Source organism: Dendrobium catenatum, unplaced genomic scaffold, assembly GCF_001605985.2.
Source record: "Dendrobium catenatum unplaced genomic scaffold, ASM160598v2 fragScaff_scaffold_1242, whole genome shotgun sequence".
NCBI lineage: Eukaryota > Viridiplantae > Streptophyta > Magnoliopsida > Asparagales > Orchidaceae > Dendrobium > Dendrobium catenatum.
Window position 1 is genome coordinate 340366 of NW_021319704.1, and position 60948 is coordinate 401313.

General features: G+C 34.5%; 2 protein-coding genes across 5 annotated transcripts; both read right to left on the reverse strand.

Moving 5' to 3' along the window:
• Positions 1-11057: 11057 nt before the first annotated feature.
• LOC110105342 (calcium-binding protein PBP1-like) lies at positions 11058-11683 on the reverse strand. Its single transcript, XM_020834807.2, has one exon. The coding sequence runs from the start codon at positions 11548-11550 to the stop codon at positions 11167-11169; it is 384 nt and encodes a 127-aa protein (XP_020690466.1). The 5' UTR covers positions 11551-11683; the 3' UTR covers positions 11058-11166.
• Positions 11684-29783: 18100 nt separating this feature from the next.
• Positions 29784-38129, reverse strand: LOC110105341 (guanine nucleotide-binding protein subunit gamma 2). Of its 4 annotated transcripts, none has more exons than XM_028699320.1 (5): positions 37797-38129; positions 35578-35599; positions 30522-30603; positions 30339-30383; positions 29784-30246 (listed from the first exon to the last, which is right to left on the reverse strand). In XM_028699320.1, the coding sequence occupies exons 1-5, from the start codon at positions 37965-37967 to the stop codon at positions 30144-30146; spliced, it is 423 nt and encodes a 140-aa protein (XP_028555153.1). In that variant the 5' UTR covers positions 37968-38129; the 3' UTR covers positions 29784-30143. The 4 variants fall into 4 exon arrangements, with proteins under 4 accessions (XP_028555153.1, XP_028555151.1, XP_028555152.1 ...); XM_028699318.1 differs by having other exon boundaries at positions 30522-30574; positions 35578-35650; positions 37797-38106; XM_028699319.1 differs by having other exon boundaries at positions 30522-30574; positions 37797-38084.
• Positions 38130-60948: the final 22819 nt, after the last annotated feature.

The following is a 60948-nucleotide window of genomic DNA, read 5'->3' on the forward strand; positions in this document are numbered from 1 at the left end:
TCAAACGAAGGAGACCATTTGATTAAACGCATGTAGCAATTGTTAATAAAATATGAACGATGTGCAAAGATGCGGCAATAATCCAAATCATTCGCTAATTTGATGAGAACATTCTTCGAATTAAGCATAGTAATAGAGACTTCACCGTTCAACTTAAGATTAAAAAAAGAACTTATGAATAGTATCAAGGGAAGGGCGGTGAGACAGAAATTTTCCAACCAAGCCAAAATCAAACGGTTGAGCAAGTGCATGAATCTCAACCTCAGAAATCCACAGAGAAGGCAGCCCCGATAGAAAGAGATTTTCAAATCAGGCAAGAGGGAAAGGTTACCGGAAAGCACCTCACAAAAAGACTTAGAAGATTTTCCCTCAAGAAAATTGTCATCAACCAAACGCGAACCAACCATCACAAAGCAAGGAAACGGAAAAGCAGAGAAACTGAACAAAAAAAGCACAACGGAAAATCACTTCCCTGACCAGAGACGAGAGCGCTCACAGCAGGAAAAAATCGCCATGAAGGGAAAAACCTAGCAGAGCGACACCCGAAACATCCCGCTTGATATTTTATCTATTTACATTCATAAGAAATTTGTTTAATATTAGGCATGACGATGGCTTGTACATTGCTAAAACATTTTTTTAGTACAATTCATTCACCTATTTTTTAACATTAATTGATTATATATTTATCACGTAATGCTACTGTTTTTATCTCTTTTATTTTAATTTTTCACACATTATTTTTCAACTTTTTCAATTTCAATTCCCATGTTGTGCTCGCTAAAGCTCAATATAAGACTTTTATCTATGTGAATGTGATCAAACCATCATAATTTACAGCCCTAATATATAATTAACATCCCTCATAATTTTTCCTTTATGCATAATGAATTTGTTATTAAATTTTTTTAGTAATCGTTCAAATGATTTAAGCAAGCCAATCTCGATCATTGATAATTCTAACAAAGCTATAGCATAAACATATATATGAAATGAGAACGAATTTGGATAACTTTTCATATAATAAGTCAAATATATTTTATGGCATACTCGACCTAAGTCAGCTTGGTTACTCGGCTCAATAATAACTTAAATTTAATTATAAATATTGAATGCCATTGAAAATTGGTATAAATTTGATTAATAATATAAAAAATGAATTTAAATAATGTAACATTCCTTTTACATTTATTACAGCATTTATTCTCAGCTGTAATGGTCATGGGTTTGTGAGAAACTGCGGGGTAATTTCATGAATATGTAGCACTTGCATGAGGGTGCATTTATTCTCAGACGTTTTGGTCGGGGGATGTTAAGATCAATTAAAGCTCCGTTTGGATCAGCTTTGATTCTGTTTTCTAAAATAAATTTTTTTATACAAAATTTTTTAATTGAAAGAAATTTTTGAACTAAACAGCTGTTTTAGAAAGCAACAAATTTTTTTTTTTAAACATCATTTTAAGTTTTTCTTTTTGCGTGTCTTTATAAAAATGATTATTATAATTATCTTTGTATCATGATTTTGAAAATCGGATCAGACCGTCCGGTTCAACCGGTCAGTTATGTTATCCCTTATAACCAACTTCAAATCAAATCGGACAAAAACCGTCCAACCGGCAAACCGGGAACCGGCGCCGATTTTAAAGAACCGTCAGGTTAAAAAAAAAGGAGGATGTGAGCCATTGATTTAGATCCAGTGGCTAATGAGTAAAAGCAGAAAAGAAAAAAACCTAAAAACATTCGATTCCCTCTAGACTGCAATTCATTTCGCTTGCACCTTGTGTCCCGTTCGTCTCCGACAGTCCGTCTCCAACATTTCGTCTCCGACATCATCCTCCAAGCCGTTCTCGAACTCGACTACGACATCATCCTGGTCGTCTGAGACATCATCCTTGCTTTTTCTCCTCGTATTAACCGTGGATATAAGTTTTTTTTTTTTACTCTAAAATCTTTGATTCTTATCAAATCTTAGGTTTTCTGCTAAATATATTGTTAGATCAGAAAAAAAAAATTTTTAAATGTGACGAAGGCTGATCACGCTGTTTTTGTTTTCATTCTTAATATAGGGTTTGATGCATAGCATAAATGAATGAAGGTTATTTTTTCTTTCCTTTGAACTCATTATTGCCTTTACGCTTTCAGATGAATAACGTTAGATTTCTCATTTACTTGCCTCTATGATCATGCTGTTTCGACTTTCATTTTCAATATAGGGCTTTGATGCAGAACATAAATGCCTAAAGTTTTATTTGGATATTTTTTGCAGGGTGTTAATACACAAATGAGATTTCAACCACGTTTGGGTCAATATCTTGCAGCTGCGACAGAGAACATTGTAGCTATTATGGATGTTAAATAGAACTAGGGTTTCAACTATGAATTGCTGGTACTCATCGCCTAACTGAGGTATGCATTCGTTTGTGTTATATGTTTTTTACTTATTAGTTTATATTTTATTGATTTTGTTGTAGTATTATTAATTTGTTTTGAGTTGTTACATATGTTTACTGAATGTCAAAATAGTGTCATAGGAATCATAGGATGTTAAATGGACACAGAGGTGAAGCTGGTTTATTAAAATTTTAATAATATTATTATTTATTACGTCATCCGTTTCAACCCGGTTGGACCAGTCGAACGGTCGAACCTTAAACCTCTCATTCGTTCGATTCGTCGTCCAGTCCGATTTTCACAACCTTGCTTTGTATAAAGATTAAGTATTAAGCTAAATATAAAATATTGATTATTGCATCATTTTTGAAACTTTTTCTAATAAGCATCAAGCATGGTTCCTGTTTGATAAGAATCTTAGTTCTCTAATGGATATATGAAGACGAGATTGTATATATGGTAGTATTTAATGCGTTTTTGTAGGTCGTATGAATTTAAAATATAGGTATTTAATGATTATATATGAATGCAAACCATTGTAACTGATACTACTCGCAATTCATTGCTATGTTTCCCTTTGCAACATAATTGTTGGCAGGAAAATAAAAAATAAACTCATTTCATTTTCAAGAATTGGTAACTTTTGTAAAAATATATTTGTGACCACCAAAAAAATTTAGTGTTTATTTATGATATTTATGACTTGCCTCGATATTTTTGCAAGATGCTTGTTAGCAACCTATGTTACAAATCTAAAAGTCGTGATAAGCAATACAATAAAATAAATTGTCACAAAAGGGTTGTTAGTTTTGTGTGGAATATGATGGCGTTGATCAATCGGGTTGTACACTTGTACTGCTGTCTCGGACCTCAAGTCAATTTCTCATGATTGTTAGAGGGGTGTAAGGGGTCCTTCCCCCGCTTGGGTTCTAGTGCTTTGCACCCTATTTTTTATCTTCCTTATAACGCCCGCACTGAGTACCCAAGTGCCCCTACGATATGTGTTCAAGCGCTTTGACGTTGTCTTCCCAAGCATCGTGGCCGGTGCTGTAAAGTTTGATTGGAGAAATGACGAGCAGAGCGCCACAACACTCTATATTCGGCATCATAGGTTTGTAGGTCAGAGCACCACAACATCGACATATAGATTGAGATCAAAGGTCTGAGCACTGCAACACCCTCAACTGGCGTTGCAGCCTTATGAGGTGGACTATACATTTTTTTCTTTCTCGTTTTTTGTAAGGTTGGCATCCAATGGTGTTATTAACTTGCCTTTTTTTTCTTTTGTTTTGAGTGTGAGAATAATGTAAGAGAGGAGAAAAGCAAGAAGAGAATGAGAGAGAAGAGAGCTATGTACTTATTTTTCTAATTTTTATAGTGGATTTCTTGGTATGATGTGGCTCCGTATTTTTTTCCCGATTTCAGATTTTTCCACATTAAATCTTGGTGCACTTCTCTTTCCACTTCATTTACTTTCTTATTTGTTCCATCACGTGATTTTCTTCCATCCCCAACAAAAGTTGAATTGTAGAGTTGTTTTGACACTATATTAGAACCCTAGTTTAAAATTAATATTTGAATTTAGAATTTGGGGTTTGAATTCAAGCATGTACGATAGATGTATTATAATAGTGCAAAATGGATGGAGTTCGATCCGGACCCAAGTTCGAACCTAGGTTTAAACCATATTCAATCTCATATTATGAGTTTTAATCTAAATACACTCAAGCATAGACTTCATTTGAGACAGCTTTTTTATTCCTTTCTAAAACAGCTTTTTAGTATAATATTTTTTTAACTAAAATTTTTTCTACTTAACATCTACTTTAAAAAAAAAAAGCTGTCTCAAGCCTTAGATTTTTTTTTTTTTTTTGTGACGAGGAACCACTATTCTTAAGCCAGTGAAAATCACGGACGATCTAGCATACAACCCACACCAATTTACACGGGGCAACATTTAAGGCTTTCACTGCTTGCCAAGGGATTCGAACCAAGGACCTAAATTTTGCCTAGACGACTCTTCCCCACCTAGACAAACAGCGGTCGATAAGCTTTAGAATAACCACTCGTGTGTAGAGAGAGAGAGAGTAATTGGGTTGTGCGAAAATCAAGCTACCGTTAAGCAGGTTCATTGACTTGAAATCAAATTCTCAGGCAGAGAATGATTAATTACTGTCAGCGGATGCAGAAAGCGCGCTACAATGGGGCATCTGCTCGGTCGGGAGATCCAATATCGAATATATGTGGTTTCGCCACATGTCTGTATTTTTATGGAGTTGAAAGTGATGTTCAGCGTCCACCTGCTGTGGACGCTGGTGGACTACTAGCTTGTGGTGGCCATCGAAGACACGTATGTGTTTCGTCGTTTACACTTGATATACAAGGAAATCATTTGCATGTCACTTTCGTTGCGTGGAGCATATATAGATGGTCGATACAGGAGAGGTTAGCCGACGCAACCGTCACCATCTTATGATTTGTTCAATGTCGTGCGGTTTGGATTTGATTGGGGAAAGATGAAGGTACCAGAATTGAAGTTCATATTTATGACTTCATCTGCACTATATTTTAATTCTAATGAATTCATTTTAAGAAATATTATAGCTAAAAGAAAAAAGAAATTGTAATAATTAATTAAACGTGTGGTCGTCACTGGTCAGATATATGACCGAGTCATCAATTATAAAAGGCTAGGTCGTGTTCTTCTCTTCATCTCTATAGATTATTGATGAGTAAATCACTATATATCGGACAGACAGGCAGGATATATAGAACATTATTGAATGTCTTTAATTATCCAAATGGATTTTGTTATTTCTTTTTGGGCCGCTGAGAGATTGAACGGGAGCCGCGGGGGAGAAATCTCTTTCGCTCAACCACCAAGCTCCACGCACCTCCCAAGATTTTGGTTTGGCTAAATGGATTCTTTATAACAATTGATAATGTACCAGCTCTTATCTTGGCTGACAAAAGCTGCTATATTAGCGTATGTACGGGTCTAGTTTGATTATTATGAGTAGGTGAATTGAGTTTTTTTTATTATCCTCATTTTAAAACGTGGAAAGTATGTTTTGAGAATGTTATTAATCAATTTCATGATGAATAAAATTTTATCATATTCGGTGTGAGCTGCCAAAATTAACCTCATTTAGAATGAAAATAATCTTAAAATTCAGGTTGAAATATGTGAAAGAATTAAACTTTTTAATACTCTAAAGAGTAGGATAAATCAACTCCCACTATAGCACATTCGCTGCCTTATAGACGATGTCTAAATTTCATCGCTCAATCATCACCATCAGATCTTCATTGTTAAATCATCGTTATCTAAGATTTGTTGAAAAGCCACTACCTTTAGACTCCCACATGATAGCTAGCATCCAACCATCACTGACCCAATCAATGATGATAGACTATTGCCTGACCACCACAACCAGGTCTTTGCCATTTCGATCGTTCTTATCAAACCTTCATTGCATGATCACCACAGTCGAATGATCACCTAACCATAACTAATAGTACTTCATCGCCTAACCATCATCATCAAACATTTGTAGTCAGTGGGCGACAATGATCTAAACGTTCATAGTCGACAGGGACCAAGGTTGGAGGGACCATAGTTAGAGGGAAACAATGGTCGAAAATTATGTAGTTGGATGGTGATTGTGGTTGGAGGGATCATAGTTTTCGGCGACGTTGGTCGAAGGGACCATAGTCGGTGAACGACTATGGTCGGAGGGACTGTAGTTGCCTAGTGAGAGTGGTCGGAGAAACTCTAGTATGCAAGCGACAGTAGTTGGAATGACCGTATTGGACAAGAAACAATGGTTATAAGGATCATAGTAAGAGAGCAGCATTTGTTAGAATGATCATAGTCAGGCAATGGTCAAAGGAACTGTGGTCGGTGGGCAACAGAGGTCAGAGGAACCGTAATCGATGGGCGATGGAGGTTAGAGGGACCATAGTCGATGGGCGACTGAGGTCGGAAGGGCCGTAGTGGGTAAAAATAGTCTGAGGGACCGGAGTTGACAGACTATTATGGTCGGAATAACCATAGTCGACAAGTGACAGTGTTTAGAAGGATCGTAGTTGAGTGATGGTGGTCGGAGTCAGTGTATTCGATCAACGACATAATACAGAGGGATCGTAGCTTGTGAGCAACAGAGGTCGAATGAGCTATAGTCGGCGGGCTATAGTGGTCGGACAAAGCCGAACACTAGCTGTCAAAAAGAGGTCCGATGGGATGGTCGGGTAGAGGTCCAACAACGGCAGCTTGATGGCGAGGGTTTGCCGACAGCAGTGACGAGGTGGAGCTCCGGGATGCTTTAAGCATCAGAGCTCTCTTGAGTCTCTTGCTCTAGGCCTAACTCTCCAAAAGTCCAAGTCCCCTTTTTGATGTGGGAAGAGGGGATCTATTTATAAATTTTGAGAGTGCATTCTCCGTAAATATGAAGTAGATCAAGGATAAATTTGGAGTGCTCCATTGGACAACCTATATTGATTCCCTCAATCAAGGAGTGTTTGTTCGACATTCAAGTGCCTTAAAAATGTCAGGATAAAGCGATCTTGGGCTCATTGGATTTTTTTGTCGAGCAGTTCATTTGACTATAAGAATGCCATGTTTAGAGATCAATTGGTCATCCAATTAAAGCTTTGGTCCTTCCAAATATTTTTCAGTCTCTTGATTTGGACCCATTTGTGCTCGGATTGGACTAATTTTTGTGTCTTTGGGTTTGTCTTATTGAGATGTTTAATTTGACTATAATTTTGATGAAATTGTAGTTGGCTGCATGGTCTCGAATTTAAATATGAAAGTTATCAATTCATATATACTTTGAGATGTGTGCATGATCAAGGCGATTTTTGGTAGCGTATCAAGTAGGAGCTAGCATACTCAATTTGATTTTGAGTTGAATAAAAATTGAATAATTTTAAATTTCAAATCTAATTGATAGCCTATGCTAAGAAATTAAGGTAGAGGTAGACCTAAAAAAATTTGGTTAATAGTATAAGAAATGATTTTTATTTACTAGATTTAAATTAGTATTCGACTCTTAATAAGGCAAAATAGGGAAAAAAGATTCACGAAATGAGATAAAAATTTGATAATATTTTGTTGATGTTCTAAATATAATTGATAGCCCTCAAATATATATTCTACATATAGTGTAGTATGATGTCGGCATAGGATTGCTTAGCATTAATTTAAATAGATTGGAACACTATTAGGTGAGCTAAGTTACTAATATTTGATTTTATTTAATGTTTTTTGATAATTTATAATTTTTCTTTGATAGGCATAGCTATTTGGGCAAACACATATGTATAATAAAGAAAGCATTATTCTTTTGCCAAATGCTTTTTTATTTTTTCTATATTACCTAAAATTATAAGATACAAATAATACATTTTACATATTTTATCTTGAGATGTTTTGAGTTAATTATTCTCAGATTAAAATCTTTTTAAATCTTTGAATTATTTTCTGACAGATTTGGCGTTTTTATATCAATTAATTTATTATCAAATTTAAAAAAGTATCATAGTTTGAGATTTAAAAATAATCATATCATATAATTATCTTTGGATTAGTGAATATTTATCTTTATTTAATCTTCACTGTATGTAAACTCCATCAAATCACATGCATGATCTCATGTGCTTATTTATTTATTTATATATTTTTTTTAATCTTACGTACTGGTTATATCTTTTCCTTTCTCAATTACATTATCCCTTGTGCGAGCACCGTTTGCAAAAGTTTCTACATTTGAGATGATATTTAATATTCTTGTACACATATAGTCAAAAACACTTGTACCCAAAAATGCAATGCCTAATCACTTGGGCAATAGACTAATAAATCCAATTCCCAAAATGCACCTTTGATAATTAGTTGATGGCATGTAAGCACGGGTGAAACTAGCTTCTCGTTTAAGAGTGGGCAAACTTATCATAAAAATAAATTAATGTTAAAAAAATAAAATAAAAATATATAATTCAAAGCAAAATCTTGCATTTCATTATAATTGATGAATCGAGCAATCCTTACAAATTTATCAACCTTATTTTACATTTTTTTATAATGTTGTACGTATTACATATTCATTGGGAATCAAAGTAAACATTAATTTTTCAATGTAAGGTACTAGACAATCATTGATCCACTCATCACTCATCCTACAATGCAATTGTTATTTGACAATTCTTATTACAAAATGCTCAATCTAATGTAATAATAATAATTGGTAAAGTTAAAATCAAAGTACTAATTGTCTTCAAATCATAAAATTTTCCATACATATTTGTTAGAAATTGGTCCGATTTTAGTTTATAGATAAGGATGTCATTGTAGCAAGGAGAAAGAGTCCAAAACAATAAAATACTACATGTATGGGAACACGGTGTTAATTCACGTGCAGGGTTATGATGGGCCGGGGTGCAAGCTGCATGTGTGAGAACACAGGGCAAGTGAAGCGAGAGTTCGTGCGTGCGAGTCGGGGGATGTTCACGTCCAGAGTTTGCACTAGGGAGTCGGGGCTTAGGTGCATAGGCCGGAGGTTACACAGGCACAGACAGGCAAGGCCTTTCTTGGACTCTGTGATTTCGAGTAGCGGAGACGAACAGCCAAACATGATTTTCTCTGCACAACCTGTACCGATCGTCCCGGACGATCCGACTTCGTCCGGACGAACCTGGAGCAAAAACTGATATTACAGTAAAAGACTTAAGAAGCTAGCGGGGTAGTTCTTGAGGAAATAGGCGAAGGAGATGCTGGTAACCGTTAGGTTGCACCCTTTTATTGTGCTATTCTTTTTTAATAACAGGTGGAGGCTAGGAGAGGTGGGAAATGGCATGGAAGATTGGCATGGTTATTCATTATAGGCAGCAGGTATATTTTCTTATCTTTGTAAAATCGGATCAAGGTGAGGATTGTTAGAAATTGATCTCATTTTAGTTAGTTTGTTTCTTAGGTGCATTTTATCATGGTTTTAGCTTATAAATAGGGTTGTCGTTGTAGCAAGGAGAAAGAGGCCAAAATCAATAAATTTCTTTTCATTTTTTGCTTGGTCCAATAGTAGCTCTTGAGCTTCTCCCTCCCCCTCCCCTTCTCTATCCCTCTAAGTAGAAGTAAGAAGGATCCTCAAGATTTCCCAATAAATCCAAACAATATTGAATGCCCAAATTTCCAAAATTGCCCTCTTTATAAATATAATTTTTTTTAGGGTGGACAATTGCTCACCTCGCCACACCTCGGATCTGCCTTTGCGACATTTTTTTAAGAACATTTTATATTAAAAAATATTGAAATTTATAAATGGGGCACATTAAATAATCATTATTTGTTGATGTTGAGCCTTGAAGGCATTTGTCATTTCATATAAAAGTTTACTAAAACTTGAGCTCAAATCAATCACTTAAACTATGTTTAGAAATTTATGAACATAAATTGGTGGATCGAACAACCTCCAATTACTGCATTCTTATATTTAAATTAACCAGCATAACGAGAAGAATCTAACGAGCCTACACTTGATTTTGATATCATTATGACATGCATTCAAATGTTTGATAAGAGACCAATCATTAAGGGGTTTGCTATTGATTGTATGACATAGTGCATTGGATTCTAGCCAAATTTACCAAAAGGAAATTTTCAAAAATCTTATAAATAGGGCTCCATTATCTAAAAAGAGGGAAGGTTAAGAGCTGAAAGATCTAAAAATCTCTCTTGTATTTTTCACTATCATTGTCGATGATCATCACTAGCAATTGCCACTATCATTGTCATACTTCTACCAACATATAAACATATGTAGACATCCAATTTATATAACCCTTATAAAAAAAATCAAACATTTATTTTTAAATAATCTTATTCTCTTTAATTATAAGGATGGAAGGATCCTCGTATTTCTTATTTTATAATGAATTGTTACAACTAGTTAATCCTGTGATTTTTTTTCATTTCCTAAGTTTTTCACATAAATTTGTCTAAAGACTTTTTATCTATATATGCTAAATTTTTATTCAAAACTAAGATATAAAACACGCTCTCTACTCAGACAAACTTTCTAGCACTTAATATATCAAAAAAAAAAAATCTTCAATTATCATTCTTGTTATTTGATTTAAACCCATGATTATCTTGTCTAGAAATTTAAAATTAAAAGAATTCGGATGATCTCGAAATAAATATGTAAAATTTTAGCTCATATTTAAGCACTGCTAAATGTGAAAATTGCTCAATAACTTTGTATCTTATCAAATATTTTCTCATTTTTTGTTAATTATTTCTCTGTGCTTAGAGAAATATTTGGAGGTGAATGACTAAAAAATTAATGAAGTGCAAAAAGCACAAGAAATTGATAAAAAAAACAATTTTCAATAATTATCTTCATAATAAAAATCATTAACCAATTATGAATAAAGCTTAATTATATTGACAAGGTCAGGTGGATTCCATATCTCGTCGATGTACTACATCCAAACATTAATATTCTACATCTCACTTTCTCATTTTGTATGATTGGATTGTATTAATTTCCATTATCAGATTATTTTAAAAAATAAATAAATAAATGGACATAATCACAATTATTTAATAAAAAAACTCCATCTAAATAAAAAATAAAACATTCAGCATAATAGAATTTTTTTTTTCTCAAAAAGATATCATATTATCACTCAACTCAGAATGAAGATTTATTCTCAACCTTCAGCTATTCAAAGAGTGGATTACTGTGACTTGCTCGCCATGAAAATAACTAATCATCACATTTTCTTATTAGTTATATCAAGCAATAATCCGACCATCTCCTTACCCATCACCTCCTCCAGCATCCAACTTGACCCCTCCATCAGCTCAGGACTTAGCCGAAACATTAGTATGCAGAACTCCATCTGATCTAACGCTCCATCTCCATCCAAATCACCTTCTCTCAACATCTCCACGGCTTCTTCTTCCCCAAGCTCTGTCAGCCCAAGCATTCCAGCAGCGTTCTGTTTCAAGCTCTCCAGCGTGATCACACCCTTCTCTGCGTCCATCAGAAGCCGGAATCCTTTACAGAGCTCCTCGATGAGGCCGGTGGCGCCGAGCCGCTCCGCCATTGATGGAAGGAAGTCCTCGAATTCTAACTCGCATTCCTCCTTTGCCATTAGTTCTTGGCTGATGAAACGAAGCAGATAATATATATGATATAGGCGTGGTTGAACAGTGAACTTATGATTTGGTTTTAAATGGTTTCTTGGCTAATGCAAATCTGCAAGGGAATGGAGGGGGAGGGAAGAGTGAGAGCTCCTTCCTGGAAACCTCATGGGTTCTCCCCTTTTAATCTGCACTGGACTAATTGTTCTTGCTTAGCAGGGGAAAATTTTTGAAAGGTGGAAAGGGAAGAAAGCCTGACATGTCGGCCTATTGGAATCTTTCTTAGTCGATGAGTATAACACTTCATATAAATTTCTGCTTTAATTATATATTTTTAAAAATCAATCTTTATTTATTTATTTATTTGTTATGTACTTCTGTTTGCTGTTTTATGACGTGCGTTAATTAGGAAGTTCTTGTTAACAACCTAAATCAGCTGTACCTGCAGTACACCAAGTTTATTCGACTCCAGCATCGTCGTGGCCACATTCCATTGGCCTACACATATTCACTGCTCCACCATTCTCTGCAATCAACGGCTTTGTCAGCTTCTAGAATTATCTTCTCCTCCTTTATATGCATATACCACTGTAGCTCTTCTTCGAGCTTTCTAAGCAGTTAATGACGATGCATTCTGTGAGCTAAAAGCTCTGCTTCTTACCTTTTCTCTGTTCTCTGTTTTTCTTTTATGCAAGCATATTCTGCAGGTGCTTTTATGGTATCAGAGCTTCAACGCTAACGCATACCAACCTCTCTTCAAATGGGAGAACAAGGATCATCCTCCGGCAGTACGGCGACGTCATCTTTATCTGCAACCATGGCAGATTTCACCGTCCCGACGCCATTAAAATTCCTTATGTCAAATCTAAAGTCCATTGTCAACGTCCAGCTCACCAGTGACAACTACGCGATATGGCGACTTCAAATTTTCAAGTCATTCTCTGCAAATGGATTCGACGGATATCTCACCGGAAAAACGACTTGCCCGACGGAGCAGACTGCCGACTGCCGCCTCTGGAAGCTTATAGACCAAAATCTGGTCTCAGCACTAATCTCAACCATTTCACCATCGGTGCTGCCATACATCATTCATCTGTCCACTTCGAGTGAAATCTGGACAACACTCAAAATCAGGCTGCAACCAACAAATAGATCCAGGGTGATCCAGCTTAAACATGAGCTTCACAATGTGAAGATGGGAAATCAGACCATCGCCCAATATCTCACCCAGATAAAAACCATCATTGATAATATTGTAGCTGCTGGCTCAAATGTGGACTCAGAAGATATCATAATCTTCATTTTAAATGGTTTACCGCCAACCTACAACCCTCTCAAGGCAGCTATCCGAACTTCCCCGCATTCTCTCAACCTGGAGAGTCTATACTCGCTGCTTTGCAGCGAAGAGATACACATCCAGAATGAACTACAATGTGATACTACTCCTCAGTCGGATTCCCAGGCTCTTTATGTCAATCGCACAACCGTCTCCCGTGACAAAACAGGGAAACTAAGTCGCGGCCGTGGATCATCCTTCAATCCGAAACACCTATCTTCCAGACCACCTGCTGGAACGCCACCAGCCCCATCAACAACAAGGCCGCAATGTCAAATATGTGGTAAAATTGGGCATACAGCACTTTCATGCTGGCATAGGTGCAACACTCAACAATATGCGCCGCCGCCGACTACACCAAGTCCACGGGCTTTCATCTCCAATCCATACCCCACAGAATGGGTAATGGATTCAGGCGCCTCTAGCCATCTGACGAGTGACATCCACAACCTGCAACCAGCGACACCGTATACTGGCGCAGAATCTGTATCCATAGCCAACGGTTCTTCACTCCCCATCCAAAATAGCGGCCAAGGTATCCTTCCCCTACCCGAAACAACACGTAAGCTCCTTCTCCACAACCTTCTTCATGTCCCTTCTCTATCTCATAATCTCATCTCCATTTCCAAACTAACATCCGACAACAATTGTTACATTTCTTTTGACTCCGGCGGCTTCTCCATCCACGATTCACAGGACAACAAAACTCTGTTCCGTGGAACAATCCGTGACGGACTCTACTCAATCCATACAGGCACATCCAAGAACCCGTCTGCTCTCCACACTTCAACCATTTCTGCTTCCACCTGGCACGCCCGACTTGGACATCCCCATCCGCGCACCCTATCTATTTTATCTAAGCAACTTTCCTTTTTATGTAATGCATCTACTATTTCTCTATGTCAATCATGTAAAGTGGCCAAGAGCCACAAGTTACCATTCTCTACTTTCTCTAATCATGTAACCGAACCATTTACCTTAATACATAGTGATGTTTGGGGTCCATCACCAGTGCCATCTCTCAATGGTTATAGATATTACATAATTTTTATTGATGATCATTCGCGTTTTTGCTGGTTGTTCCTCCTACATACCAAGGATGAAGCTTTTTCCAAATTTAAACAATTCCATTCCATGGTAAAAACTGTGTTTAACGCCCGAATTAAACATCTACGCTCCGACGGCGGCGGCGAATATACCAGTCACGCCTTCAACCAATACCTCCACGGCAATGGCATTCTTCGCCAATTATCCTGTCCATATACGCCCGAGCAAAACGGCGCCGCTGAGCGTAAACATCGTCACCTTCTCGACACTACTCGCACCCTCCTTCACGCTTCTCACCTACCTTCTCAATTCTGGGCCGAGGCACTCCAAACCTCCAACTATCTAATCAACCGCCTCCCTTCCTCATCCATCAACTTCAACTCACCTTACACACTATTACATGGCCACCCTCCCACCTATACACACCTGCGCGTGTTTGGTTGTCTCTGCTTTCCCTGGCTACAACCACATTCTCCCAACAAACTATCCCCCTGATCTCATCCCTGCATCTTCCTCGGATACTCCACTCATCACAAGGGATTTCGATGTTATAATCCCTCCACTCACAAAATTCATATTTCTAGACATGTTCGCTTTCATGAAACCTCCTTTTATCATGAACTTCACCCCACACCTTCCAGCAATTTCCCTACTTCTTCACCACCCTCCCCTCTCCTAATCCCGCCTTCCACTCTACATCCTACTTCACAACCTCCAGACACATTACCCCCACCTTCTCCCAACATAACACATTCTCCGACCATCTCTTCGATTCCTCACACATCCACATCTACCTCTGAATCATCCTAACCACCCTCCACATCCTTACAATTCCCCCCTCCAAATCCTCCCACTAATATTCACCCCATGCTCACCCGTGCCCGCACGGGTAATCTTCGTCCCAAACCCATCTTCGACCTCCTCGCTCATACTAACCCACTCATCACTCCCTCTACATATAACCAAGCATCTAAACTCCTTCCCTGGCGTAATGCTATGTCCTCTGAATTTCTCGCTCTTCAGAAACAAGGCACCTGGTCTCTCACTAAACCACCTCCCAATACGCCTATACTCGGTTGTCGCTGGACCTACAAGTTAAAACTACATCCCGACGGCACCATCGCCCGTCACAAGGCTAGACTCGTTGCACAGGGTTATTCACAACAATTTGGTATCAATTACAAAGACACATTCAGCCCGGTGGCCAAGCTCCCTACAATCAGTGTCTTCCTATCCGTCGCTCTCCACCACAATTGGAAGATCATCCAATTTGACGTTGCTAACGCATTTCTCCATGGTGATCTTCAAGAAGAAGTATACATGCAGCAGCCACAAGGATTCATAGACCCGCAACATCCTCAACATGTTTGCCGTTTACATAAGGCCATCTATGGCCTCAAACAGTCCTCACGCCAATGGTTTCAAAAGCTCACATCTTTTTTAACAAATTTTGGCTTCTCATTTAGCAGGTCTGATCCATCATTGCTGACATTACTACAACAAGACACCCAGATTTATTTTCTGATATATGTCGACGACATATTACTCACCGGGAACAATCCTACACTGATCGAACGCTTGCTCATACAACTTCAAAATCATTTCTCCCTCCAACAACTTGGACCACTCTCGATGTTCCTCGGCATTCAGGTACATCACCAACATAATGGGCTCTTCCTACAGCAATCTCATTATGCTCATGCCATACTTGAATCAGCCGGTTTTACCTCCTGCAAACCAGCCATTACACCGATCTCCCTTAAAACCAGCAAGCCCCCTGACCTCGCCACACCATATACCGATCCCACCCTTTACCGTCGTCTAGCTGGTTCTCTCCAATACCTCACCATCACTCGCCCCGACATCGCCTTTGCAACAAATTGCATATGCCAACATATGCATAATCCCTCCACCTATCATTTTCAGCTCCTCAAACGTCTTCTTCGCTACATAAAAGGGACGATTCATTATGGCTTACCAATTCGTAAAGGTGACCTTTGCCTTCATACTTACACAGATGCTGATTGGGCAGCGGATACTATCGATCGAAAATCAGTTACCGGGTTCTGCACATTCCTTGGTCCTAACCTCATTTCATGGCATGTGAAAAAGCAAGTTACAGTGGCAAAGTCATCTACCGAAGCAGAGTACAGATCCCTCTCCTCTGCTACCTCCGACGTCATTTGGCTTCATCGCCTAACAGCAGATTTCCTCATTCCTCAAGCTCAGCCCACACCGATTCATTGCGACAACATCTCCGCTCTTGCGCTCGCCAACAACCCGGTATTTCATGCTCGGACCAAGCACATAGAGATCGACTACCATTTTATCAGCGATCATATCAAGCGCAAGGAGATAGAAGTATTCCATATTAGCTCCGTCGATCAACCTGCAGACATCTTTACCAAAGCCCTATCTGCAACCAGATTTTCTACTCTTCGCGACAAATTAAAAGTCCAGCCGCTGGACAGTCAATTTGAGGGGCCCTGTTAACAACCTAAATCAGATGAACCGGCAGTACACAAAGTTTATTCGGCTCCTGCATCTCCGTGGCCACATTTTATTGGCTCACACATATTCCCAGCTCCACCACTCTCTGCCATCAACGGCTTTGTCAGCTTCTAGAATTATCTTCTCCTCATTTATATACATACACTACTGTAGCTCTTCTCTAAGCTTTAAGCAATTAATGAAGATGCATCCTGTGAGCTAAAAGCTCTGCTTCTTACCTTTTCCCTGTTCTTTGTTTTCCTTTTACACAAGCATATTTTGCAGGTGCTTTTAAGAAGAACAAAGAATTTGAGTTAAGGATAATTTTTGTATAGAAAAAGAAGAGTACAGTTAATATGCAAATTAAAAATAAAAAGTTAGTTACAGATAAAAATTATTAAATAATATAAATATAAATAAACTATAATATTATACAATTTTATTTTATAAAATAATAATAATTAAATTATGATTTATTATTCTTTTTTAAAATAATTAGAAATAAATTTATAAAACTATGAGACTAAATTTAGTCATTAATTTAATTTAAGTGATATAATAAATTCTTTTAAAAATATATTAGATATGAGAACTATTTAGGTATATTAAGTAGCTAATTAGAGAGAGAAATTTTTATATTGTATATAAATATTATTTAGGATTTTAGTTATTTGAATTATGATATATTAAGTAATAAATTGAATTTATGGGGGAAAAATTTTAAATATTAGATGTAGAGAATCTTTTTGAGTTAGAGAAAAATTATAAAGTATGAAAAATAAAAATATAATTATATAGGTATTAAGCTGATAACGATAGAGTGGTGATTAAAGTTAATTTTCAAGGCACCTAATTTCAAAGTGAGTACTCATGTGCTAATTTACAGTAATAATATTTGCTTCTTCTGAATATCATACATTAAGTATTATTATTATTTAATTGCTTACTATTAAAGCTCTATAAATTATCTCTACTAAAGGTAATTGATTGTTCATGTTAAATTGGATGACAATAATTCTATATCATAGTGAGGTCAGTTATCATATGACATAATACATGTTATATATATATATATATATATGAAATGATATACAAGATGGAAATAAAATGATTTATATAGAATATTTGTATGAGTATATTTACTGATGCAGTACACCCTCTTATAATACTGGTTCAAGATATAATGTACTCATGCACATGAAATGGAAAAGGTTGTGGAAAAGGGAATGAAAAAGAGAGTATTTTACTTGATACTATTTAAACAGTGTCTCCAATGATGGTCGTATTAGTTACAAAAAATGCTTAGACAAAATGTGAGTATTATATATCCATAATATATGATTAATAGCCATTTTAAAATTAATTGTTAGTAATGTTATTTTATATTTTACAGCAAGCATATATATTGTTAAAATTATATTTTTATATTATTATAATTTAGAAGCACAACATGCTTATAACTCATTCATATTTTACCAACGTACGTATATAGACATTATTGATTTGAATGAGTCAAAGAGGAGAGTACGTGTATTGTAAGCATGACATTCCATGAGAAAGTTATTTTTTTGAAATAGTTATAGTATTCTTTTTATTAAAATAAATTTAAGGTTTTAGTGGCTATAAATATGATAAAAATAATTATTATTAGAAATTTTAGAAGATGAAAATTTAAACTCGTCCAACTATCTGTCTCTTACTAACTAATTCGAGCCTCAGGACAAAATCTTGACACATAAAGTTATATCCTATATATGAGTTTGTACTTTAAGAGGTTGAATTGTATGTGGAGCACTCCCGCATTAAGGAATTCACTTATATAGCTTTCTAAGATAATTTTACGTAAGTGTAGTAGGCTAGGCTTTATGACAAAGGAAATTAGTTGGAGCTAAGTACATAATATCATAAGATTACCACAAATATGTAATTATCTAATTTTCTTCTTGATTTAATTAAATTAAAATAAATGAAAATTAACCATGTGCAAGGTTAGAGATTATCGCTTGGTTCGATCAATTACAAATATCAAAAGTTCATACTTTAATGCTCCAGATTCTTCTTTTGATGAAATTATTAGAGTTCAAGCTTTGACTCTAATACCAAGTCAACCTACCTTAGAATGGTTGATCCAAGGCTTTCACTTATTACAATGGGTGGTTAGTGATGTGGGAGACACATTAAAGTGTAAAATAATTTTATTTAAGGTTTTGGCTACAAGGAAGGGTCAATCATGTAACAATCTAAAAATATGAAGAAAAAAAATAAAATGAAAAGCATAAGAATTCTATAGGAGTGCTGCAACGTTGTGCTTTCGGGCACAACAACGTTGTAAAAAAGTGGTGCCTAGACACCACAACTCTTTGGTCTATAGTAATCTTGGAATGACATGCAGCACAGTGGCATTGAGTCACTTGGGTGCTACACCGCCATACACTAAAATAAGTGTGTGTGTGTGTGTGTATAGTCATCCGCTCCACTCTCTCCCTCACTTGTTGGCTTGCCATTGAAGGAAAGGAAGAAGAGAAGGGAAGAAGGAGAGAAGAAAGAGAAAGAAATCTTTTGTATGCCAATTTATTTCATCACTTTTATGAAATTTCTTCATATCTTTGTAGATGACTTCTAACGTACTATTTTCAAAGATTTTGACTTCTCCCAAATTGATTTTAAGTATCTATTTCTGATTGTAGGAATTTGTTACCGTATAACTTTTTGTATGTTATAGTACTCTTCATTTTGGTCATTTTGATTTGTTGCTTTTATATTTTACCAATTAAAATGAAAATTATTACATAATGTACGATTTGATTATGAATAATAATTTTAGTATTTTAATACAATTATACTATTAATACAAGTGTTGTCAATGAATATGAACATGTGATTGAGAAATAGCCTGTTACTATTACATTTACAATATTGTGATAATAGTGTACGTGAAAACAAGCAAAGGCTAGTTATTCACTAATGTTGGTAGGAGAGTATTTATACCTATATGGGATGGTCATTCGATAGACTTTCCATTAAATATTATGGCTTATTATTTTATCCTTTACTAATTCACTGACTGATTAGGAGTTATAAGGAGTTAATTACTGTACTAACAGGTAAGAGTGATGACTCTATTTACTGAGCCAATGTTTTTTAATTTACTAAGTACTGAAAAAATGCCACATGAGCTAGAACTCCTTACTTGTTTAATATGATTGTTTGAATATGATTTATTGTACTATAATTATTAATCTATTGTTACTGAACACGTGATTCATTGTGATATAAGATATGATTTGTTAGTAATACATAATAACTGAATATCATGTGTACACTCTTATATGAGTACTATAAATATTGTATTGTATTGCTATAAATTTTGACATTTTCTTCAACATTTTTGGCTTTATTGAATTATATGATTTCTTTAATATATGGATAATACTACTATGATGTATGATTTAAGAATGATTATTTACTACTTTATTTCTTTTACATTTGTATTTTAAAGTTTTATTGGATTAACTATTACAACATGTATTTTATTATTTATGAACATATCCATAATTATATGCTGGATTAATTATTACATTTGTATTTTATATTTTTACCGAATTAACGTATAGAGTGGTGTCGCAAAGCTGCTGCTATCCAGCCTAGCTGCACGGCATGCACCCACAGTGGCCCCATGCCCAACCTCCAGCCATATCGCGCGGCCCATGCTTACCCCTGACCTCACCGCGCTTTGCCAGTATGCATAATACTACGCCTGTTTCATGTTTGCGGATCGGGTTGGGTGAACCCAGTAACCCGAGGGGGTCGAGTTCTAGTTGGATTTTTTGACTTGTTTGTAAAAATGGGTAAGTTTAGGGTCAACCCATTTAAACCCAAACTCCTAGTGGAAGTTGTTTATCTAACATAATTCGAACACAAATCCCAACAAATTCTCTTCTATTCCATTGAAACATGTTTCCATATAGTAAAAAAGGCTTTCCCACTTGAGATGAAATCCTGCATATGTTGATATCATCCCAACAATGTAAAGGTAGATTGGGCAACCTAATCCACACTGGTGCTGAAAGACCCTTCAAAGATTTGGGGAAAAAGTAGGTGCCCATTTATCAATACCCACTATATGGCCTTTTATAAACCAAGGTCCCTCACTTAAAATTGATTCCAACATATCAGCATTTTCACATGAGCAAAGAACCCAATCTTGTCCCAACATGGTAAGTTTGAAATTCCCAAAACAGCTCCATTGTCTTCTTAACTCCATGTTGATTACATAAAATGGTATATTGTCACCAAAAACATTGATGACAAAAGCATTATCCAATATTTTAGTATTTTTCAATGCATTACCCATATGCAATCTCACAATTTTCCCATCATCAGCCAAAAAGGAACCCAGGTTCAGATTATCCACTTTCAAATTTGCATTTCTAGCACAAGCATTGTTCTTCAGATTTCCCATCTTATTAACAGTTTCAGGAGGTGTAATATTCTCGAAAGATTGATTTTCATAATTCAATTCTCCTGAAATATAATTCATGACTTTCTCCAAGTCGTTATGTAAAATAGGGGAATTTTTCAGAACTGATTAAGAACCTGAAACTTATACGTTATTTGCATTCAACGGCATATTGTCAATCACATCAACACTTCCACTAGCAATTGTACCTTTTAAGATCTGATTACCAGGACTACACATAGTAGAATTGCAAAATCTGCTCACATGTATTTAAAGTCTGACGATGTCGAAGCATTCAGAATAACAGATTTCAATTTCAAAGTTTTTGAAACTTTCGGGCTTTTAATACAATCATCAACAATAACCTCTTTACCTTTACCAAATACTAGAGTTTCCTTCTTAGAATTTAAAAAAGCTCAATTAACTATCAATGGCTTCACCTTAACAACAGGAATTCGATTCCTTACATACATTGAATCATTCATTGAGACTCTATCATCATGATTCAAAATTGGAGTAGTCCTCCCAGAACCACCAATAGGATGATGAACGTCACCCATTAGTCACCGGTAGATGATTAGAGGACGATCACCGTCGGGGAGGAATCTGCACGAAAACATTGGAAATGGAATTTTGAAAATCTCCCTCTCTCTAGAAAATGGCTCTCTCTCTCTCTCTCTAGAAAATGGCTCTCTCTTTCTCTATCTATTCAAGAGTGGGAAAACTGTGTGTTGTAATTGTATGACTCTTAACTATTATATATAATTTTTAAGTAATGAATACAAATGTATATTGATGTTTTGATCAATATATTTATTTCCACTGGTATTTATATTGAAAGAAATTAGGAAGCTCTGGTTGTAACTCAAAGATAAATGATACATTTCTTTACAATTTAAACTCTTGGGTGTAATAAATCAAGCGGTTACATCATGGTCAATCTTGGAGTTCCCCATGGGGATTTAAATTAAAGGTTTCTTATGGTGGAGAATTCAAAGTATGGAACAAATTGGGAATTTTGGATTAATTTCTTTTAACATGAAATGACATTTTTAATGAAATTCAAGGTGTTTTGGATGCCAAAGGATGGGGAGTCAATACTAGTTCAAAGTGATCAGCTTGAATACATTTGACTAGTCTTGAATTATTGAGTTATTGGAGGGGCTCAATGATGTATTGATGGGATGAAAAGGCATGGAATGCTAGGAGAATGTGTACGAGTTAGACCTAGAGCACATGGTGGAGATCCAATGTGTTCTTGGGGTAATGGAAGAGGAAGGATCAAAATTAAGTCAAGAGAACCCTAGTTATGGTTGCCAACATAAAGACAACAACAACAATAACATGCCTTTGTCCCACTATGTGGGGTTACCTACATGAATCCTTTTTCTCCATTGTGTCCTTTTAAAAGTCAAATTTTTTTGTTTAAATCTAATAAAGAAAGATATTTTCTAACCAAGTATTTTTAGGTCTACCTCCACCTTTTAAAAGTCAAATCTAACGATTCTACTTTCCTAATCGGGTCATCATAAGGCCATCATTTTATGTGATCAAATCATCTAAGGTGACTCAATCTAATTTATCTTCTGCTAGAGCTACTCATACCTTTTCACATATATGCTCATTTCGTATCTTATCTCCAATGGTAAATACACTTATCCACGTAAGCATCCTCATCTCTGCAATACTTAACTTAGTACTATGCTTCTCTTTTAATGGCCAACATTCTGCATAATAAAGCATTGCAGGTCTGACCATTGTTGACCTTGTTTTTCCCCAGATCCTTGGCTTAAAGGGTTGACCTAGTCAAATTGACTAAGCCAGGCCTCAAGACCACCTCCCCTGAGTTTAGTGAGTCAAGCCAAGTGTGGAGCTCAGACCCAGGCCCTGGGTCAACCTGGTTGACTAGGTCAACCAAGGTCGACTCAAATTGACCCAAATCTCTTTTAATTGGTTTCACATAAATTTCATGGCTTCTAGGCTCAATCTCTCACCTCCCTTGGACTCAATTGGTCAGACCCAACCCATTGGGCCTAGACCCATGCCCTGGGTTAACTTGGTTGACCAGGTCAACCCAGGTTGACCCTATTTGAACCCTTTGAGCCCAAATCAATTTCAAACCTATTCAAACCCTTCTTTGGCTCAAAACCCCACTACCTTGGACCTCTTTGACTAGGTTGACCAAGTCAACCCTTAACTTTGTTAACCCAAGTATCTCTTTGGTCAAATCTACTCATTTGGGTCAATTTAAGCCCTATTTAATGCATTCAATCATTCCAAATCATGCCTTGAGCTAAATCCCGACCTAATCACTCCCTCCATCTTCTGTTTCAGCCCTAGATTCAATCTAAACGGTCCATGATAGGCCTAGGGCTATAAATAGGATAAATTACGGTGTTTGAAGGATCTTTTGACTCATAACTTTCTCCCTAAGTGCTCCCAAGTTGAGATTTTTGGTTTGAGATCTCTCCCCAATCCCTTCCACATCTTCCAAGTCAAATTTATCGGTCAAGGGTCATCGACGGTGAGAACTCTGGCCAACCAAGACCCTAAGTCTTCCAAAGCATTTTGCATTCGATCCAATGCGTTTCAAGCCACGATTTCTTCTACAACTAGGAGCGTGAATAGTGTACAAGTGTAACAAGCCCTTATATGGTCCAAACCGTCCAAAATTCAAGGTGAAATCCTTAGACCTAAACTAGGACACTTCGGGTTAATTAGCATTGCATTAAGAGCATTTTAGACCTCATTTTTTTGCTCCCCCACAATTGATCTTCACGTGTAGAAGCTAGGTTTAAAGTTTCATGTGATTTGGTGCACCCGATCGAGAGAAGAGCCAAAATATTGTGTTACGGCTTGGGTTCAGTTTTGCATGTGGTAAGGGTTGATCTCCACCGTTGATTTCATGATCAATGGATGAGATCCTATCATTCCACAATTTGGAACGACCAAAAGGTTTGATCCCGCAGATTAGTGCTTCGTCTGGCGCCATCACGACCGTCCGCTCCAAATAATGGAGGATCGGACGGCCTGAATTCATAAAGACATGGATAAGTCATCGCTGTGTTTGCGGAATGATTGCCGCAATCATTGCCGGTGGTTGATTGTGACGCCAGACAATGATTGTCTGCGATCCGCGGGGCCACTCCCGAGCCGACAAGTGGCATCCCAAGGCTTTCTTTTAGTTTTATTTATTTTAAATAATTTTAAAGTCTTTTTTAACTTATTTAAGTTATAAAAAAATCCAATTTAAATTTAAAAAAAACGTGTAATATATAAAATTGTTTGTATTTTCATGCTCTTTAATTTAAAATTAATTTAAATTAAAAATATTATATTTATTTTAAAATATTATTAAAATAGTGATTTTAATTATTATTATTATTATTATTATTATTATTATTATTATTATTATTATTATTATTATTAATTTTACCTAAATAAAGTTACTTTAAATTATGTTAAGTTTCATAGATTTCAATATTTAATATGATTTCATTTAATAATTATTTTTAAATAATTATTTCAAATTATTTTAAAATTACTTTTAATTACCTTTAAACTTTAAAAATTCATAACTAATTCATTTTAAATCGGATAATTACATATAATACCTTATATTTTTCAGAAAATTATGAATTTTGTTTTAAAAATACTTTCAGGTACTTAAATTTATTCTTCTAGCATATTTCTGTATTATATGATTATTTGATTATTTAAATAATATTTAAATAATTATTATGTTAATTATGTTGAAATTAAAATTTATTTTCAAAATATTTTTGAAACTTCAATCAGGTGACCAGTGAATCTCCTATGAGTATAAACATTGAATTATTTTGAATTGCATTATTTTCTAAAATAAATTTATTTAATAGATGTGATTTAAATTATTTTAAAATTACATATATTATTTAAATACCTAATTTTGGGAGATCCAATATTTGAAATTTTAAACATATGCTTGTGCTTATGAATAGTATTTATGAGGGAGGTGGATTAATGGATGATTGAACCTCAATCATTTACTAAGAACACCATTAGACGTGCTTAATCCTTTTTTCATCATATTTTCTATATGTATGATGCACGAGCACTTAGCCTAGGCTCTCCTAGATCTAAGGACATGTCGTGTTTACTGTTTTTATACATTCCTTGCATGTTACCTCAAGGGTTAACCATTAATATTGATTTAAGTCTATTCAACATAGCAACACCCTAAGAATAATAATTAAGAACCCGTCTAGTGAACTTAAAAAAATTCTATGAGCTAAGATAGATCATCGAATGACTTGAAACTTCAAACACTTAAACTTAGTGACATCCTGACCCTTCCAAAATTTTCTAGAAATTTTTAGGAGCCTTTAGACCCCTTAATTAACAAACCCTAATTTACCCGATAATTAGGTCTCAATACCTTCAGAAAATTCTAATAAATCCACTTTAACAAAAAAAAAATCTAAGAATCTAGCAAACTCAAAGCCTAACTACTCCCCTTAAGGCCTAATATTTAATAAAAATTCTAGAACCCCCAAACCTAACCCATTTTCAATAGTAATCTTTTGGGCCCCCTTAACTTAGCGCATAGGACGACGAGAGACTTTCCAAAATTGACTAATATAACTTAAACTTCAAAAAATCATTACCCTAAGTATTAAAATTGATCAATAAACTAAATTAACTAAAATGAATCCAAATTTACTAATATTTAAACTTTAAATAAAGTTTCCTTTTCAGACCTTCAACAAACTTAAACTATAGACAACTTGAACTAAATACCTGACATAGGACCTATCCAAAGCCATATAAGCCTACTACACACACATATATTTGTTAGGGCATCACTTCTAGCTCTAGGATTAGGGCCGGCATTTTCTTTTCCTGCTTCCGTGATGTGATATTTTCGTATATAACACGTGTTGGTTGATGTGTTTGACTCTATTGTGCTGTGATTGAGCTTTACTTCATTATATTTTCTATACATTGATTAATATATTATGTGTGTTAGACTGCTTATGGGCTAGGGCCGCTTTTATACTAATTCAATCTTATGCATGTGACCAAGCTCATGCGGCGCTAATAAAGGGGGCTATAATCATAAAGCTTTAAATACTAATGCTATTTTCTACAGATGTTTCATAAATTGCTAAAGACCCCTACCTAAATTAAAAGAGCGTGGAAAAATGTATTTACTTTTCTGCACTATTATTAACTACTTGTGATATGATATATTAAATTGCTTAGAATGATTTTTATTAGGATAACCATGTATGAGTTCGGGTCTAGATTTATTTTTTTAAAATGTAATGTAGTTTGTTATTCATTGAGTTGTTAAAGTCTTTAAAAGTCTAGCATTTCAAATACTCGGTACCCAAAGAGAATAAGAAAGACCCTTTATAGGAAATTTCTTAGTTATTTGGGTGCCCTTCCGAAAGACGAACCATACGGAGCCCAAAGGAGACGATCCAAATGAAGACAGTCCGGAGATGATCCATATGAAAATCTGAAGACGAAGACTTGAAGATGAAATACCTTACTTTTAAGACTTGCGTCATTCATTATGATTAGAATCCAGGTTGTTGTCGGTGGGGTCTAGCCACCATTACTTTTCTACAGACCCTAATTTGTACTTATACAGCACTTATCGTGGACTTTACTATGATTTTTCTAGATTTATATTGATGTGTTTATTTTTTGTTCGCAGTAAGAATTGCCTACTTTTTTAGGTTTTTTTCTTGTATGTGTGTACCCTGATTTTCGTTAGGCTCTTTATGATAAAAAAACTTTTTCTACTCGTAACTAATATTCAAAATTTTAAGGTTTAAATAACTTAGACCTATGGAATAGCCATAATTATCCGCACTCGCATGCATATTAATTGCATTCTTTTCTCTCCTTCGAATAAGAGACCTCCCCATCTGTGGGTAGAGTCTGAATAATCTGGCCTATGAGGATGAAGTGTCGGACCTGTGGAGGCTCAGTCTTTTCTAAAAATTATTTTTATATAAGTTGTTCTTAAAATCTCAAGCATACATGATTTAGCCTTTTCATCTAGCATGCATTGCATTAGAAACCAACTTAATTAAAATTTAATTGTATTAGCTCTAAGAATATTCACCCAACATATGTCCATAGCTAATTAGGAAACTCTCTAGACGTCAGGGCTACTTTTAATACACTAAAATACATACATATCTTTCATAAAGACTGGACTGCATGAATTTTATGTGCTTAGGTGGTTAGCTGGCATCCCTTTTTAGGCAGTGTATAAGCCCAGGTGCATTAGCTAGAACACGGATGTTAGTGTTGGGTAAAACACTACGCTCACCTTAGATCTAATATTCGAGACTACTACACTAGGTGTCTCGTAGTATGCTTAAATGGTGGGTAAGTTCCTTTTCTTCAGGGACTGTAAACCCTACTTATCCGTGTCACATAGATGGAACCACTTAAATCCTTTCTCTGCATGCTCTGAGTGTTTGAGTTTCTTTCTCTCCTCGACTACCTTAATCCAAATTTTAATAGGTAGCCCATTTGAAACCTTTCTTTCCTTATGAGTAGGATTTCCTAGTCTCCCTTTTCATGCAAATTTCCTATTTTGGGAAGAATAATATCAGATCCTTAATCGAGAGTTTTATCGGTCCCTAGGCTCTGTAGCCGACGGTTTCCTTTTGGAGATTTATAACCACTATCTTATAGAATTTTTTCCTTAAGTTTAAGAGAGACTTTTCTATCACATAAAAAGCCCGAAGCATTCCTCTACTTCAACCATCCAACTTGAATTGTACTGATAATATCCCATTTATTTCACCATCATTCTAAGCAATAGATCCAAGATATCTAAAATGTGTACTCTTATTAATGACTTGATCGCCCAAGTCAAAAAACCCCCCACTAGGTCTATTATTACTAAAATTATACTCCATATATTCCATTTTAGATATACTCAAGAGAAAACTTTTAGACTCTAAGGTTGACCTCCATAATTCAAATTTACCTTCAACTCCCTCTCTAGTCCTATCAACAAGAAGAATATCATCAGCAAAAACATACACTAGGGTACATCCTCTTGCAAATGTCTAGTGAAAACATCCATAACTAGAGAAAAAGATATGGGCCTAAGGCTATTCCTTGATGTAATCCAACCGAAATAAAAAAAATACATGGTCAAACCACCTTGTGTTTGAACACAAGTAATAGCTATTGCATACATATCTTTAATGATTTGAATATAAGCATTACTAACTCCTTTCTTTTCAAGAACTCTCCATAGAACTTATCTTGAAACTTTATCAGATGCTTTCACTAAATCAATAAATATCATATGTAGATCATCGTTATTCACTCTATATTTCTCCATCAAACCTCTCAATAAATGTATGGCTTCCATAGTAGACCTACGCGACATGAATCCAAATTGATTTTGAGAAATATTTGTATCACACCACAACCTATGCTCCATAACTCGCTCCCATAGTTTTAAAGTATGACACATTAACTTAATTCCTCTATAATTCGCATAATCTTGTGCATCACCTTTATTCTTAAAAATAAGAATCAACACACTCATTCTCCACTCATGTCATCTTTTGTCTTCAAAATAGTATTAAAAAGTTTAATAAGCCAAAAAATTCCTTTTATCTCCTAAGTATTTCCACACCTCTATTGGAAAAATAGAGAAAATGGTAGCCAACATTAAGAGAGATTTAAAAATTTCTTATGATTTTAGGTTATGGAAAAATGATTAGGGATGATGCTAAGAATATGGGATAATATATTATAAGAGATTGTGAGATAAATCAATAACTAGAAAAAAGATCACATACTCTTCCTTGGGGGGGGGGGGGAGTTGAACAGGGGGTTTGCATTGTGGGGGGGTTGAACACTAAGCTCTCAACTCTAGAAATTTCACTCTCTATTCTTTGCCAAAATATCAAAACTTTCCCTTTCATTCATTCCAATAATATTTAAACTATGCATCAGGTTCTAATGTTCAAAATTCAAAAATACTAAGAATAGCTACTGATATCTTCTTCAATATAACTTTATGGTCATTTAAAAACAGACTTCCATAATTTTAGAAGGACAACTAGCTTTATTATTATCCACTTGCTTTGGCTTTCCTTGGTTATTTGAGAATCACAAGGAATTAAAATTGTTGCACTAAATTTTTAGCTTTAGAGATAGCTAACCAGTAAGTTATTAAGTAAAATCAATCATTCTAACGAGATTGTCCATAGTAGTCTTCAATATCCACTCTCTCCTACTAACAAATTTCACACTCGAATCTTCTCGCAACTCTATCCATCAATTTCTTTCTATCAGGTAATGCAACTGCCCTTGTACGGACCTTACCTGAATTGCTAGATTCTAAAAAAGATCTCTTTCATTATTTGTTCTTTTCTCTTACCTATAATTGATTGGTATCTCTCCTACAACTTCTTTACATTGTTCTTCTTTGCTGCCATCTGCTAACACTAGTCTCCCTCTTCTCTGCCATTATTCTGAATATTTGAATATTTCGCTCTTCTAATTGACCTATGTTTGGTCTTCTCATCTAAATACCCTTTTTTTTTTGTACTTACATGTAATAGCTCTTCATGTAATGAATTATGAGCTGGTTGTCTTGATCCTGCTTCTTAAGAAAAACTATCTTATTCTGGTTCACCGCAATGACACCACAACTTATTGACAAGACATCATAGAAACTAAGGCTTCGTTTGGGACGGCTTTTTTACTGCTTTCTAAAACATAGTTTTAATACAAAAATAAAAAAAATTATACTAAAACTCTGTTTTAGAAAGCAATAAAAAAGCCGTCCCAAACGAAGCCTAAAAGATCTAAATCACATCATATACTTTTTAAGTATCAAACTATAAAACTACATACATAAGCTGCACCATATCAAATCATTGGCCCAGAAAGTTGGTTTTTATATTAGATGGCTCTTCTATGATTCAACATAACTTACTATCTCTAAATCATACTGAAAGCAAATTTATCATTGCTATGTCAACCCTCCAGCAATCCAACATGGAGTGCTAATTACCTCTTGTTCTATGGCTAACATAGAACAATCAAAGGTGGAGAGATTCAACTTTTAACGCAGCATTTACAATTTCTTAATAATGCATCCCATCAAACTTGAACAGTACAGAACATAATCTGAAAAATTATAAACATAGGATGCATAATAAGTAGAACAAAACCAAACTGATGTGTTAGAGAGCTAACATTATAGTTTTTTATTTAAAAAATCAAAATTCCAACACTTAAGAAACATTAGACTCTCTGTTGCTCCACCATTTGCGGTTCCTGGAGCTTCGTACTGGCTGAAACCATCTCTCCCAAGCAGAATGCTCAGGCCCTTTGGTGCTGAGATAAGCAACAGAAATACTTAAAACATAATAGTGAGCAAGGAAATTTCAAAGGAAAAGCATTACGGGTTTATAAGACTGTTGACTCACATGGGAAGAAGAGCATCTGGTATTCCTTCCATAGAAGAGAGAACACTGAATTATCCACAAAAGGAACAGTCAGGCTTGAGAAAAATTGGAGCTTCTTTGGGTAGAACGAGAAAATTTTATTTTATTCCATCGGGAATGATTGATTCGGTGCACTGCAAAGAGAAATCTTATATAAACACTTACTCATTGCATGCAGCAGAAGATGGCTCCATCTTATCCAGTTCTTCTAACTCTGACTGCATAAATGCAGAGAACACCGTGTTTACTGTGTGGAGAAGAAAAAATAAGATATAATAAAGGCATTGGAAAACAATTCACCGAATGCACACTAATTGATTGGATTGATCAACTGGTGTTGCCCATGGTTTTTGAGATCCACTTCAATTTTCTTAGATTTGTTGTTCATGTTTGGTTCGCTACCCTCACAATGATCTTTTAAATGTTTTTGGAGTCAATATTTTGGGTAAAGCAAATTGTTCAACTAAGGCTCAATTTGGACCAACTTCCTCCAAGCTTGTTTTTTAGGTAGTAGTTACATCCCTATTCAACTTCTTTTGTATTGCTTTTATATATCATAAAAACTATTTTTTATAATCAAATCTATTAGAATGTGGTAGCTATAAGAAAGATTCGCTTTTTTCAAAATAAATAAATAAAATAATACCCACAACTGCTTTCAAAAATATTTTTCCTCGCAACATTAGCCAACCCAAATGGAGTAACAAATGTTAAGCTTGAATGCAGTACTTCAACACTATTGGCAACACACAAGCAGAGAAGCTAATTCATATCTATGAGAATAACAGTAACCTTGTTTCTTATCAAACATCAAAACACTACGTTACCAAATGAAGTCTAAGCAATTCAAACAAAACAACACAAGATTTTGATATGATTATTTATTTAGCCCCTGTCATAAACCTCTAGAAAAGGCTAAAAACTTAAATGCTTGACGTACAATTCTCTCCAGGTTCCAGATCATTTTGGACAACCCGAAGCACCTCTCTTCACCCACCTCATTCATGAAGCTTGCATTCTAATTCTTACAAACATACAGCTAAGAATTTCAAATCTTAAAAGATGCAAGGGTTGTTATTTGAAAAAAATACAATATTTATGGGTGAGACAGCCTCTAAAATAAGATATTTGGAAGACGAGATGATAAAATTGGAAGTCGATGTTCAACAATTCTCATGTAGATGAAATTAATTATGCTCAATCAATGAAGTTGGAGGATGAGATGATATTTATGTATCATATGCAGGGGTATCAAACCTGTTATACAAAAATAAAGGACATAGAAGAGGATGCAAGGGTACAACAAAAACAAGCTTTTATCACACTACGTGGGATCAGCTACATAAATCATTTTTCTCCATTGTGTCCTATTAAGAGTCAAATTTTCATTTAAATCTAATAAAGAAAGTTCATTTCTAATATTTTCTAACAAATTATTTTCAGGTCTACCTCTCCCTTTCTTACATCGGAAAGCCTCCATTTTATGTGACTGTTTTCTATGTCAATTTTGCGAATATCGAAATTAGACGAATTGGTAGTGCATTTATGGTATTGCTGATGTCCAGCAATCCAGTCATATTTGGGCATGTTGGATCCGACCTTTTACATACATTCAGATTTCAAACTTGAGTCATGGGAAATGCGTTTCCCAATGCTAATTTTACTGAAGTTGGTAGATTTTGAGTCATCTTTTGTGGTTGAATATTTGGAGTCTACGAGCACGTGACGTCTAGGGATGTTGCGCGGGTCAATAAGTGAATTCGAGTTCGAACCCGATCCTTCTATGCAGATCAATAGAAGTCGACAAGGTTCGAATCATCAAACAAATATACGGTTGCAATGACTAGTATATTTGTCTTAATACATTCATATTAGGCCTTCAAGGCCTCCGTTTCACGATCAGAGTCTGTTTGAGTAATGTAGAGGCTAAATTTTTCACGAAATAAGTGCAGTCGATTTGGAATCATCTCGATTTATGTGTTGACCTCAATTAAACAAATTGATAGTGTATTTAGGGTATTGACGATGTTCCGGTCGGGGCCCCTCATAGTCGAACCGGATGAGATCGGTCAAAAGGGATGACCAACACCCGAAATTAAAGTGCGAGGTTGACAAAACGACGTCGGCGCTTCCCAATGCTAATTTTACTAAAGTTGATAGATTTTGACTCATCCTTTGTGGTTGAATATTTGGAGCCTACGAGCATTCGGTAGTTGTTCGTGACAGTGTTCCGGACACAACGACGAAGTCCGTTTGTCAATCAGACATCATTTGGATAACGCCCTAGTTCGATTGCGAGGAGCCCCGACCTAATAGAATTCGACGTCCTGATCACAACGATGCCGTCAATTTGGAAATCATAGGTCGTTTGACCCTTCAAGTGACGTGCGTCGCTGAGGCGTGTATCACTTTATTCTCCAGTTTGGGTTTAAAATGTCCCTACAAGACATGAGGCATTTTAAATATTTATTCAGGTCGGTCATCCCTTTTGACCGATCTCATCTGATTCGACTGTGAGGGGCCCCGACCTAACAGAATTCGACATCCTGATCACAATAATGCCGTCCGTTTGACAATAAGAGGTCGTTTGAACCTTCAAGTGACGTGCATCGCTGAGGCGTGTATCTCTTTCAGGATGCTTTTTTTCGTAGCTTTAGCTTGAGTCGTGAGATTTTAGTTCCTTCTGCACTGTGCTTTGTGCGGCGGACATTAGCATAATAAACTTTTTGATGATGAAATCCTCTTAGTTCAGCCTTGGGCTTTGTGTGAACTATAGGATATTTTATTCGGTCTTTTGCTTTGTGCTTTGGTGGACTTGTTGAAGAAAAGTTCCCCCGTGTACGGGTACTTATAAGTAACCCCGCCTTGCCGTAGGCACCGTACCGGGGTCCCATCCCACCACGCACAATAAAGACGTGTATGAGCTATTTTCCGGTGCGCCACGAACTCCGATTTGTTTATTCAATTTGAAGCATCCGAATTGGTGACACGGATCCCGAGGCAAGGACACAAATTTCAAGGAAAATGTTGCTCGGTGTTATCCAAATGATGTCTGATTGACAAACGGACTTCGTCGTTGTGTCCGGAACGCCTTCTGTCTGCTTGTACGAATGTTGCAGATCCGGTGGCATGGCATTATAGTTTGTGGACGACAATTTACCTGTACAAAGTAGAAAACAACTCAATACAAAAGCTGCTACAAAATGCCACTGGATCTCACCACTCAAGCTAAAGCTACGAAAAGAAGCATCCTGAATGACACTTACAAATGTCCTTGTAGACTTTAAATATTCATTTGGGTCGACATTGCGCTGCATGCTGATATCTCCGAATAAATATTTAAAATTTTGCTAGGGAAACACTGTGTTTTTATGCAGATGCCCTCGCCAACCCTAAAATGCCTTTATTGCGCGTGGTGGGAACGAAAAGCACGACCGCGGTCCCGCCAAAGCAAGAAGCACAGCAAAGACAAATCAGGTTTCAAAAGTTTAAGACATCGCCTTCTCCAACATACCAAGATTTAAAAGTCATAGTTGTTCGTGACTCCTTCCACTAGAACTTTGATTATCTGATCAATTAGGAGAATTTAGCAGACTACGATCACTTGAACTTGTCGAGTCAAATTAGCCTTCATACTTCTTGCCCCTACTGACGGCTTGACGAAGTGGGGGTTCCGAAATGGGAGTTAGTGGCGCACCAAAAAACCGCCCATACACGCCTTTATTGCGCGTGGTGGGATGGGACCCCGGTGCGGTGCCTACGGCGAGGTGGGGTTACTTATAAGTACCCGTACGTGGGGAAATAACTGTGTTTATGCAGGTGCCCTCGCCAACCCCATAACAAAATACAATTTTTTAGAGGTTGGCAACATTCCGAACGCAACAATGATGTCTGTTTGTCGATCCGACGTCGTTTGGTCAGCCTCGCACTTTAATTTCGGGTGTCGGTCATCCCTTCATTTGAGCAAGCAAAGAGTGACTAAACCATCAAAGTTAACTCTCTCTAATCATATCTTCGACTGGAGCTACTCCAACCTTTTTCACTTATATGCTCGTTTTGTATCCTATCTCTAATAGTAAAGCCACTCATCGACTTGAGCATCCTCATCTTAGCAACACTTAACTTAATATAATGCTTCCCTTTTAATGGTCAATATTCTGTACTATAAAGCTTGCAGGTAATCATCTTATAAAATTTTTCCTTAAATTTGTTTTTTTTTTTGGGGGGGTTTCTATCACACAACAAGCCCGAGGCATTCCTCCACTTCAACCATTCAACTTGAATTCTACTAATAATATCCCCATCTATTTCACCATCACTCTGAACAATAGGCCCAATATATCTAAAACGTTTACACTTATTAATGGCATCAGAGCCCAAAATCGCAATACCCTCACTAAATTTATTATTACAAAAATTACACTCCATATATTCAGTATTAGAACTCCTCAAAAAAAAAAAACTTTAGACTCTAAAGCCGACCTCCATAATTTAAGTTTACCTTCAACTCACTCTCTAGTCTTATCAACGAAAAATATCATCAACAAAAAGCAAACACTAGGTACAACCTCTTATAAATGTCTAGTGAGAACATCCATGACTAAAGCAAAAAGATATGGGATTAAAGTTGATCTTTGATGTAATCAAATTGAAATAGTAAAATACTTTGTCAAACTAATAGCTCCTACATACATATCCTTAATGACTTGAATATAAGCATTATTAACCCCTTTTTTTCAAGAACTCTCTATAGCACTTCTCTTGGAACTTTATCACATGCTTTCTCTAAATCAATAAATATCATATGTAGATCCACCTTATTCTCTCATACTTCTCCATCAAAAATCTCAATAAATGTATAGCTTCCATAGAGACCTACCCAGCATGAATCCAAATTAATTTTGAGAAACATTAGTACCACGTCTTAAACTACGTTTCATAACTCTCTCCGTAGTTTTAAAGTATGACACAGAAACATAATTCCTCTATAATTCGCATAATCTTGTGCATCACCTTTATTATTAAAAAAAGGAATCAATAGACTCATTTTCCACTCATCTAAAATCTTTTTAATCTTCAAAATAATATTAAAAAGTTTAATCTTCGGAAGAGGATGTAAGGGTATTAGTGATAAAAGAACATCATAGAGATTAACATGTAGAGCATGGAAGAATAGGGGAGTTAAGTAGTAGGGAAAGAGACAAAGAATAATGAAGCATACTTTCTCGGACAAATCTCTGAATCTGTCATAGGACAAGTGAAGAATCATAGAATCTCCAAAGAAAGGCCAAAATCTTCATGCAGCAAGGAAAATATAAATTACATTAATCATATGAACATAATCAGGTTACATGATTATGACAACTATTAACAATAATAGATCATATTTCGAATGATAAAACTATCCAAGACAAATAAGGGAATACTAAATTAATAAATAGAAAAAATGTCAAATTAACCCATTACATTGAAACAAGAAAAAACGGGGTTATGATGTAAAAATAAAAAAAATAACAGAAATGAAATATATAAAAGACTCAATGAAAATGACACATCTAAACTAAGAAGTGAGCTTTATGGTTTCTATCAATCCCCCTGTGTTCTACTCTAGAGATTGGTAGCATCAAATAAACACAGCAGATCAAGAAATATTAAAAGGCAGTACAAGTAAAGAAATTGTTACTGATGAAAATTGGCAGTGATTGCCTCAATATATCTGCCATTAAATAGATGACTTTTTTTTGTTGGGAGAACAGGAATGTTGACTCACCCCTGGAACATTAAACAGCATCTACAAAAGTACTTGCAAAAGATACCAAATAGAAATCCTTATGAACGCTAGCTTACCATTAATCAGATTATGAAGATAATCCCGTTATGTCTTTTCAAGAAAAAGAAGGATTGAACAACAACAACAACATGAAGTCTTTATCCCACTACGTGGGGTCGGCTATATGAATCCTTTTTCTCCATTGTGTCCAATTAAAAGTCAAATTCTCGTTTAAATCTAATAAAGAAATGTCATTCCTAATAATTTCTAACCAAGTCTTTTTAGACCTACCCCTAACTTTCTTAACATAAGTCAAATCTAATACCTCTACTCTCCTAACCAGGTCATCGGAAGGCCGACATTTTATGTGACCAAACCATCTAAGGCGTCTCTCTCTAATCTTATCTTCTACTGGAGCTACTCCAACCTTTTCACGTATATGCTCATTTCGTATCCTATCTCTAAGGGTAAAGCCACTCATCCACCTGAGCATCCTCATCTCTGTCAAACATAACTTAGTATTATGCTTCTTTTTTAATGCCAACATTCAGCACCATAAAGCATTGCAGGCCTCACTACCATCTTATAGAATTTTCCCTTAAGTTTAAGGGGTACATTTCTATCACATAACAAGCCCGATGCATTCCTCCACTTCAACCATCCAACTTGAATTGCAATGAAGGAAAATAATTCCTTTTTTTTTTTAATGGATGGCTGAGCTCAATGGGGTTGATCAAACTGGAAGATCAATTTGTGTTGGTTAGGTTGGGTCGATTCGGTAAGGTATGGTCAGTTAAAAGAAAATAAATAGCTACGAATCAAAACACAATAAGGAAATTGGCCAGATTAGTTTTAGGGTTTAAATTTAAGCACAGTTAGAATTCGGATTTGAATTTGAACAAGTAAGTTGGTTATTTAAGCTGAAGTCTTTATGTTTGAATTTTAAGTTAAATAATTCAAATGAGGAGTTTGTTGGAGAAATTTTAGGAAAATATTTGAATGGAGGATATCAGGGAGGCTGTTAGGGTATTGGATTCTAGAGAAAGTGAAGAGAAAGCGCTCAAATTGAGGAAAGGGGGTTTATTGTTCCAAGGAAAGAAAATGAAAATTTTGAGAGAGTGTGGAGCTCCTTATATTTCCTTTCTTCAAGCAAATGAAGAAGGAAGAAGAAGAAGGACATGTCATAGAGTACCTTAATCTCTAAAGTAAAGTAAATAAAAAAATAAAGAAATCACCATCATACCTCATGTCAACATCGATCCTTCGATGCATGCAATTAGTCTCTTAGAAAATTGTATTGGGTAGAGAAAACCAACATTTATTCTCAAAAATAGGAATCGAAATAGATGTATTCCTTAAGCAGGGTTCATTAACTTCATTTGGATCATACAAAAAACAACAAGAATGATATACTAACAACCTATAACACTTAATAGAAACAAGCAATTTCGATTCCAGTGCAGAGCTAACCAAAAGACCATTCCAAAACTTATTTTTTTTAACTATTCAAGAAAAATCACAGATAAAATATAAAAAGAGGTATTTTTATAACGAAATTCCCCTTTAAAGATAAACCGTCAGGAAATCGCTTTGAACTCCTTTCTACTTGTGCCGATTAGAAAGAAACTGGAAAAAAGAGAAAGGAAAAAAAATGGCGAGATTTTTTATACTTCGAGTGATTGGATCTCCTGATGAAGGCGGCCAATGGCGGCAGAAAGACGATGTTTTCCGAGATAGTCCCCAACCCTAAGAGGACGCCGCGCAGAGGACGCCGGCTCATCCGTCCTCCCGTTCTCAGCCGGACCTGAAGACGAATCCACCCTCATGGTCCCGCTGGCCATCGCTAAATCTGACGGCGTCGGTAAAAGGGGAGGAGAGAGGAGAAATGATGAAGGGAAGAAGACGTGGACTTGGAGAAGGAAAAGAGATAGGAATCTTGTAGAGCCATCGTTATCCGAGCTACTCCAATGATAATAGGCCAAGCGGAACCCTCTTAAAACTGGTGAGACATCGTATACTGATGCAAAGGAGCAGGGAAAGCATTTTGTCCAGAAGTGGTGTTTTTTATTTTTTACGGTAGCATTGTATGATGCAGCTTACTTGATTTATTAGCTCAGAGTTTAAATTTCTAATTAAAAATTATTGGATTCAAACTCTCAACTCAAAACCTCTTGATATTAGCCATTGCGTCCAACCAATATATAGTTGAGCTGTGTTTATATTTTTTGATACATACTAATTTGAAAAGAAAGACTTGTGGGTTTTATCAAATAATAATATGTAGAAGTTAAAGTGTTGCAAAAAAATTCTAATCATTTGAAAATATAACAATTGAATTTCATTTATATATCTTAGTGAGATTTAGATTTCATTTGTAATAGTTTTTTTACTATTTTTTAAAATAGCTTTTTAGCAAAAAAATATTCATGCTTAAAAAATTTGTATATTAGAAAGTTGTTTTATAAAACAGCAAGAAAACTGTAAGGCTTTATTTGAGACAGCTTTTTCACTACTTTCTAAAGCAATTTTTTAATAAAAATTTTCTACTTCATAAATTTTTGTGATTGAAGACAGAAAAAAATTTGTCCCAAATAAAACCGAAAATTCTTCAAGTATTTTAATGAGATGAGATGCTCCATATTGCTTAATAAATTGGTTAAGACTTCTATGAAATTTATGATGTGAAGAATAGTTATTTTTGGACCACTTTAGTTAAGGTCTTTCATTATATGAATTTTTTGATAGAATAAAAGCCGCGGGCTGTTTATTATTGTCAAGTATTTCACATAGGCAAAATTTTAAGAAGGAACGTTGTATAAGATTAATGTTTTATTTGGGAGGGTTTTTTTTTTCTTCTTAAATTTTTTTTTTACTAAAAAATAATTTTAAGAAACATTAAAAAAAGTAGTCCCAAATAAAGCCTAAATTAGACGAATAATTTTAATTAAAATAGAATTTTAAACATAACGAAAATGCGAAAGTGATTTTGGATTTCAGGGTTAAGATTTTTTTGAATGTTTTTGCGTTTTCATACATAAATCGCAAAATTCTTTTTGGTTGTCTTTGAAAACAAAGCTATATTTTGAGTTTTCTGCACGCATCAACTCACTTTGTCTTATTGGTTGAGAGCTTAGGCTTCCAACTAAAAGGTCTTTGGTTCGAGTCTTTGTGTATGCATTGTGTGTGTGAGTTTTTACCTTAAATGGTCTAAATGTCCCAAAAAAAAAGTTTCTAAAATAGATGGTAGGAAGAAGGATTAGGAGCTATTTGATTTGCTGTATTTATGATGTAAAGTAAATGGAAAGAAAAAGTAAGTTCATGCATTTACTTTACATTCATTTTAAAGATAAAATGTTTTAATTAGAATATTTAAATATTAATTAGCTTATGGTTACTAAAATATTGTTTTAAGGTTGAACATGATAAAATTTAGGTCAAAATTTAAATAATAATAATAAATTAAAAAAAAATTATTACAAATGGTTACATACATATTTTTAAATTTTGATTTTTAAAAATAAGAAAGATTTAGAATTTTCTTGTACGCTATTTTCATATTTTAAAAACATTTTATATTGAAAATTTGTAACAATAAATTTATTTTATTAAAAAATTCAAAATTAATGGTATACATTTAATATGAAAGAGAGTAACCATAAATAATATTGAATGAGAATTTGAATGCTAACTAGAAATTAAAATAAAGTATTCTTATATGTAGCTATTGTCTAACAAGTCATTCATATGACGAATAAATAATTGACCCTAAAAGGCATATAGATAATAATTAAGTTATTAATATTTAAATTTTGCTCTACATTAAGGAAATACAATTAGCAAAATTCCTTTTTTAATTAATGCAATATCTTACTAAAATCTAGGTTATTATTAGTCTTATTGATCATCAGAAAATATATCATGTTTACTCTTATTTTATGTTGGGGGCCTCAATTAGTAGAAGGCTTTGCACCTACATATATTAGAGGAAGAAACAGGCCTCCACAGATAAATGGCATGATAACATTTGAATAACTGCAACTTATGATTCTTGGAGTATTATGGTGCGGTCAGGCCACACACACAGTTAATCATGTATGTCGACTACATAATAATGGTGATCACACCACTGTCCGTATCACAGATGATGATGTATATGAGTTCGTGATTGCTGAGGCTAGGAGGAGGACAGTGATCGTGTATGTCAATTTTGAGGAGTTGCCAAGATAAGTATCTGAATTAGAGTTATCGTCCCCTGTGCACTTTAATAATCCCCAACATTCCACCCATGTGTACACGTTATTCTCGATCATGTCCTCCTATTTACCAAGCGCTTATACTCTTAAATATAATATAGTAGTTATTCATCTTACACAAATCATGTAGGCCCACCCCCATTGATGGTCAATCAGCCCATTGTGCATGGCTTAGGCATTTTTGAGCGGCCAACAATCAACTTCAGCTTCCCAAACTATATTCAAGGATCACACTCCTTCATGTCGTACCTTAATAAAGCTCAAGTTACATATGAAGCTTGTTCGATGTAGGATGAGGTTGAACCAAACCTTCCCATTTATAAGACCATGGAAAGTGGTACAAGTGAAAACTCCAGTAGAGACATTGATCCTTCTTCCGATCCTATTCCCACAGACAAGAAGGACCTTGCAGTCCATAGGCATGAAATCATTCGAAGTAATGAAACATAAAACATTGAAAATCTAGATTCCAAGATTACAAATAATGATTTCGTATAATTCATAACCACTATTGAGGACTAAGATGTAATGGATATTATATATGGCCCCCTAGGACATAACCAGGAGGAGTTAGAGGCCATAATTCTTGATCGTCTCCATGAGAATATGACATTCAGGACAAAGGAAGCACTACAGTGTGCTCTGAATGGTTGATATATTAAGAACAATGTATATGGCATTTATTATTTTTTCATTGAAGTAATAAATAATTGTATTAATATGTAATATCTTATTATGTAATGCCTGGTATTATTTGCAACTGTATAGCTAGTTGCCTCAGCACACCTGCAGATGGCGCGATAGTTGCTTGTTCACTGCACACACTTCATACATACACTTCATTTATTAATATTGACTATATTAGACACTTAAAATTTATCAGATTAGAACATTACATCATTGCACATTATAAAGGTGGTGCACTAAGGTCCCGATTTTTAGAGAGAAAAGGCGAATTTTGAATTTTTGTTTCCCGCAATTTCTTGCTTCCTCTGATGATGGTAGAAGATCGTCAGCCTCCTTTGGCCGACGATTCTTTTGCAGTCGTCTGTCTTCTTCAAATGGTGTTAGGTTTCTTTCCCGATCGAATCCAGCTTCATTTATGCCTGCTTTTGGAGATGGTAATTCGAGGTTTTATTAGGATGCAAAGATGAGATTTAAGTCTGGGTTACCTTTAGTCATCAATGAAGGTGGATTACTGGTTCCTAAAAAAACAAATGGAATGTGTAGGGAAGGGTAAGAATGTATTGATCGACATATTGGATAAAAGCCCAAAAATGCTTGGATGTCTTATAGAGTCCAAATTTGAGCTTAAATCAAATAATGGTGCTTCTCCGTCTTCTGGCTTGAAGACATTGAATGGAGTTGTCTACGCCAATCTTATTGATGGGGATACTGGAATGCCGGAAGAGTTGGATTCTTTTTGATTTAGATCGAATTTGATCCATACTTCAGAGGAAGAGATAGATAAAAAGAATTCTGATGGGCTTAAATCTGGTTGTGATCATCAGATTAAAGAGGCTAGTTTGGATCAATTAGCATCTGATCTGGAGAAGGTCCGTAGTTATGATTCAGGTGATCTGGGCCATTACAATACAATTAATAATCAGACGGATGTTCCCAAATAATAGCCGAGCAAGGTGTTGATGAATGCATAGAGTAAAAATTTGAATATCATAGCTCTGGATATTAATCATGGTGACTGTGTAGTCAAGAATGGGTATTTGGTGAAGTTGCATATACAAAATGAATTGGAGAATACTAAGAAGCTTAAAAAATTATTGGTAATCAAAGTTTTTGGTGAGAATGTTCCCTTTCATGTCATAAGCATGGAATTAAGGAGGCAATGATCCCAATTTGGTAGATTTCATCTGATATTGCTCGGAATGGGGTGGGTGCTTTGTGCTTTTGAAGAATCAGAACCAATGGAGTCAATCCTATCTAGTGGACCTTAGTATGTCAATGGACATATCATTGGAATGGATAGATGATCACCTTCCTTTTTCCCTACCTCTTTAAAGGGATTATCGGCTCCTGTATGGCTTAGGATGCCAAACCTCCCATTATAATGTTGAGACAAAATTAATGTATGTAGGATTGCATCCATGGTTTGTACTCTATATCTGATAGATGGGAACATGTTCCAGTGGGGGAGAAGAGAATTTTCTAGAATTTGTGTCCGGATCATGCTAGATAGAAAGCTGCCGTTGGGTGTTTGGGGGAAGGGAAGTTCAGGTAAATTCTTCCAAAAGATTGAGTATGAAAGAATTTCTAACTTTTGCTTCCATTGTGGTAAGATAGGGCATTTAAAGAAGAATTGTATGAACATTTGTTTAGATGCTAATCGTGCTTCTAAACAAATGGAGAATCTAGTTAAAAATGTTATTCCAGTTGAAAATAAAGACTCTAGAGTTGTTGAGAGGGTTGGGGATGATGTTACTAATGCCAGCAAAGCAGGTTATGAACCTTGGGTTCACGTCAATTATGTGAAGAGGAGGTTCAAAAACTCAAGCTTCAAGAAAACTTTGTCACGACCTTTAGAGGATGCTGATAAGGTGAATGGAGTTATAGAAGTCCATGATGCTGAAAGGAATCAGAATGGTACTGAAATGGCTAAAGTTAATGGTGAATCAGGCTCTCTATCTAAAGTAATGGTTGTTGAGGTAAAATCAAATTTTCTTTAATTGAGAATAGCTCCTTGCATATACCTTCTTTTGAAATTGGAGGGGGTATAATCTTGAAATCCTACAATATTCCTAATGATGTTAACAAATTTGATGTCTTAAATCAAGTTGTTGAGGAAGGGGAGATAGTTTTCCTAGATAAGGATGTGGTGATGTCCCTTGATGTTTTTGTTATTAAAGAAGAAGTTGGTCTTGGGTCCTTGGAAAAGGAAGCTGATGTAATGAACGTTCAATTGGAATTTAAAGATGGTGGATCTTCTAATGTCAGGAAGAAAGGTTCAAAATAGCTCAAAGGAATAGGGCCTATAAAATTAGCTCCTAGAAGTAGGAGAGTGGAATGTGATCAAAAAGAGAAGGTGGGGATATCTTCCCCTCTTGTTCAATTATGTCTTTTATAGCTTTTTGGAATTATAGAGGATCTAGAAAGAGAAAAGCTTCTCTATATCTCAAGGAGGTTGTGAAGAATCATGGTGTCTCTTTTCTGGGGTTTCTTGAAACCAAATTTACATCTATTGATAAGAGGGATGTCAATTCGTTAATTAGTGCTGAGTGGGATTACTTTCAAGTTCCTTCTGAAGGATTGTTAGTAGGTATTTTGGTGTTATGGAAATATAGCATGGCTTCTTTTAATGTTTTGGAATCTTCTTCCCAATTTGTAATTAGAGAGTTAGATGTTCTTAATAAAGGCATGTGGATAATTACTACTATCTATGGGAATAAGGATGCATATAGGAGGGCTCTTTGGGAGAAGCTAGAATTACATTCTGCTAGAGACTTGACTATGGTGGTGGTGGGAGATTTCAACTATTTGCTTTCTAAGGATGACAAAAAGGGAGGGAAAATATTTTCTTTTTCCCATGGACCTAAGGAAATGAAGTCTTTTTTATCTTGTAATAATTTTCATGAGGTTGGATGTGTTGGGATAAAATTTATGTGGTGTAACAATAAGTCTGGTGGCTAACAGTTCCTTGAAAGGTTAGACAAATGTTTTTTTTTAAATTTAGTTGCTATAAGCTCTTCCCATCGTATAGTGGTTAGGCACCTGGCTAGAGTAGCATCGGATCACTGCCCGATCCATTTAAATCTGTTGGAATTCAGTCCTATGTCTAAGAGAACTATCAAATTTTAAGATGTTTGGGCTTCTATCCTGGCTTCTGCTATGGTGGTGAGGGAAGCTTGGAGAAAGAAAACTTTTGGGTATCTTTCTCAAATTCTAAACTGCATGATGAGAAGAGCTTTAAAGGCTTTGTTTTACTGGAGTAAAGCCAAGCTTAAAAACTTAAATCTTTTAAAGGAAAGTCTCAAGAAGGATATCTTGGAGTTACAAGTAAAAGAAGTAGATTTTGGGTGTCTTTCGGTTGAAGACAGATGGTCCTTAAAAGCAAAAGTAATTGAGCTGAATTCAACCTTGACTCCGATGAATACGTGGTGGAGGCAGTGTGCAATGGTCAAATGGTTGGTCGAGGGTGATTGCAATTCTAGATTTTTTCAAGCTTTTTCTAGTTCAAGGAGGAACTCTAATTTCATCTTCAAGATTAAAGATGAAAATGGGCTTCTTGTGGAATATCAACACCGAATTGAATATGTTTTGTTTTAGTTCTTTAAGGAGAAGTAGAGAGATAGAAGCTGCTCACTGGATGGCTGGCCTTCTCTGTGGAGATGTTTGGATGAAGATAACATTATAATGTTGAACAAAGAGTTCTCCTTAGAAGAAGTGGAGATCATGATCAAGCAGGTTGGTGGGAACATTGCTTCAAGAAACGATGGTATTTCCTACTCATTTATTAAATCTTATTAGGCTATTATTAAAGAATATTTCTGAAATGCGATTAACCATTTCTTTTATTCAGGGGAATTGTGTAAGGAGTGGAAAGAGACTTTTATTGTGCATATTCCTAAGGTGACTAATCCTATTTCTCCTTCAAATTTTAGACCCATTAGTCTGTGCAACACTATTTATAAAGTGGCTGTCAAGGTTATATTGAATAGATTGTCATTTATTATTCCTAAGCTGATCTTTGAAGACCAAGTGGAATTTATAAAAGGAAGGTCGATATTTGACCATTTTCTTGTAGCACATGAAATCTTTCACAAGTTCAGGTATTCTAAATCTTCTAAGGGTTTAGTCTCTTTCAAAATAGATATGGTGCAAGCTTATGATTCTATGGGCTGACCTACTTTGGTGAAAGCTTTAGATTATTTTTTATTTCCCGCCAAGTTTTCTAATTATGAAATGTGTTTAAAATCTTACCTTCTCTTTGTTGATTAATCGCAATTTTACTAATTGGATCAATATTATAAGTGGCTTTCGACAAGATGTCCTTTGTCACCCTTTTTGTTTATTACGTATTCTCAACTCTTACCGAATGATTTTTTTACAAAGAAGTGAGTCAATTGGAGTTTGTGTTTGTCCAAATGGACCAAATATTTCACATTTGCTCTATGTGGACAACATCATGATTTTCTCTGAAGCCAGGTTGATGGTGGTGAAGGAGATCAAAGGTATTTTAATGGACTTTTGTGTTTGACAGGTGAAAAGGTAAATATTAGTAAATCTAGAATTTTGTTTGGAAAAGCTATAAGAAGGAAAAAAAAGGAGAGCAATTTCTCTTATTATGGGATTTAAATCGGTTAAGGAAATTTATTATATATAGTTAAAGTTACTTTGAGGAGGCTAGTAAGAGCAGATTTTCAATTCATTATTGATAAAGTCTTGAGGATGTTGAACATTTGGGGTAAATTCATCTCTTTAACTAGAAGGATCACTCTTGTTAAGTCAATTTTGCTCTCTTTTCCTACTTTCCATTCTACTCTTTCATTGATCCCAAAAGGTGTCTTAGATGAAATGGATAAGTTGTGTAGAAGCTTCATTTGGAATAAAAGGGATGGAGGTGCTGGGATACATTATGTTAATTGGGAAATGATGTGTAGGTTGTTGAATTGTGGAGGCCGAGGATTACATTCCTATTCAAATAAAGTTGGACCGTTAAGGGCTAAGGTTGCTTGGAAATATGATCAAGAAAAAGACTCATTGTTGCATAAAGTTCTTTATCTGAAATATGGTCCACTAAGTGATGCTGCTATTTCGAAAAATGTAGGCTCAGCTACTTGGAGATTGATTACTAATGGTGGGAAATTCCTCAAACCAATTGTTAGATAGAGCATTGCTAATGGTGAATCTATTGATGTCTTCAAAGATACTTGGATTATGGATAAAAGTATTAATAGATGGCCAACATTTGTGATGTCACAACATAACAACGAATTGGATGTGGATATGTTCATTTCTAATGGATGCTGGGATGTAAGAGAATTGAACAAGTTCTTTGGGAAGGATCCTGTGGATCACGTTTGCAAGATACAAATTTTGCCAAAACTTTCTGAAGACAGGATGGAACCTATCCATCAGAAATCTGGAAAGTCAATTTATGCAATGGCAGCTAAGGCATTGGAGCAAGACCATTCTGATTTTCAAAACTGGGTGTGGATGAAAAAGCTAAGCTTATTCCTCAGGTGGAGACCTTTAGGTGGAGAATTCTTAACAATGTTATTCCTACTTACCACTTCTTGTCATATAGGAGATTGCAAGGGAATAACAGGTGTCCAAGGAGTTCTGATGAAGTTGAAGACATTGATCATGTTGTAACCAAATGCAGGAAGTTGAAAGAGGTTGTTCAACACTTAAATAGATGGGGTTTTGGAATTCTGACATTTGATTCTTTTGAAGATTGTTGTAGGTGGCTGGCTAATTAGAATACTTGGTTAGTTAAATTGTTTTGTAATACTATTTTCTTCTCTTGGAAGGCAAGGAATAAGCTAGTTCACAGAGGCATTGAGGGCAGCCCTTTGGTTATTGTGGCTAATTCTATTAATTATGCTGCAGTTTCAGCATCTTATAATTATTTTAACTCGGACTACCAGGATGTTAATCAGCCTTTCAAGTTGTTGGTTAATCGTTGGAGTCCTCCTCCACCCGATTGGATGAAAGTTAATGTGGATGCATCGTTATTACCATCTTACAAAGCTGGGATTGGTGGTGTTTTTTAAGACTACATGGACATATTTCTGTTGGCATTTGGACATGCATGTGTTCATTGGGATGTTTCTCGATTGGAGCTTCTAGAAATTCAATCTATTAAGGATGTTATTAAATATTGGATGTTTTGTTATAAAGGTCTACTCATGGAAGGTGGCAACAAAATATTATCAAGTTTCTTTAGGATGCTGTTAGGAGAGGTGAACAGGAGTTGGAGTAACTTTCTTTTATCAAGGATTTTAATTATGTAATTTTTAATTAAATATATTGGAGGTGTAATAAGTTAGCAGATTTATGTGCTAACTATGTTTTTGTTAGTTCTTTTATTTGGAAAGACATTAGTATGAATAAGGTTCCTCCTTCTTTTATTAGGTTGTTAAAGGAGGAATCAGATGCTACTAGTTTGTAGTTTATATTGGTTTCTTTAGTTTTTAATACAACTTATTGCTTCTTTCAAAAAAAAAAAAAAAAGAGGGCTTTCAAAAAAAAAAAAAAGAGGTGGTGCACTCTAACAAACACCTATCACCTACCCATCAGAGAGATGATAGTGACCCTGCAAGTTGTTTAGGTGATTGCACGAATCAAAATCCATGGTGCAATGATGATCATCCGCCTAGTGTTTGGGAAGGCCTACATTCGTCCACTTAATCGGAGTGCTGTGGTGAGCTTTTGGGTACCCACCTAAACCCAAATTCTACTTATCACGATTCAGAGGAACATGCGATCGAGGCTACTTTAAAATGGGTAATCGACGAGCCCATTTGATACTCCCTCTTAGATGGCTTAAATAGACCTTCTATAGGGAAATGTATGATGATTTTCCCCATTATATTTTTATGAGACATGTTAGGGCATACATTTGAATATGGCTGGTTGCTTCTTACTCCATGATACTTCTAGTTCCCACGTGCACTTGTAGTACTTACCCTTACTTGAGCATATTGAGGTTTTTGCACAACACTCACTCGGAGCCTCCATATGGGCATATTTGTACAGATATTGAATTTATCAACAAAATCCACATGATTGTATATTGTGGAATGCCTCCCACTTCTATAGGTCTAGTCATGGGAGCTACTACATGTTGATAGACTAACACTTTCGGATACCTTTTGCTCATCATATAGTTAGTAAGCTATTGGGATTCATGAGGTATTTCAAACATAACTAATTATTCTTTTGATCTCCAATAACATTATTTATTAAGTGGATTCTATATACTATATATGGGCGGAGGAGAGGGTTTGGGAGGTACTAGAAGGGAACATGATGACATATAGAGATGAGATGGATGGCCTATAGTAGAGCCAAGAATGTAACTATATAATTAATAAGGGTGTCAATATTTGACTCAACCTAAAAATCTGAACAGAACCTGACCCAAAAATTCTAGGTTAGGGTCAACTTGTTTGTCATGCAAGGGGGTTTGGGTTCAACAAACTAGTCAGTTTCAAAAATTCGATCGAGTTCTAGTTCATTTAAAAACCTAAGAAAGACTCACTCATGATCTAGATCTAACCTCCCACAATTCTGCTCCGCACTGATGACAAAGATATGCACTACAAGAAAATGGGTCAATAGGGACCAAAAAATTAGAGACAAAAAAAATTTGGTCGTAAAAGATATCTTTTAACAACCAAAAGTAAGTGTGGCCTCTAAATAATAAGGAATCTTGATATTAGCCACCAAAAAGGAAATTTCGCTTCTAATTTTTCCACTAAAAGTCTAAAATTTATTTTTCACAAATATATACATGCCATTTTAGTAACTAATTATTCTTTTTAATTGTATACATAATAAAATTTTAAAATATCATTAACCTTTTATATAATGACATTTATTCCATAAAGTAAAATTAGGTTAATGTATGGATGATTTGTTTGTAAAAAATAAAGTGGTGTAATTGATTAATCATTCAATTTGTACAAAATATATGTTGTAGTTTCCTTAAAATTGGCTCGACCCTTATTTGTCTAGATCCTTTATCGTCGTATGCTTCGTAGATATATTTGCGGTCCAAGTGGGCAGTGCTCCTTGACGGGGTTCAACCTGCCCGGTCAGGTCGCAGGGTCAAGGGAAATAATTTTGAAATTAAAAAATAAAATGAAAAAATCATTCTAATATTTATATTTTTATGATGAGAAATAAAATAATATATTGATGAAATAAATTATACTATATATTATCTAAAATTTATCAATTACTTATTTAAATAAAACTATACATTAAAAAAACTCAAAAACCTACTCTCATGATCTCATCATTGTCACGCACGCGAATTGATCTCAGACTCGCACACGCGAACTGCTCTCAGTTTCACAATTCTTGTTTGCCCTACCCTTTTAGCGACGACCTCCAACTGCAATCGACGGACTCCATACGGCCATAACCTTTCTCAGTTTTGCTATTCCCGTTTGATATGAGTTTCTTCCCTCGCACTTCTTCAGACCATCCTGCAAACTCGCCTCCGTCGGTTTCTTCCTCTCAGGTTATCCCTAATTATGTTCTTACTCTTTTCATTTCAAAATTTCTATGATATTCTTTATACTATGATTGCCTCTCCGTTTTATCGTATCATTCAACATTATTGATTGCTATAGTTTCTTTAAGAGGTTAGGGTTCATTTTCAATGGCTAAGAGCTAAAGATCCAGTGATTTTTATTATTTAATTTGAGCTAGTTGTTTTTCAACTCCCTTATTACTACAAAATTCTTCAAGGGAGATGTTGATTGACTACGGCTCTCCTATTTTTTTTCTTATTTTGACCAACACATTTACCTATAAAATGTATGATATTCACATTGTTCTTTACCATTTTAACTAGGAGAGGGATAGGATGAATATGTATAATGAACTTATTGAGTTCCTATTCGTCATCTCTATGCGCTAATGCAGAGATAACAAATCACCTGTAGAAAATAATTCAATGAGGGCTTAAAGTTAATTTATAATAATAAGTGACACAAACTAATACTTAAAATACAACAATTTACATATAATTTATGCTTTCATATTTTAATAATGCTAATATTTTTTTTCCCTTGAGCATTTTATTTCTTTATCAATTGATCATTCTTGGTTTTTTCTCTCCAATATACTTTGCACATTTTGTCCCCAATTCTAGGATGGCTTCCCATGAGTATCTATAAATTTATTCCTCACCTTCAACTAAGGAAAGCTTCTCAATAAAAAGAACATTGTGCTTATCATTGTCGAGCATAATGCTATCTACAAAGATAACATAGATCTAACTTTACATACATCATGCATCTGAGTGCTCACCATGAATGCTTTTTGTATATTTGTATTTTTATAGATATTTTCTTTATCCAAAATCCTAATACTCGGTTCATCTTCTTCCATTTTTCCTCAGCTGGAAATTCTCGAAACCTTAACTATTTAACAGAGCAAATTCTAGAGCACCAATTCTTGTGTTCTTATCTTCAATATTGAACATAAGTGAGTATATTTCCTTTTCCTTATTATCAACCATCCTTTATACTAATTGATGAATTAGGACCTAGAGAACTTCAATTCGAGAGTTTTTAAATCTGCTTAAAGGGAGATCTCTCTACTCTTAGAAGATTTGAAGTTTTAAGTATGCCTTACAACTTTATCAATCATACCCTCAAATTTTTAATGTAATATATCTCGAATGATATGATTGGAGGGGACATTTACATACATATAAGGCAATTCAAACTAATCCATATTTCATAAGATATTGAGAACATAATAGAAAGTTCGAACTATGGTTAAACCTTGTTTGAATATGGTTCTAGCAAGGTTTGAATAAGGCTTATCACGTTTCAAGCAATATTCAAACATGTTTATAATATCGAACAAAGTTGGATTAAGTTTAGCTAAATTTCAAATAATGTTCTAATGATATTTGAATATGGTTATAACAAGTAATATGATCTTTATTGCAATTCAGAGTTTAGTGTTTAGTATGTGAACAACTCCTTTCCACTATAGTATACAACTATAGGTGATGAATACATTTAAATCTAAATAGCCTAATGTATAACATCATTAATCTTGAACATATAATATTTTGAAAGTCAAAGCAATCACTATGAATCTTGACCATAGACTAGTCATACAAGCTTTGAGATCCCCATAGTTGGAGAAGGTATTGATCTCTCCCTTTTATAGAAGCTCGTGTGAGTTCTTGGTCAAGGGTTTTTACTCATATTTTAATATAGTAGAGCCTTTTGGTTCGTAAGTGATCTTTTTGTTATATTTCTGCATGTAACAAAATAATTGGGATATTATGCTAGTTACGGTTATTACGAGTCATTTAATGTCAATTTTCTGAAATAATTCACATTCATCAACCATATGCAAGCTAAAGTACAAGATTGAGGATACATTTTGTGTAGTTTTTCTTTTGTCATTTGAAATGTCAAATCAATGGACTTTGGATTTAGATAAAGAGATGAATTGATAAGTTTTTTACTTTTCAAAGATTGGGTCTTTAAGAAGGGTATGCTCTTAATGATCACGATGCTAGCTGTTTCATGACTATATCATGTGTCTTTTTTCCATACATATAAAAAATTTAGGAGAAGCTATCTCCTAGTATATATGTGTGATGCTTGGATTGTTATCCTAGTGATTTTTTCTCTTGGCTTTTCATATTCCATAATTTTAATTTATTGGTTGGCCTATGTAAGTGAATTTGTTATGGGGAGAGTTTTAGTCATTTGGTGATTTTTCATTATCATGAATTTTTATGTGAAACATTGTTGACCTCTGTGTATTACCCAAAAGAAACAAAAAAAAAAATAGAGGACTTAAATCTCTTACATGTTATGCAACGCCGCTCATCAAATCCCTGAAATCTCGCCAAACTAGTGTGTAAATCTAACCAAATCACTGTTCATGCGGTGTCGTTGCAGTCGTCCTGCGTTTGCCTCCATTGCGTCTACTCATAACATGGAAATTAATTTTATACATTTTTAAAGGTCATTTTACAGCCCTAATAATTCAAATACAAGTTTTCATCCAAGATGAACCATTGACAATCCACTTCAATTTATAAAGTATTAGCAATTTGTATATTCAACTTGAGCTTGTTTACGACATGTTGCATAGCTCAAAAAATAAGAGCCCATGTTCATTTAAGTTCATTCTACTGCTGAACAATGCATGTATGATTTTTCCCTCTAAGATCAACCAATGACTATCCCATCGATTTAGAAGATAGTAGCACTCTTTTAAATTCAACTTAAGCTTGGTTTCCATTATGCTACATAACTCACAACTCATAAAAAACCCATTAATAAAATGGAGATCCACCAAAAGTAACATCGTATTTCAGTCAAATCGTATGTTATAGCTGCCTCTAACTATTCCATTCTAGTTAGGAATCCAAACTGCCCCCCATCTTGAGAAGAAGGCTGATTTAAAGGGAGGAAAACAACATAGTTTATTAACATTTTTATAAGTTTTGTTCTAGTTGTTCACATTATTAAAGGGGTTATTGTTTCATAACCTTAAATGCTTTTTGTCAGCTACTTATTTGAATTGATATAAAATTTCACAACAAGAACTTTTTGTAAGATTAGTCATGCAATAATTATTTTTTCTTCATAATTTTGTCAGGCCAAAGCAATGGATAAAAGTTGGATTAATCTCAATGATAGACGTTTGTGACAATATAACGATGAATTCACTGCATTTATTAAATTTACCCTTGAAAATAATCCTCAAAAGTAGAAGATTTGGTGCCCATGTCGATACTGCATAAATGTCTTTTTTCAGTCTTATGGTGTCGTAGAGAATCATTTACTAATTAATGGAATGCAAACATCATATATTGAGTGGACATGTCATGGGGAAACATCTCAAGCTTTCAGTGATACGAATTTAGGCAGAAGAGATGTGAATGATCTTAATAATACAAATGAAGAGATTGATGAGATTCAAGAAATCTTTGAGGATATACATAGGGGAACTTTCATGAACTCTACTCCCAACAATTCACCAGATGAGGAATGTGATAATATTATCGACAAAGATGAAACATCTATATTTGATAAATTACTGAAGGATGCACAGCATGATTTATACCCTAGTTCGGATTTATCTATGTTGTATGCTCTTGTAAAGTTACTACACATTAAAGTTCTTAATCATTGGACAAATAAATCATTCAACATAATCCTTGAATTCATAAAATCTATCTTGTCAAAGGGTGAAACACTTCCATCTTCATATTATGAATCAAGGAAGATTTTATCAGACCTTGGATTAGGATGTGAAAAGATTCATGCTTGTAAAAATGATTGTGCTTTATTTTGGAAAGATTATGAGGATAAATAAGAATGTCTTGAGTGAATGGAATCAAGATGGAAAGTTAATGATGGAAAAGAAAAGAAAATTCCTCATAAAATTCTACGCTATTTTTCCATTACATCTCGATTACAACGGTTATCTATGTCAAGAAAAACTGCTCATGAAATGAGGTGGCATAAGGAAAATCAATTTGGGGAAAAATTTTTATTAAGAAATCCAATTGATTCTAAAGTTTGTAAGGATTTTGATATTAGCTTTTCTTGGTTTGCAGAAGATTCTCATAATGTACACCTTGCATTAGCTTCAGATGGATTCAATCCTTTTGGTAATATGAGCACTTCTTATAACATGTGACCCGTCATTCTTATACCATATAATTTACCTCCTTGGAATTGTATGTCTTCTGAGTTTATGTTTATGACACTATTAATTCCTGGTCCAGTTGCTCCTGGGAAAGAAATAAATGTGTATTTAAAGCCCCTTATAGAAGAATTAAATGATTTATGGGTGAATGGTATCAACATTTATGATTTTGTAAGTAAACTACCTTTCAAATGCATGCTGCTCTTTTATGGATTATAAATCATTTTCCAGCTTATGGTATATTGTCGGGTCATAAAGTACATGGTTATAAAGCTTGCCCAATATGTGACAGTGAAACTTCTTCACAATATTTATGAAACAAAATTTGTTACATGGGACACAGACGTTTCTTGCCTAAGGAGCAAAAATGGAGAAAAAGTAGAAAGTTTAATGAAAAGTATGAAGTTAGAGTAAGACCTCAAAATTTAATAGGAGATGAAATATTATCAAAAATGGAATCATTAAAGGATTTGATGTTTGGAAAGCATCCTAGCTATAAAAAAAGAAAACATAACCTTCATGAATCACAAGTGTATTTTTTGAGTTGCCTTATTGGAGAAGTCTCACATTACATCATAATCTTGATGTAATGCACATTGAAAAGAATATTTGTGACAATATTCTGGGAACCTTATTAAATATAGAAGGAAAGCTAAAAGATACAGAGAAAGCTCGTTTGGATCTATAAGATATGGGCATAAGGCATGAGCTACATTTGCAAAAATAAGGTGAGAAGTATCTTAAACCTCCAACCTCTTACACACTTTCTCCAAAAGTGATAGAAAGGTTTCTCAACTTTGTTAGATCAGTAAAGTTTCCAGATGGTTTCGCAGCAAATATATCTAGATCAGTACATATTCGAAATGGCAAGCTTATGGGATTAAAAAGCTATGATTGTCATGTGTTGTTACAACGAATTAATCCTTCCTTTAGGATTGCGTGGATATTTAAATAAGGTTGTGTATAATGCTTTAAGTGATTTTCCAAGATTTTTTAGGATATTATGTGCTAAGACATTGAGATTGGATGTGTTGGAGAAATTAGAAGATATTATCGTTAATACAATTTGTCGGTTTGAAATGATATTTCCACCTGCTTTCTTTCACATAATGGTTCACTTGGCTGTTCATTTTTCGTGTGAGACTAGGCTTGCTGGACCTATTCAGTATATGTGGATGTATCCAATTGAAAGGTTACTTCTTGTGCTAGTAACGTTTACTTTTTTATATATTTTATTCATTATTTTGCTTAATTTTTTATTAAAATTTGTTTATATGGTAGAAATCTAAGTGTTCATAAACGGAATGCTAGGAACAAAGCTCGCACTGAAGGATCAATTGTAGAAGCTTATGTTGTTAATGAAGCATTAACATTTTGTTCTAGATACCTCCGTGTCATGAAGAGTAAAAATAATCAAGATGAAGAATATAATGATGATGTTCATTTGCATGAAAATCAACTTTCAATTTTCTCTAGAAGAATTCATCCTTTTGGTCAACCACATTTCACTACATTATCTTGGAGTGAGTACAATTTAGTTTGATGGTATGTTCTTAACAATTGTGAAGAGTTAAAGCAATACCTTAGGTATGCAATTAACTAAAATGCTGATGATATTAAACTTATTTACAAATAATATATTACTCTGTAATTAAATCTTATAACAATTATGTATCAGTGAACATGAGAATGAGTTAAGAAAAGAAGATTCATTTATTCAAGATGTGGCAACAAAGCAAAAAGATCAGTTTCCATTATGGTTTGAATAAAGAGTGAGATACTCAATTCATAATATTGTTTGCTATATATATTTCTAAATTTTTTTCTAATGTTAACAATTTCACAAAACTTGATTTTTTTCTGGCTTATAGATGAAGAGCTTGGATCTTCATAAATCACTAGAAGGTAATGAAGATCTTTATTCTTTAGCAATGGGTCCAGATATTCGTGTCAATGTATATTCAGGGTGCATTGTTAATGGAGATAAGTTTCTAGTCAACCAATGTGACATTCAAAGGGTAAACCAGAATAGTGGTGTATCAGTTCTGGGTTCTCATAAAGATGAAAGCATTGATTTCTATGGGGTTTTAACTGATGTTGTTGATTTGAACTATATTGATGAAAATCATGTCGTATTGTTCAAGTGCAAATGGTTTGATCTTGAGCATAAAAATCCCATTGTAATTGATGATGATTTCACATCTATTAATATAAGTAAAAGTTGGTATGATAATGATCCTTATGTATTAGCAGGTCAAGTTACTCAAGTATTTTATATTCAAGATACAAAGTTAAGAGGTGATTGTCATGTTGTACAGAAAGTGAAGCATTGGCATTTATTTGATCCCACCCTCATGAATTACTTGAATGAATATCAACTTAACACTGACCAACTAATTGAAAATATAACATATCAAGAAGATGAGCAAAATGATATAAACTTCAAATATGATTTTGGTGAGATTGGTCCCTTACATAGAGAAGATGTAGAGCCATAAATTTTGGAATCTGTACAAAATATGCATTTATAACCAACTCAGACTACTGATTTATATGTGATGAAGATGAAGAAGAGGATTATGATGCAACATTAGCTGAATATTTTAGTGAAGATGATGTTGACATACATATCAACATTGATAGTGATAAAGACTAGGTTGTTCTTTATGAATTATTTGTTTTATATATTATAATAACTTGATATATTTGATTTTCAATAATATTTTTTTGTTGTTTCATTTTGCAGTTTATTAAGTCATGGCTCCAGGAAAATAGATAAGCTCTCGAATAATTATAAATTACTTACATTTATTTGCACCATCAACTAGTAATAATGTGTAGACTTCATTAAAAAATGATGCTTCACATGTCGTATCTAATACTAATAATGGTAAGTTGGTATTTTTTTAGCTTATTAGGTTAAATTCTTTTTAATATTTTTTTCTCTTTCAGGCTTAAATACTATCCTTTGATAAATATAATTTCTTTTGTACATTAGTTTCTTAACTGTTTGCATGTATCAATTGAAGGAGGTTTGCCTATAGGAGAAGCATCTCCAATAGCTAATAGGCCAAGTTTACCTCATCCATCAGCATCAGAGACAGAGACAACTATCATTGATATTATTACATATGGCTTCTTCAAATTTAATAATTATGATAAATATAAATGACTTTCTTATTTACTTTTTTTTAGCTTCAAGTTCTAATAAAAAAGGGGTCCAAATAGAGGTGTAGCATTAGAGGAGCATTACAGAACAAAAGGTAAGGTATCAATAATCATCCCAGAGGGCTTGAATAGGCCAGTTGGACAGCATCACTCAAAGTTGTCTAGAGAAGCGGATATTATAATTAGAAACTTTGCACCCATGCAAGTCGACAAATGGGATCAAGTGACTGATATTAATAAAGAAATACTTTTAAAAATTTTGATGGTAAAAAATTTAACGATTATTTTAGTTATTGGTGATATAAAATTCAATTCCGTTTATGAATATCATTTATCTTTATGTTTTACCCTTTGTTACTTTCGACATTGAAGCTAAAAAATTGATGGTAATAACTATTATACTTTTCTTCTACTTTTACATAGCACTCTATTTTGTTTTTTTGAGAGACAAAAATTGATGGTAATAACTATTGTGCAGCTTTTTAGTACAAGAAAGCCGTCACAAACAAAGTCTTAATCTCAGTCATTCATATATAACAACCTATTTTATTTACAACCGTTAGATACATTTATGTTTACTGTTGGTGATGTATTTATAGCAGTAGTATACAGCTGTTGTAATGTGTGATAGATACAATGGCTGTCTTTTACCTCATAGCTTTGTATTATTTTATCTTCTTTCAATATCAATAAAACCTGCTTCTACAATTATAATTTTACATGCCCATAAGAGTATCCAGCATTGTTGTGACTATTTACATACCTATAATAATGAGTTTCATGGTTTGGAAGTAGTGATTTCATTATTTATTACATATATGTGATAGAATGTTGTACTTGGTTTCCTTTTAATGGCAAATACAAGTGTTGCAGCATTGTGTTTGTCAGAATTAGAGGTTCTATATCAACATTGCAAGAAGATAAATCTCCATAATGCTTTGGCTGCCCTCTTGACCTTTCATGTAAATATGATTTGGACCAAATCTTTCGATCAATCTGTGAAGTGAATAACAGCGAGGACATTCTCACATCACCTCTATTCTTCTCAGTATTTGATAAAAATGCACAAACTGTTATAAAGTTGCATGAAGATTTCAGATCTCTTTTGCTAGAAATAGAACTTTGCCAATGAGTATTCTAACTTATTCGTGGATGTTAGAACTGAAGTGATGCAAAACATTAAAAATGAAATGGGCTTTATATGTGCAATAGTTCTTCAAATCTTAATAATATTGAATAGTTTCATGAGCTTCACTTGCATGTTGTTGATAGAAAATTTAATTGCTATGTTTACAAATTTGCACTTTTTTCTATTCCACGGATATATGTATGATTGGCATAAAGAAAAGTTCATAATGTTTGATAAAATGAGTTAATACTAGCTTGTAGGCTAACCGTGTGGCATTATTGTTTGTGATTGGCATAAAGAAAAGTTCATTACTGTTTGTGATAGTATGGATCTGTAGAATGAAGATGCACTAGTTTGCCACTTTACCTTTTTATTGTTCTCTTTGCTAGCTCGGAGGCTAACCGCAATTGAAATAATTTTATTGTGCCATTACTACCATCATGCACTTTCAATGTTTGTGTGGCATATGCTTTTATTGGTACATGCAGCAATAATAAGAAAAGATGTAAGGTTTCGATCTCCTTTTGGTGGCATCATTATATGCTTGCCCAAGTTTTACCTATGGGTGGTTTCTCCATCTGTTTGATTGATAGTTCTGAGGAGGAATGCACAAGGAGGAATCGGAACCAATTCAGGCATTCATAGCATAAAACATCCTATAAATTTAGTTTTGTTTGCTTGTGTGATGATAGGTTAGTGGGGTAGTGAGACAGGATGACCTTTGAGAGAACTACAAATGACAGTGATGATGGAAAGACTTATAGTATGTATAAAAGTAAGGAGGAAAATCTTAAGATTAGCTAACCTTTTCTTATCCAAATTATTTTGATGTTCCTCTTTTTTGAACCTGTGATTCCATATTTTGATGTTCCTCTTGGCAGCAGCCTGGCGTCGTTAATGAGGTCCAATTTTGTGCTAATTACTGTGTTTACTTTATTTCATTCTTTGTATCATTCTCACATTATTCATGATTCCATTTCCTTCAAAACATTTGTTATGGGGCTTCTATGATTGCAAGTGGGCAAAATATGTGGTCAATTCTGCTTAATAGTCGGTCAAGTAATGCTCAATAGTTATGCTCTTTTCAGTGCATAGAACTTTGCATCTAGGAGTCTCTTTTGTGGGCCCAATATGTTGGCCAAGGTTGGATGAACACACTACTTCTATTATATTTAAATGTGTATTTATTAAATTTTATTCTTTTAACTTCTTTTAGTCAGAATCATTATGCATGCATGCTAGGTTAATGTAATAGAATTCGTATTTTTATCAAACATTGATATGAGTAAACTGTAGCAATGTATCACTCATCATATTTTTTACTAAAAATTACTAATTATATTGCTTGTATGATCATTATGTCGACTTTTTTGTATTGATCTTCTATGCCATCTTATACGTCTGTCCTCTTTCCTTTGCAGCATTTCCACCCAACAAAAATAACCCTTTTTACGTGGGTATTTTGACACAGTTCTAAGGTCTTGATCAATGTATCCCATCTTTATAGCTAATACAGTGGTTGTCTGCGAAAGCATATAACATTAGGCCTTGCCTGTCCTCATCTATGAATATCTTTTGGCATCTTGCCATTCCCTGATTCATTACATCATCTATATCTTCATTTACTTCTGTTTACCTAGTATCTTCCAATAGTTCATTATCATGCAGATTATTGAAGAATAAGGTTTTAATGGTGGGAATAACGTCCAATTTTTATCTGGAGCTCCTTCATTATACTCATTGTGAAGGCTCCTGAAAAAGATCTTTAGCGTTGATGGACCATAAATTCCATGTAATCTTTGTAATGATAAAATAGTTTTATGGCTACCAGGTAGAGTAACACACAATGACAAGCATTATACACAATTCCATAAATTCCATATATCCTTCATTATAATATTTACAGGTACATAGTGTGTATAATACTTGTACAGTGAATAATACCATAGCGTGTATGTGTATGTTTTTATATAGCGTGTATATGTATAATACCAGGTACATAGTGTGTATAATACTTATACATAAGTATTATACACACTATGTACAAGTTTATAATCTCTACCTCGTATATTATGTGTGATAATTTTATGGACCATAAATTTCATATATCCTTCATTATAATCTTTGAAGAATGAATCATAGTTTACAAAAGGTACAAGTCTAATTCAATACAGTGCATTGGTTGCTCTATATTCACCAAATTTACGAACTCTAACATATACATGTTTAAATAAAGATTTCAAACAATTTAACGTTGCTTTCAAAAAAATTTGTAGGTAAAGATTAATTTTTCCATTGAAGAATCACATGTAAAGGATTGTGTGATGCACATGATGAGCAAGTGATTTTTTGATTTTCTCTCAAAGGCTTATGTACATTATAAAAAACATGGAGGTGGAATGTTAGCAAGACAAAAGCCTTACAAAGAACTTATTGAGAGACCAGATGATTTGATTTGGTTATGTAATTTTTTGACTCAGAAACATTTAAGGGGTGTCTTTAATTAAAAAAAACTATAGGTTTGCTAATTTACTTATATTGTTATTAGTGATTGATGAAACTTCTTATTATGTAATGATTTTGCGAGGAAAAATTGATTATTAAAGATAATATAACAAAAATGTGATGAACATATGTATAAAAGACATCCATATTAAAATATTTAAATTTCAAGCATATGAAGATCAAATTTTCTCGCTACTTTTTTTTGTTATATTATGTTTAATCAATTTTTTTTATACAAAAAAAATCAGAATCAAACTGTCGAAATCGTTCGATGTTGAAGGTCATTCACCAAATGGGCACAAAGTCCCTCGTAGCTCATTTATATGATCAGGTATCTATAATTTTTTAGTTGTTTAAATTTTGAAAACTATTAATTTGTGA

Bases quoted from the DNA above. Each gene is read 5' to 3' on its own strand.
- LOC110105341 (XM_028699320.1), bottom strand. From the start codon at position 37,967: ATGGCCAGCGGGACCATGAGGGTGGATTCGTCTTCAGGTCCGGCTGAG. The intron at 30,604-35,577 runs GTATGCTTCATT...TTCTCCACACAG, and splicing joins TCAGAGATTTGTCCGAGAAA to TAAACACGGTGTTCTCTGCA. The intron at 30,247-30,338 runs GTGAGTCAACAG...TGCTTATCTCAG, and splicing joins CCAGATGCTCTTCTTCCCAT to CACCAAAGGGCCTGAGCATT.
- LOC110105342 (XM_020834807.2), bottom strand. From the start codon at position 11,550: ATGGCAAAGGAGGAATGCGAGTTAGAATTCGAGGACTTCCTTCCATCA.